This window comes from Thamnophis elegans, chromosome 3 (genome assembly GCF_009769535.1).
Source record: "Thamnophis elegans isolate rThaEle1 chromosome 3, rThaEle1.pri, whole genome shotgun sequence".
Taxonomy (NCBI): domain Eukaryota; kingdom Metazoa; phylum Chordata; class Lepidosauria; order Squamata; family Colubridae; genus Thamnophis; species Thamnophis elegans.
In genome coordinates, this window is record NC_045543.1 from 4,982,358 (window position 1) to 5,043,700 (window position 61,343).

Consider the following 61,343-nt stretch of genomic DNA (forward strand, 5'->3'; position numbering starts at 1 on the left):
CCTTGTTGTTTTCATGGTCCCCGCTGACAGCAATAGGGTACATAACGTATTTTCCTCCTTGATCTTCGGTGGGAGCGCATTGTGGCATGCTATCAGGATCGTGCTCTGCTCCAAAATTATGTCCCAACTCATGAGTAGTAACTAAGTCAGCTTCCTGTTCAATGGAAACAAAATGATGATGTTACCTAGTTGTGTAATGAAACGCTTGCAAGCAAAACCAAGCTCAGAGAGCACCAAGGAATCAACAAACTAAACTCTTCAAAGTTAAACCCCAGAAGCAAAGAGGTATCTGTACTGTAAATGGATAATGCTAATCAGTTAGAATCCCTTGCAGCCTTAGAAGCACCCTACGAAATTGTTGTGACTCAGCAGATGTTTGCTGTGAGTTGAGTCGGGATGCAAGATTAACAATGCAGCTGGGGTTCGTTAGTGTCGTCTTTTGGAGATAAAAGGACGGATGGTGTCACGCCCTGGTTGCAGAAGTCAACGTTCGTCATTCGTTTATGGAGAATTCAGTTCCAATCCTGTTTGAGTTTGTGAGACACTTGGATAAGTGATTTTGCTTCTTGAAAACTTGGTGCTGTAAGAGTTTTGTTTCTGCATTCTGTTATCTTCTTGCCAGAGACTTTATTTATGTTTATTTTGGGCTCGCAGCCAGTCTGAGCCGAGGACTGATAAAGTTATTTCCTTTTAAGTCTGTCTGCCTGTCGTCTTTGAACGAGTGAAGGAGAGGGGACAGAACACGAAACACAGAACGTGTCACAGAGATCCAAAAAACCCCTTAAGACAAGCAATTATACCACACGTCGGTGCAACAGAAAGCATAACCAACTCAAGCAGAAAACATAAAAACCTTAAAAACCTAAAGAAGGACTAAACAAGGACTATCCTCTCAGCAGACAACAGGCAGAGGTGGTGTTCAGCCAATTCGGACCGGTTCCCCTGAACCCGTAGCAAATCATGGGTGGGCTCGCCCACCTTGTGCCAGCTCTATGCTGTCCTATTTAGGCACGTTTTTGAGGCCGGGTATGTGCATGTAAGGCACACACGCGATCAAAGCCCATGCGTGGAAGCGGGCCCGTGTTAAACCAGTGGTAACAAAATGTGAAACCCACTGCTGACAACATGGTTGTTGCCTTTCTTGATTAGGTCATTAAAAATCCAAAGAATTACTCGGGGACAAAGAAATCTACATTCCAGTAAATATCAACCTAATAATAGAAACTGGACAATGTGATCAAGAGAACCCATCATGACCTAATCAAGAAAGGTCAAATTGTTAAAAAAAAAAACAGTGGAAGATGAAAACTGTGGACCTGTTCTGCCATGATTCTGTGGACACCCAAAATACATAAGCCCAGCATACCTCTTTGTTCTGACCCCCACCTTGTCCGTTCAGAAACGAAGGCCAAACAAAACGTTCAAAGGAATGTTTTTATCAGTCCCGGCTCTTGCTGGCTGCGAGCCCAAAATAAACACAGATAAATGCTCTGGCAAAAGTCCTAACTCATAAACTGCTACGAAACAGGATTATATAAATCAAGTCACTTATCCAAGTGCTTTTCTCAATGGAAAACAGGATTATATCAATCAAGTCACTTATCCAAGTGCTTTTCTCGATGGTTACACATGAACGGAGAACGATGACTAGCACAGAAACGGAACGTTGACTTCTGCAACCGGGGCGTGGCACCATCAGTCTTTTATCCACAGGAGGAGATCCTAACGAGCAACAGCTGCTCGTTATCATCTCCTGTGAGTCCTCAATTGGTCGGTCAGCCCTTCTCCTGCATGCATCCCGAAACAACTCACAGGAGGTTTCTGTGTCAGCCTCTCTCACTGATCCAAGGCTCAGTCATTACCTGGGGACTAACTAGTCTCTCTGAACCCTGCTCGGAGTCAGAACCCTGTCCAGGGCCCTCCGCCTCCTCCAGGCCTGACTCATAGGGCCCCTCGCTGTCAGAGTCTGATAGCAGCTCCAAAGACTCTGCCGAGCCACAACACCTCTTCATCTAGCTCTATCATTACTAAAGAGGTCAACTACAACATAGCCAAAAAACCCCTAGAACAAGCTTGTACATCTCACAGAGGGTAGCGAATATTCCATCAACCCCTCACTACAGAGAGTTAAAGACCTAAAAATAGAAGAAGATGCAAATACGGAAATATCTAGAATCGTAAGCCTCATTACCTCATTTCTGTTGAATGGAAAAATCAGAGGAGGAACACCCGTGGGATCACCACTCTGATGACTCACTGCTCAGACTGTAATGCAAGGTCTAGAAATGTACAGCACTCCCACATTTATTTGTCACATTAAAAAATGAACTAGAGAAGATACATGTACCGAACAACAGCATTTTCCAATGACTACAAATTCACAAGGGAAGCAAACAACAACACACGGCTTTTCCTGGCTATCCTCATCAGCAAAGGAAACAACAGCAAATTAGAAATGCAGATCTTCATGGTATTGGACCTGGGTACTTGAGAGACCGCCTGCTGCCAATTACCTCCCCATAGACCCGTTAGATCACACAGGGTCGGCCTCCTCCGGGTTCCGTCCACCAGCCAATGCCACCTGGCTACCACCCGGGGGAGGGCCTTCTCTGTAGCAGCTCCGGCCCTTTGGAATGAACTCCCCGCGGAGATTCGGACCCTCACCTCTCTCCAGGCCTTCCGGAAAGCCGTCAAAACCTGGCTGTGCCGGCAGGCCTGGGGTTGATGAGTTCCCCTCCCCTCTCGACTTGTATGGCTGTATGATTCTTGTTTATTTTAATTATGTGTATTGTGTTTATGTCCCCTTTCCCCCTTCTGAGTTGTTCGCCGCCCTGAGTCTCTCCCGGAGAAGGGCGGCATACAAATAAACTAAATCTCAAATCTCAATCTCAAATCTCAAGATCTAACTAACCCACACCAACCAAGTTCTCCATGAACCAAGTAACAATCCAACCTCACACAAGAGGAGCTGGGTGAGAACATTATTCAGACAAGTACAAACACACTGCGGCAATCCTGAACCCCAGAAAAAAGAAGCAGCCCCCCCCATACAAAAACTCCCCATAAAATGGATACCCATGCAACTTTAGCAAAAAGTGCCTGACCAGTCGAGACACTACAGCATAACCCACAAGCTATGAAAAGAACACAGCAATGTATCAAAATATCTCACAAATGATCAGCAGATTATTACAACCATCTGGCATCATTGTAGGACACTACAAAGTCCTTTATAACAGTCACTATGCAAGACAGGCAGGCGGAAGACTAGCAGAGTGCAATCCATGAAAACCAACTACCTTGTTTTCCCGAAAATAAGACCTCCCTGGATAATAAGCCCAGTCGGGCTTTTGGGTGCATGCGCTAAAATAAGCCCTCCCTGAAAATATTGCAACACAGCAGCAGCCATGAGGTGATTATGCTCACCACCTCCTGCAGCTCAAAACTAATAAGACCTCCCTGAAAATAAGGCCAAGTGCTTATTTCGGCAGTCAAAAGAAAATAAGACCCTGTCTTATTTTCGGGGAAAACACGGGTATCAGTCAGAATACATTCCTTATTCTCAGAAGACATGGACAGACTCGTAGTGTTGAGTGGGAAACTGTAGGCATCCTAGACCCAAAAGAAAACAAGTCCCTGCGGATTTTACTCCACTAGTCCCTCACAATTGCCTCTTGAAAACCTTGGTGCGTTTTACACTCCGGTGCATCTTATACCCCGGTGCATCTTATACTCCTAAAAAACGGTACTTAATTGTTATACTCTGATCCAACAAAATGTAATTGACAGTGAATATAATCACAATTAAGATTTTAAGCACCAAATTGGGCAAAAATGTGCAAATTAGAAGAAAGGGGACCTGGTTCCAAATGCTCAGAAGGGTTTTGACCACAGTTAAGTCAGCCCGACCCCTTTTCCCCAGTTTAGCAGCTCGGTCACCATAGTTGGTAGGAAAGATCATCTTCAACAGCAAGCATCAACAGAAAATTAGCACAGAAAAACATTATTACTGATTTCCTTAAAATGGTATCCATAATTTGCAATACCTTGGTAAGGATCGTTTTGCCATAGTTCTTTGTGCTGGTTAAGCCACTGTTAAGATAGACAGCTTTTCCTGGTATCGAATTAGAATAAGCTAGGAAAGAGAAGATAATATCAAGATTCATCCGACACTGCTAGACCATTGTGGATTCACAATTTTAGGAACACATCTTGATAAATCTCTTTGACTGATGCTTCCTCAATTGTGCTTTCTCACCAGGGAAGGGAACGAATGTACACTGGAGGGTTCCTAGCTTGCAAACATGCCACTCTTCGTTGACGGTGTTTTAGGAGTTAATGCTTAATACCTATTAAATCTGAAGAAACTAGATATTCTGGAAAGTTCAAGTCTCTTTTCAGCTTTGAGACTTTTAACAGAAAGCCTTTTGACACGTGTTTCTGTCCTGCCTGAACTTGCATGAAGTTAATGCTAGAAAATAACTCACTACCTTTTACCATACATTTTATTCCCAATAATGCCTTTTGGCCCGTAAACCTGAAAAATGAAAATGATGGGAAATATAATCTAGTGCATGTTTGGACACATCTTCCGGAAAAAATTAAGCAGGGGCAATAAGAAATTGAGATAGCAGGTAGCATTCAAATAAAGCAATGCTTGTGGATGAGTTTATGTTTCCCATGACAGTCACTTTGTAAACAAGCAAGTCCATCTCCAGGCAGGGATTTTGTGCAAGTGCCAGAACACAGCCTCAAACATTTCAAATGTTCCTCTGCTATAGGTCCCCAGCAAAACTTAACTGTTTTGTTGGGGACCTATAGATACATACTTTTTTTTCCTTCAGACATTTACATTCATTTCTTACAAGAAAAAACAAACACAAAGTAGAAAGAGATTTACCTTTTGGACAGATGCCACCATGACTGTTTGGTTTTTGAGATGCCTAAGCTAATCCGAGGGTACCCATATCAAAATCTTGGTATGTAGATGAGCAAGGCACACTGTAGCTGCTTTTTCAGCTATGTCATAACTAAATTGCTTGGGGGGGGAGACAAATAAAACAAAACACTTTTTAGTTTAGAGATGCTTGTTCAATAAATTAGGAAAGGAGAACAATAAATAAGAGATTCCACTTCTAGCATCACCAAACAACACTTTCTCTGATCCATTTTCCCTGCCCAAGACAGTTAGCAATAGCAGTTAGACTTATATACCGCTTCATAGGGCTTTCAGCCCTCTCTAAGCGGTTTACAGAGTCAGCATATCGCCCCCCAGTCTGGGTCCTCATTTCACCCACCTCGGAAGGATGGAAGGCTGAGTCAACCTGAGCCGGTGAGATTAGAACCGCCGAACTGCAGCTAACAGTCAGCTGAAGTGGCCTGCAGTGCTGCACTCTAACCACTGCGCCACCTCGGCTCTTAATATTTTGCCTGATATTGTTTTTCTGTCATAATTTACTCAGGATCACATAGTGAAGCGTTCCAGAAAGGAAGGAAACACCCCCTAATAGAAATTCTGCATAATGAGGATTGAAAAATAGTTGATATACTTGATAAAGCACGCTGCATCAACATTTCTGCCACAGTCCTGTGTTTAGGCTAAGATAAAGGTTCCCCTTGCACATATGTGCTAGTCGTTCCCGACCCTAGGGGGCGGTGCTCATCTCTGTTTCAAAGCCGAAGAGCTGGCACTGTCCCAAGACATCTCATGGCCAGCATGACTAAACACCGAAGGTGCATGGAACGCTGTTACCTTCCCACCAAAGGTGGCCCCTATTTTTCTACTTGTATTTTTACATGCTTTCGAACTGCTAGGTTGGCAGAAGCTGAGTCAAGTAAGGGAAGCTCACTCTGTTATCACCCTAGGGATTTGAACCACTGAACTGCCGATCTTTCTGATCGACAGGCTCAGTGTCTTAGCCACCGCGTCCCTTCTGAGAGCTTAGATAAGCCTTTAGTTTACTTTAAATCATGAGCCATATTTTTAAAGCTATTTCCTTTGTTTTAAAAAAATGTTTTTATGATGCAATGTTATATATTTATTCCTGAACTATTCAGTTATCAACTTCCTTAAAATATGTTGCAATTTGGAGATCCCCCCGCCCAATCTTAAGTGAGTCAAGAAAGAAATTATTTATACCTAAATTTATCATTTAAAATGCACGCGCTCACACAAAAACCTACCTCTAGCAGCTGCTTGACTTCCCAGGCATCCTTCTCTTCATCAGGCTGACTTTTGGCCATGTTATAGTGTTTTTGTTTAGGAAGTACATCCTCTGGCTCACTATGAACAATAATCTTTATTAAACAGAAATAAAATATTTAGAAGCGTTGTAAAAACAGAAAAGGGGTTCAAAATAGTGCTTCAGCTTTTTAGTAACGAGAAAATACAATTATTCATTAGCAAAGGCTCATAGCAATTCATATTCTTAAAATTACCGTATTTTTCGGAGTATAAGGTGCACCTTTTGCCCTCAAAAAAGAGACTGAAAATCTGGGTGCATCTTATACACTGAATACAGCATTTTTCCCCTCCCGAAACCCTGCCCCCTTCAGAGAGCTCCTGGGGCTGGGGAGGGCAGAAATGAGCAAAAAACAGGCTGTTTTTTGCTCATTTGGGGGGGGGGTCATCCCCCAGGAGCACTCTACAAGCCTCCTAAAGGCTATCCATGCCCCTTTTTAAAAAAAAAAACCAGGCCCATTTTCACAAAAAGCGGGCCGTTTTTGAGAGGTTTGCAGAGTGTAAACAAATTTTTTTTAATTTGCCTCTTCAAAACCGTGGTGCGTCTTATACTCTGAAAAATACGGTATGTTACTTTTTCCCCCCCCGCAAGCTTTCACTCAAACAGAAAGTTTCTAAAATAATTCATCTGGTGAAAGAAAACATATTTCTGTTTCTTGGGTAAAATAAATCCAAACAAATTCAGCATAGCAAGCCCAGATCAAGCTTTTAAATTTCAGTAGCTTAATAGTAGCTTAATCTCCTTAATTCTAAACTTGGTAAATAAATACTTTTAGAAGGTTGAATAGAATTTGCAACTATATCCAGTAAGACTGATTTTAGAGAGAAAACATTCTTGGGAGTAACAGTGGCAAGGAAATAATCAGGATATTGCCAGGCATATGCTACCTTTATTATTTTATAAGGGGAAACAATTGTTTTTTTTACGTATCAAATATTGAATATCTGGTCAGGATTTCTCCTCGCAATGAAAACATGGATTAGTAACCCTGCTCTTTACCATCTTTATTACTAAAAAGAAATGTATTTGATGCAGAACTTTTAATATGAAACAGCATAATTCACTGAGGCAAATGCACTCATTATTTCACACAAATATAGACAGCGCTATAAACAACAAGAAGTTCCAAAATTAAAACTCTAACTAAATTAGAACAGGATACCAAAAGAGAAAAGTTTTTCCTGGCTAGAGTTTCCCAATTTAAGCAAGAGAGGGTGGACGTATTAGCAAAGACAACTGTAATGAGTTTTCCCTTCATGATTACTGCTGTAGCCAATTTTTTTTTCTGTCTGAAATACTCACAGCTCTGTTGTAATATCCTCTCACATGGCTTTGTCTCCACTAAATATGAAGATTTGGAAAAACATGATAAAACAAACATTGTTGAATTTTGGGGAGATATTACAGCAGAGGTAGAACGTCCTCTTCACATGGCAAGCTCTAATTTTAATTTTTCTAATTTATTGTAGGGAAGTAATTTATGCTTACTCTTACTCTCTTATTGTTTATGCTGTGTATTTTTTAAAACAACTAATGCTTTTCTTTAATAACTTAACATGTACATTTAAAGTTTAGGAAAGTTTTGAATAGGTTTTTAAAGTAAGTAGAAGCACCAATGGTTTTTTTTTAAAGTATATACCAAGAAAGTTTTTCCTCATTAATAATGCCTGTGGCTGCCTCTCTTCTTGTTGTGTTAAGTTACTACCTGGCTACTTCCTCTATCTGCATTTCTATTAGAAAGAAAAAGGGGAAGGAGAACAAGAAAGAAATAACCTTCAGGATCATCATTATTCATCGCATGGTTTACGTGTATCACACAGTACAGTTAAATTATAGAATAAAATATGGAATTGAATGCACTCTGGTGTCCAGAAAAAATGTTCCCGTTTCTTCTGGGAGGTGTTTTAATACCTGCTCTATCTGTATGCCATATCCTTTGAACTGGGCGTTGTCCCACGAGGTATTGCGATAGATGTCATCCACTCTGTCTATTAATTCAATCTAAGTGCAGAACGGAAAACAAGGGGTTCCAGTCAACCCATGTCATTAGAACCTAACACTGTGGGCTGTTTATACATAAATGCACGTTCTGCTGTGCATGAGAAGGGAATAATAGCATTCTACTTATTTAAATCATTGAATTTGTATTACAATTACAATTGTATGCCAATTACCTCCACTAGACCGATTAGATCCCACAGATTAGGCCTCCTCCGAATTCCATCCGCCGGCCAGTGTCGACTGGCGACTACCCGAGAGAGCCTTCTCTGTGGCTGCTCCGACCCTCTGGAACGAACTCCCCGTGGAGATTCGAACCCTCACCACCCTCCAGGCCTTCCGCAAAGCCCTTAAAACCTGGCTGTTCCGACAGGCCTGGGGCTAAAGAGCTGTTGCCCCCCCCCCCTCGAATGGTATGACTGTTGTGTGTTTTAAATTATGTATTGTTTGTGTCGTTTTAATTTTTGTTTGTATCCCCCTTCCCTGGTTTGAGTTGTGAGCCGCCCTGAGTCCCCTTCGGGGGAAAAGGGCAGCATATAAATATAATAACAACAACACAACAACAACACTAATCAAGCAGGATTTCAAAGCAGCATTCATATATGAAAGCCCAGTTTGGTGTCATGATGAAGGTGTTGGCCCAAAACCAAGAGACTTTATGAATCCTAGGCCTCCCTTATAAAAATCGCCGGGATGATGGGACTCATTGCTGTGGTGGGAAAAAGAGGCAGGAGTATTAGTATGGTTGCTGCCATCAGTAGTATTTAAAAACTGTGAAATAAATAAAATAATAATACTGTTCCTCCTCGTCATTTTTCCATGGCACGACAAAACCGCGGTCCACTAAAGCGCGCCCGATTAAAGCGAGTCGCTGACATCATCAACAGGGCGACAACAGCGACCGCGGAGAAAAAGGGCGCTTTAAAAAGCGCTTTGAAAGCAAGCCGATTCACGTTAAGGTAAGGGTTAGGTTTAGGGTTAGGTTAAGGGTTAGGGTTAGGTTTAGGGTTAGGTTAAGCATTAGGGTTAGGTTTAGGGTTAGGTGAAGGGTTAGCGTTAGGTTTAGCATCAGGTTAAGGGTTAGGTTTAGGGTTAGGTTAAGGGTTAGCGTTAGGGTTAGCATTAGGTTAAGGGTTAGGTTTCGGGTTAGGTTAGGGTTAGGTTTCGGGTTAGGTTTCGGGGGTTAGGTTTAGGTGTTAATTTTAGCTTTAGCGCTCACAGCGTGCTTTTTTCATCACGCTGTGATGACGTCAGGTACGCGGTTTCGTCGAGCGCGCTTTAGTCGAACACGGTTTTGTGGTGGAACCCATTTTCTCCATAAAAATGGAGGTACGTTGGACTAAAGAACGTAATTGGCACGAACTCACAAACAGGTGAGATTGTGCCATTTACAATAAACTTACAGGTTCTTTGACCACAATTGTGCCCAAAATTTATGTTGTTAAGTGAGGCAGTTAAGTTAATCTTGCCCCATTTTACGACCTTTTCTTGCCACAGTTGTTAAGTGAATCGCTGTAGTTCTTAAGTTAGTAACAGGGTTGTTAAGTGAATCTGGCTTCCCCAGAAGGTCGCAAAAGTAGATCACATGACCCTTGAATGCTGAAAATATGAGTCAGTTGCCAAGGATCTGAACTCTGATAATGGGACCATGGGGATGCTGCCACGGTCGCAAGTGTGAAAAGCAGTCGTAAGTCACATTCTTCAGTGTAACTTTGTAGCTTTGTTGTAACTTCGAATGGTCGCTAAATGAACTGTTGTAAGTTAGGGACTATCTGTATGCTAATACTGTCTATTCCAAGCATTTTTCAAATGTACATCCTTAATCATATCTACTGAATACTACTTAAATATTTAGTTATACCCTCTTACTCAATCTCGCCAAATCTTAAAGGTAGCAAAATAATTGGGCATACTTTATCAGCCAACTGACAGCAGATAATTCCACTTACTAAGTAATTAATGGTAGTACTTTCTTCCCCACGGCCCATATTCTTAAAGAAACGATGATCTGCCACCACTAACATCTTGCAAGTATTTTTCAAGGGGTCTGGAATAGCTCTTCTCCTCCGAGGAACATTTTCTATCATGATAATTGGAATATCATCAGGTAACGTATTTACAGCTATTGTATCAAGAATTTCCATAACATGGGAACAGTTAATCATAACATTATCTGTCTGTTCAGCGCAAGTAAAACAGAAAAACTTAGGGAATTGCAGAAATTGCTTACGGTTATTTATTCATTGTTAATCCCACATTTGTTAAACCCCATTTTTAAAGAATCAAGTGGGCTTACAAGACAACTTCCTTCAATTTTATTTCCACGGTCATAATTGGGTGACTTATGCAGAGAATGAGACTGTGAAAAGAGCGATTATTTTAAAAGTGTTTTTCTCTCTCCTCCCCCTCCCCCCCCCCCCAATCCCATACAGTAAGGAAAGCACAGAAGCAGGAATTCAGCAGGTTCTGGAGAACTGGCAGTGGAAATTTTGAGTAGTTCGGAGAACCGGCAAATACCACCTCTGGCTGGCCCCAGAGTGGGTGGGAATGGGGATTTTGCAGTATCCTTCCCCGTCACGCCCACAGAACTGGTAGTAAAAAAAATTGAATTTCACCACTGCTTTATACTATATAGTATCAGCCTTGTTAACTCTCTCAAGACTTTTTTCCACCATGTATTCTAAATGGTCTGTGATTAATGTGTCTGTATAGCATATGTATAGGTATAGATACACACACATATACACACCAGTGGTGGGTTTCAAAAAATTGTAAAACCTCTTCTGTGGGTGGGGCCTGCTTTGGGGAGTGGCTTGCCAGCCATGTGACTGGTTGGGAGTGACTTGTCAGCCATGTGACTGGGTGGGCATGGCCAACTTGTAAAATGTGGTAAAACGCACTTAACAACACTCTTGCTTAGCAACCAAAATGTTGGCTCAGAAATGCTGACGTTTGAAGCACGCAAGTCTTAAAGCTGTCAAGTTACAAGACCCTTGCACCCCTAACCCTTTAGAAAAAAAAACCCTCAGGGGTGTTCAAACGTGACACCTTTAAGACTTGTGGATTTCAACTCCCAGAATTCCTCTCCAGTCATGTTGGCTCAGGAACTCTGGCAATGAAGTGTGCAAGTCTTAAAGCTGTCAAGTTACAAGACCCTCGCACCCCTAACCCTTTAGAAAAAAAACCCCTCAGGGGTGTTCAAACGTGACACTTTTAAGACTTGTGGACTTCAACTCCCAGAATTCCTCCACTTGCTCTTCATCTTGATGATGTGCGGACGGGCGGGGGGAGGGAGCTGGAACCAGTTCTAAATGGCACAGTAGATTTGTAGAACTCCTTCTATAGAAGAGCTTAGAACTGGCAGGAACCCACCCTGATACCACACACTTATACATACGTACACATTTTATTTTGAAAGTGGTCATCAGAGTTTCATTTTTAATGTGTGCCAGTGTGTTCACAGAAAAAAGTGAGAATAAAGGTTATCTTATCTAAGTATCCCGGGCTATAGCCTGTAGCCCGGATTCCCAGTAAGATAATGGACTACTTCCAACTCACTTACTTTTGTGGGATGGCAAGTGATTCCGGAACCATAAAACTCACTCAGCTCCCTTCTCTCCAGCTCCCCGCACCAGCCTTTCAACCTCTTGTGTCCAGCCACTGACTGAAGCAGAAGGTCATCACCTCACATTGCTGCTTCCTTTTCAACCTTTTTCACTAGCTTCTCCATTTTTGACACACGGCTAAGTTGCGCCATCTTCGTAAATCTCTCCATAAAGGCAGCACAACTTTAGCCATGGGTAAGAAACAATGGCCTCTGAGGTGGTGAGGGCAAGGGGGCTGCCAAGCACCCAAATTTTGATCAGATGGTGATGGGCATGCTGCAATAACCATAACAAGGACATGGGCTATAAGTCCATTCTTTACCCCTATTGTAATTTTGAACAGTTGGTGAACAAATGGTTGTAACTTGAGGATTACCTGTACTCGTGACCCGTCAAAAGCGCGTTCCACAAAAGCGCGGTCGACGAAATCGCGTATGTGACGTCATCACAACGCGATGAAAAAGATCGAAAATGAAATAAAAATTAAATTACAGCAAGCCGATTCACATAAAGGTCAGGGTTAGGTTAAGCGTTAGGGTTAGGTTAAGGGTTAGGGTTAGAGCGTTAGTGTTACGTTTAGCGTTAGGTTAAGGGTTAGCGTTAGGTTTTTTGTTACGTTAAGGGTTAGGTTTAGGGTTAGGTTAAGGGTTAGGTTTAGGGTTAGGTTTGGGGGGGTTAGGGTAAGGTTTTCGCTTTATTTTTACATTTTCGATCTTTTTCGTCGCGCTGTGATGACGTCACATACGCGCTTTCATCGACCGCGATTTTGTTGTCTGCGGTTTTGTGGTGGAACCACCTGTACTCCCTATGCTGTTACAGAAGAATCTTACATAATTTTGAAAAGATACTGCAAATAATTGGATGCTTACCTTTAGTTACATGATTATCCTTGAGCCCTCCTCCCCAAAGACTCTCTTCTTCTAGTTTGACATAACCACATATTTTGGGGATTGCAATCGTGAGATATCCTTAATATCTTCAGATTTATATATCAAAAGCCTTCCATCTTCTGTGTTGTTGAGAAATCTCCATAAGGGCTAGAATAGAAAAATAGTATCACAGAAATCTTTTTTAGGTCTGCTCAAAATAAGCTACACTAAGTTCAACAGAACACATTTTAAGTAAATTCAGCTTAAGTGGAGCAACTTCAAAAATTGTCAGTTCAGAAGTCTGAAGAACTAAATACGCTAAACCTTAATATTCTTCAAATAATTATTTATGATTGTGATGTATATCTAATTCTGTTCCAAACACCTTATGGAGCTTTGTAAGTATACAATAGATTGGAGTTTTTTTCACATGAGGTAAAATTATCTACTAGTTAAGATAGCTAATACCCTATCCATTCTCTTTAAAAGATTGCCAAAATCATGAATTTAAAAATAATGCTACATTTTAAAATAAATAGCTCCATTCGATGTGAACCTTGATGAGTTTCAACATAATTTCATTATATTTTAGAATTACTATTAGTACTGAGCCAGGATTTAGGCCATATACTATTCCTACTCATTCCAACATCCACTTTACGAGAAATTTGTTAACTTATCACTTCAGTTTTACACTAACTACACTTTTATGCTTTATCCAAACCTAAACAAACTATAATTTGTTTTTCTGGGCAAAGTTCACAAAGGCAAAAAATAAAATGGCACAGGTGCAATTATAAGAACCGAGGAAACCGTTTCTTAGACTGTTTTGCAAAATATTTGAAAAACACTGAGATTACAATGAGAGAAAGGAAGTTATTACATGGAACTATGGATAAAAAATTGACTGGACCTTAAATATAGAAGATGCTCAAAAAGGTTGCTAACTGGAAAACGGATAGTCCTCAAGTTATGACCATAATGGAGGCTGCCCATTATGGCTGTTAATTACAGCAGTCGTAAAACCATTTTAAACACCCATGGTGGCGCAGTGGTTACAATGCAGTACTGCAAGCAAATTCTGTCCACAGCCAGGAGTTTGATCTTGACTGGCTCAAGGCTGACTTAGCTTTCCATTCTTCAGGTCAGCAAAGTGAGGAGTCAGATTGTTGGGGGCAATATGGTGGCATTTGTAAACCGTTCAGAAAGTGTTGTAGCACACCATGGAGTTAATATATAAGTTTAAGTGCTATAGCTTTTTTTCTAGTTTTTTTGCAGCAGTGGTCACTAAGTGAGCATTGAGGTCACGAAGTGAACTGAAAGTATTTGCGGTTCTCAGCAAAACTGGCTTGAAATGCAGCCACGTGAGCACAGGACGCTACAAGCAATCATGAATGTTGGAAAGAACCTGAAGTTCAGTCATGTGACCACAGGCATCAGGGAGGGGCTGTCAATCAAAACTTTGGATCTGGATCATATGTCCCCTTTTCCAGGTAGCTTGCAGGTTAAAACAAATTTATGGCCGTTTTTAAACAAATTTTCTAAGCCAGGGGTGTCAAATTCAAAGTCTGTGGGCTGGATCCGGCCCGCGAGATGCTTAGATCTGGCCTGCAGAACTGGCCTGGAAATATCAAAGGACCTGTCACCACAATCACCACAATGATTCTGCGAGCCAAAGTGGGACGCGGGGGACTGCGCACAGCACCCTTGTGGCCCGTTTTCAGCCGGCGGAGTGCTGCAGAAGGCCACGGGGGCCGAAAATTAGCAAGACTGATCCTATAGCAGATGAATAGTTACAGCAAGAGAGAAAACCAGAATGGTATAATGTGTTTTTGTTTTTTTTAGATTTTGCATAAGCATCATATTCCAAAGCCAGGAAGAATTTTACCTATATGCATAATTTTCCATTCAGGCTACTTCTTGATAAAACTAGTTGTATCAAAATTTAATATTGCAATCTATTAAAAGAAAGTTAAGCAATTATTTGTCCACGTGTAGATTTTTGCAATGAGATATACCTCAACATTATATTCCTCTTCATCATCTGTGTTGATCCTCACTGTGAAATCATCTTCACCTATGTGAGCGATCACTTTGGAATTACTCTGACCTGAATATAAGGGGGAAAATGGATCTATTAATTTAGTTCAGCAAGTTACTTTATACTGAAACATAACACATATCCTACACGAGTTATTTAAAGCCAAACATATTCGATTGCAACATGTCAGCACCCATTTGCAAAAAAAAATTACATATTATGAATTTGGGGTTATCTCATGAGATTCAAGGAAAATCTTTGGGGTATATTGACTGACTATATCAAGGACATGCTCCAGGGCCGAGCTGCTGGGGGTTTCTCACGGGTTCGGGTGATCCTCTAGCTAGGATTCTGCTCAGTTTGACAAACCTCCAAATGATAAATCTGTAGTATGTAAAATCTGTAGTACGGTTTGGCTGTTCTAATAGCAGTTCCTCGTATTCTGAGATTAATTTTCTCAAAACAGAAAGTTGTTTATGGTATTCCAGCATGACAGTTTGTCCATTTTTTAAAAAAAATCCAATATTTTTCATATACTACTAATCCTAAAGGAAATCAACCCTGGGTATTCTTTGGAAGGGCTGCAGATCCTGCAGTTGAAGCTCAAATACTTTGGCCACCTCATGAGAAGAGAGGACTCACTGGAAAACACCCTGATGCTGAGAAAGATTGAAGGCAAAGGGAGAAGGAGACTACAGAGGATGAATGTTGAATGTTGATTTTATTTATATGCCGCCCTTTTCCCCCCGAAGGGGACTCAGGGCGTCTCACAACTCAACCAGGGAAGGGGGATACAAACAAGAATTTAAACGACATAAAAGAAGCAATGCATAATTAAAACACAACAGTCATACCAATTCGAGACGGGGGCAACAGCTCTTTAGCCCCAGGCCTGTCGGAACAGCCAGGTTTTAAGGGCTTTGCGGAAGGCCTGGAGGGTGGTGAGGGTTCGAATCTCCACGGGGAGCTCCTTCCAGAGGGTCGGAGCAGCCACAGAGAAGGCTCTCCTCCGGGTAGTCGCCAGTCGACACTGGCCGGCGGATGGAATTCGGAGGAGGCCTAATCTGTGGGATCTAATCGGTCTAGTGGAGGTAATTGGATGAGATGTTTGCATAACGTCATTGCCACAAGGAGCGTGAATTTGGGCAAACTCCGGGAAATAGTGGAGCACACGGGAGCCTGGTGTGGTCCATGGGGCTGCGAAGAGTTGGACACATCTTAGCAACTGAACAACAATGCTAGCAAACAAGCAACTTACTTGTACGCACTTACCAACAATATGGCCTGTGAAAAATTCCTGCCATTGTACATGATACTCTCTTTCATTGCCTCGGCCATCAAGAATAAGGGCTTGGAAGTTTTTTGAAAAATGGTCTGCTGTTGACGTTAAATATACTCAAAATGCCTGCAAAAAATTAATTTCAGATATATCTAAAACAGTTGATTTTTTTTTTTAATGCACAAAATATTAGGAATTGTTGCATACTATGGCAGTGTTGGCACCCCTTTTGGCACCGAGTGCCAAAACGGGAGAGGGCACGCTCAGGAGCACTGGAAAACAGAAGAGCAGCTCTCCAGCACACACACGCAGGAGCACCAGAAACCGAAGAGCAGCTTCCCGGTGTGTGCATGCACACGCCGAGAAGCTGAGCTTCCAGTTTCCGGCGAGCATGTATGCGCTGGTCACCTGTCTTCCAGTTTCTGGCACGCGTGTGTTAAGACCAGCTGGCTGACGTGCGGGTGTGGGCTGGAAACTGGAAGCTCACTTCCTGCCATGGACATGCATGTCGGGAAGCTGCTCTTATGGTTTCCGGTGCTTTCGTACGTGCAAAGACCAGCTTGGTCTACATGCTACTTCCGGCATGCATGCCATAGGTTTCACAATCACGGCTCTATGGAATTGATGACAAACAGCATCAAGAATATTTACTAATATTTACTAAATAAACAAAGGATAATGATAATAAATTATATACATGAAGGATTAGAAAAGATTGGTATTAAATATTATGGATGTTTAGCTAAAACAGGATATGAGGACTTAATGTTAATGGAGGATTTTACAAATAGAATAGAATAGAATAGAATTTTATTATTTGTATGCCGCTCTTCTCCGGGAGGACTCAGGGCGGCAAACAATTCAAGGGGGAAAAAGGGGAACATAAAAAGACAAAATACAAATAATAAAAGTAAACAACAGTCGCACAGCCATACATGTCGAGAGGGGAGGGAACTCATCACCCCCAGGCCTGCCGGCAAAGCCAGGTTTTGACGGCTTTTCAGAAGGCCTGGAGAGAGGTGAGGGTCCGAATCCCTGCGGGGAGTTCATTCCAGAGGGCCGGAGCTGCCACAGAGAAGGCCCTCCCCGGGTAATAGCCAGGTGGCATTGGCTGGTAGATGGCACCCGGAGGAGGCCAACCCTGTGAGATCTAATGGGTCTGTGGGAGGTAATTGGCAGCAGGCAGTCTCTCAAGTACATGAAATGCCAGCATGTGGTTATGTATTGAATCTTGGTATATTTAAGGATGAAGGATGTTTAAATAACTGTAGTCAAATAAAAGTGGAGGTATGATGATGTTAATATAGTAAATGCTTGAGTTAAGATATTTGAATTGATATGAATCATATTTGATGACGGTGGAAGAGATGCACAAAAGCCTTTTGTAACCAGCTGATACACTTTCTACAATATGTAAAGAAGGAGGAGTTGTATGTTTGTTTTGAAAATAAATAATAATTTTTTTTAAAAAAAGAATATTTACTAACAGTTTGAGCATAAACTGTTTTTCAATTTTCAAACCTGGGATAAATGTTTAAGAACATACATCAATACATTATTAAAAGAGATTTAAAGCCTTGCATATTATTTGAGCTTTAGTTGATGAAGTATCAGGCTTGCCAATACATTTACCTTGTAGGTGAAAGCCAATGACATTATAAAGGAGCCTAAAATAATTTCCTTTTCATTCCTAATAGACATAATGTTCCCTTCAATCCAGATAATACCTGATTGTAGCAATACATAAACAAGGCTGATCCACCCAGATTCTGCATTTAATTAGGAAAAAAAAAATCATACCTACGTAACGCTGAAAAACTAACAACTTCTCTATATGGGATTGAGGTTGGAGATCTCTTCGTCTTACTGAATGTTGTTGGATGTTGGATACTGAAAGAATATCATAGTCTGAAAGAACAGACTCCAATCTCTCTGCGGGGGAAAAAAACGTGAAGGCTTAAGCACAACAAATATAGAGTGAAGTATTGGCTTATAGCTAAATGGAACATGATACTCCTTAAAAAGGAGCATATCCAAGCATATCTTTCATTGAAGCTGCACTATATAAATCATGCCTCACTAATTTGGATTTTTGTGATTTACTTTAGAAAACTGTACCATGTTCATCACTCGTGCCCCTGAAAATGTTGAGCTTTTGTTAAGTGGAATATTGTTCCCCTTTTAATGTTTCATTTCACTCACGAGAAAGTGCCAATATGAAATGTATATGCCCATAATTACGGTATATCCTCTCCAGCGCTCTATGGAAATGACACGGAGCATAAATAAATGGTTATACTGGAAAATTGTAACAGAATCAGGAACTGAAACTCAAAACTCCACACCCCATTCCAAAGATATTTCTTAAGAGTTACAAGCAAGTGTTTCTTGTACCAGGAAAAAAATAGTACACATTTAAGATCTTTAAAAAGATCTTTCATGAGCATCTGTAGCTCTTTTGCGCCTATCCATACAGTACAGTATTGTTCAATATTTCTATTTCTATTTCTATTTATTAAATTTATAGGCTGCCCAATCCCGAAGGACTCCGGGCGGCTTACAGAAATAAGATGATGATGATGATGATAATAATATAACAAACAATAATAATACAATACAATGACATATAATAATACAACCTCGAGTGAAAACTCTTGATTGATGTCTGTGGTTATTATACTGTAAAGCTTTTGGGCTCAACTGTAATCCTAAATCAATGACTAATTGTATTTCTACCCAATCTCTACTCCATTTCTATTTGTAAAGTCATAACATGGGGGAAAGACTCATTTAACAACAAAATGTTGGGTTCGATTGGGGCCGTAAGCCGAGGAATGCCTGTATGTGGAACTGCTGGATTTTGTAGGCAATGCAATTCCAGCACTCATCCTCCTCCTACGCAAGGAGGTCTTCCTCCTTTTTTTCTTACATACTCCCTACAACCGGTTTACAACTAGGAGTAGCAACAGCAGCAGCCCCCCCTGGCCAATGACCCCTCAAAAGTTCCCCAAAAGTTCTCTCTTCCCAGGCAACGTCCGGCTGATCCCCGATGTTCGTCCGTTAGGACTCTCAAAACCAGGGGTCTCCAACCTTGGCCACTTTAAGACCTGTGGACTTCACTCCCAGAATTCCTCAGCCAGCTTCTCCAACCTTGGCCACTTTAAGACCTGTGGACTTCAACTCCCAGAATTCCTCAGCCAGCTTCTCCAACCTTGGCCACTTTTAAGACCTGTGGACTTCAACTCCCAGAATTCCTCAGCCAGCTTCTCCAACCTTGGCCACTTTTAAGACCTGTGGACTTCAACTCCCAGAATTCCTCAGCCAGCTTCTCCAACCTTGGCCACTTTTAAGACCTGTGGACTTCAACTCCCAGAATTCCTCAGCCAGCTTCTCCAACCTTGGCCACTTTAAGACCTGTGGACTTCAACTCCCAGAATTCCTCAGCCAGCTTCTCCAACCTTGGCCACTTTTAAGACCTGTGGACTTCAACTCCCAGAATTCCTCAGCCAGCTTCTCCAACCTTGGCCACTTTAAGACCTGTGGACTTCAACTCCCAGAATTCCTCAGCCAGCTTCTCCAACCTTGGCCACTTTTAAGACCTGTGGACTTCAACTCCCAGAATTCCTCAGCCAGCTTCTCCAACCTTGGCCACTTTAAGACCTGTGGACTTCAACTCCCAGAATTCCTCAGCCAGCTTCTCCAACCTTGGCCACTTTTAAGACCTGTGGACTGCAACTCCCAGAATTCCTCAGCCAGCTTCTCCAACCTTGGCCACTTTTAAGACCTGTGGACTTCAACTCCCAGAATTCCTCAGCCAGCTTCTCCAACCTTGGCCACTTTTAAGACCTGTGGACTTCAACTCCCAGAATTCCTCAGCCAGCTTCTCCAACCTTGGCCACTTTAAGACCTGTGGACTTCAACTCCCAGAATTCCTCAGCCAGCTTCTCCAACCTTGGCCACTTTTAAGACCTGTGGACTTCAACTCCCAGAATTCCTCAGCCAGCTTCTCCAACCTTGGCCACTTTAAGACCTGTGGACTTCAACTCCCAAATTCCTCAGCCAGCTTCTCCAACCTTGGCCACTTTTAAGACCTGTGGACTGCAACTCCCAGAATTCCTCAGCCAGCTTCTCCAACCTTGGCCACTTTTAAGACCTGTGGACTGCAACTCCCAGAATTCCTCAGCCAGCTTCTCCAACCTTGGCCACTTTTAAGACCAGCAAAGCTGGCTGAGGAATTCTGGAGTTGAAGTCCACAGGTCTTAAAGTGGCCAAGGTTGGAGACCCCTGCTCAAAACAACCGCCACTTCAGTCGTTTCCCCGACGTTAGAAACGATTCAGCTTCTCGACAGAAACTGCCTCACCGCCTCCCCTTACACTGCACCCCCCCAACAGATGAGGGCTTCAATCCCGGAGGAAGCCTCCCGGAGACCCCGGTCGCATCCAGCCGAGGACTCGTCCCGGTTTGCGGCCGTCCCCCAGGGAACCAAAACAGCCCGAGCCGAGAGGGAAAGATTCCTCGGGCTTCTGTCCTCGGGACTCACCGAATCGCGGCTCCCGTGCCCGCCGCGGGGTCGCTGGCGGAAACCCCGAGCAGCAGCATAGCAGCAAAGCGAGAAGCTCAGCAGCAATAGCAGCCGCCGACCGGAGCGGGACTGAGGCGGCATGCTCCCCGGCGCGCGGCGGCGGCGGCGGCAAATCCCTTCTATTCCTCCCTTCACATCAGCCGCCGTCCAACCTTCCTCCTCCGCCCCATGGCGGCTCTCTCTCTCTCTCTCCCCTCACGCGGAAGCCGAGCCGGCCTCGCGCGGAGCATGATGGGACGCACCGCGGCCGCCATCTGTTCCGCTCGGAAGGGAGGGGAGGGAGGGAGAGAGAGAGAATGAGAGAGAATGAGAATGAGAGAGAGAATGTAGAGAGAAAGGAGAGAATGTAGAGAGAGAATGTAGAGAGAGAAAATGAGAAAGAGAGAGGAGAGAAAGAATGAGAGAGAGGAGAATGAGAGGAGAGAGAGAATGAGAAAGAAAAGAGAGGAGAAGAGAATGAGAGAGAGAATAGAGAAGAGAGGAGAGAGAATGAAAGAAGAGAGGAAAGAAAGAGAATGAGAGAAGAATGAGAGGAGAGAGAGAATGAGAGGAGAGGAGAATTTTTTAGGAGAATGAGAGGAGAGAGAGAATGAGAGAGAAGAAAGAAGGAGAGAATGAGAAAGAGAGGAGAGAATGAGAGAGAGAATGAGAAAGAAGGAGAGAATGAGAATGAGAGAGAATGAGAGGAGAAAGAATGAGAAAGAGAGAGGAAAAGAGAATGAGAGAGAAAGAATGAGAGGAGAGAGAGAATGAGAAAGAAGAGAGGAGAGAATGAGAATGAGAGAGAGAATGAGAAAGAAGGAGAGAAGAAATGAGAGAGAGAATGAGAGAGAGAGAAAATGAGAAGAGAGAGGAGAGAAAGAGAATGAGAGAGAAAGAGAATGAGAGGAAGAGAAAATGAGAAAGAGAGGAGAGAAAGAGAATGAGAGAATAGAATGAGAGAGAGAATGAGAAAGAAAGGAGAGAGGAAAAAGAGAAGAATGAGAGAGAGAAAAGGAGAAAGAAATGGAAGAATGAGAATGAGAAAGAAAAGAGGAGAGAAGAGATGAAGAGAAAGAGAGGAGAGAGAGAGGAAGAGAAGAGAGAAAGAAGAGAGAAAGAAAAAGAGGGAGAGATGAAAAGGAGAGAGAGAATGAGAGGAAGAGGAAATTTTTTAGGAGAATGAAGGAAGAGAGAAGAGAAAGAGAGGAAGAGAGAGAGAAGAGAAAGAAGGAGAGAGAATGAGAGAAGAGAAGAAGGAGAAGAAAAAGAGAGAGGAAAAGAAAGAAGAGAAAGAGAATGAGAGGAGAGAGAGAATGAGAAAGAAAGAGAGGAGAGAATGAAAGAAGAGAATGAGAAAGAAAGGAGAAAGGAAAGAGAGAGAAAAGGAGGAGAGAAAAGAGAAAGAGAGAGGAGAGAAAGAGAATGAGAGAGAAAGAGAATGAGAGAGAGAAAATGCGAGAAGAGAGGAGAGAAGAGAATGAGAGAGAATGAGAATGAGAGAGAAGAAGAAAGAAGGAGAGAATGAGAATGAAGAGAGAAGGAGAGAGAGAAAAGAAAAGAGGAAGAAAGAAGAGAAAAAGAAGAGAAAGAGAAGAGAGAGAACAGAGGAAGAGAGGAGATAATGAGAAAGAAAGAAGGAAAAAGAGAAGGAGAGAGAGATGAGAGAGAGATGAGAGGAAGAATTTTTTAGGAGAATGAGAGGAGAGAGAATGAAAAGAGAGAGAATGAAAGAGAGAGAAAGAAAGAGAGAAGAATGAGAGAGAGAATGAGGAGAGAAAGAGAAAGAGAGAGAAGAAAGAAATAAGAGAAGAGAATGAAGGAGAGAGAAATGAGAAAGAGAGAGAAAAGAAATGAAGAGAATGAGAATGAGAGAGAATGAGAAAAGAAAGGAGAGAGAAGAGAGAGAGAAGGAGAGGAGAGAAATGAGAAAGAGGAAGAAAGAAAAAGAAAGAGGGAGAGAAGAGAAGAGAAGAGAGAATGAAGGAGAGAGAGAAGAGATGAGAAAGAAAGAGAGAAAGAAAAGAATGAAGAGAGAATGAGGAAGAGAGAGAGGAGAAGGAGAAAGGAGAATGAAGAAGAGAGAATGAGAAAGGAGGATAAGAAGATGAGAAAAGAAAGAGGAGAGAAAGAATGAGAGAGAATGAGAGAAGAGAGGAGAAGAAATGAAAGAGAGAATGAGAGGAGGAGAAGAATAAGAGAGAAGGGAGAGAGAATGAGAAAGAAAGAGAGAGTTAGCGAGGGAGAAAAAAATAGAAGCAAGATAGAAAAAAATAGAAGCGGCTCCGTTTTGGCTTCGCTCCTGCTTATTAAGCAGCCCCCCCCCCTCGAAGTAAAACAGGGGGAGCCACCAGCGACAGTTAGCTCTGGTCTCTGGGAATAAAGTGTAGGAAGTTTATCCCCCCCCCCCCAGCCCTCTCCCAGAAAAAATGAAAATCCTAGGAAATATTGAAAAGGCAGATATTTCTCTAGAGGTGAAAAGAAGAAACGTGTTTTAAAAGGCAGAATAGCTGCCTGCAGCTCCTGCCCATCCCCACTTTGTCAATGGGCCATTAAGAAGGCCAAGCCAGTCCACTTTACATAATAAAGACCTCTCCACTTCATCTCCAGGGGGATGGATTAAAGCGTGATAATATTGGCCCTTTACTCAACTGACCACATGGCATCTGAGAACTCAACCAACCTTGATTCAAAACACAGCCTAGAGAGTTGCCCCTGCATGGCCTAAATTTTGTGTGTGTGTATTTTACCTGTTTGTTAATAAAAATCTTTTTTTTAAAGGAATAAATGCTTTAAAAAAAAAAACTTTCTGCTGGGGCTCCTGTGCCATTTACTCACGCTTGGCAGGTGGAGGTTTCCTACGGGTGTGTTAGCTCGTTCGGCAGCAGCCCGCCCTTGGCTGAAAGGCGGGCAATTAAGTCGGCCCGTCCCTGATTGTCGCAGGTAATCCTCGACTTACGACCACAGTGCGGCCCAAAATTGAGACGTTGGTTGAGTTTCTTCCCCCACCCCTTTTACGACCTCTATTGCCAGTGTAGCAACGGCAGTTGGTAATAGTATTAAAGCCGGCCATTAAATGAATCTGGCTTCCCCGTTGACTTTGCTTGTCAGGTCACAAAAGGGGGTGGTGGTGTCGCATGACCCTGGGCACAGCCACGGTCGTAAATATGACCAATGGCGAGCGTCTTTTGAGTTTTGATCACACGGTCATGGGGATGCTTGCAAAGGTCGTAACTGAGGAAAACGGTCGTAAGCCACGTTTTTCAGGGCCACTGTTACTTGGAACGGTCGCTAAGTGAATTATTGTAAGACGAGGGCTACCGGTACAAGGAGAGCTTGTTCCATTTGGCCTGGTTGATTGTCTCTTTTACATAACTCTCTATATCAGTGTTTCTCAACCTTGGTAACTTGAAGATGTCCGGACTTCACTCCCAGAATTCCCCAGCCAGCATTCGCGGGAATTCTGGGAGTTGAAGTCAGGACATCTTCAAGTTGCCAAGGTTGAGAACACTGCTCTATATAGATAGATGTTACTGTCTATTGTTTATCGATGGCTTATGTGTCAGAGTACCAGCTTCTAGAAATCCCCTGGCATTTTTTTTGACTTGAATTATCGAGTTTTCCCAATGGAAACTATGGATAAATGTCTGTATGTTGCAAAATTAAAGAATGTTCATTATGTCTTCTGACTGCTACTTGGTGCTCATGGATGCATTCTGCCAGTCTTCCGCCTATTTCTCCTACATGCTGGTGATTGCAATCCTTACACTGCATCTTATAGAATGATGATTCCTTTTTTTCTTCTTCTGGGTCGCTGGGTCTTTTGGTTTGCTTGGGATGTTTTGAAGGGCTATAGGTGGCTTGTGTGCTACGCTGATTCCACGTGCTTGTAGTGTTTCTGAATGTATGGCAGGAAGTTGAATAAAAGTGGCAATCATAGCAATAGCAATAGCAATTAGACTTATATACCGCTTCATAGGGCTTTCAGCCCTCTCTAAGCGGTTTACAGAGTCAGCATATTGCCCCCAACAACAATCCGGGTCCTCATTTTACCCACCTCGGAAGGATGGAAGGCTGGTCAACCCTGAGCCGGTGAGATTTGAACAGCCGAACTGCAGTCAGCTGAAGTAGCCTGCAGTGCTGCATTTAACCACTGCGCCACCTTGGCTCTCATTACATCATTAATGTATAGCGTTCCAAATCTAATTACAAAGGAGTTACAAGCAAAAACAGCAGGCTTAAAGGTTCAAAGTCACTATCAGTATTGCATTTTAGGGAACAGGTTCAAGGACTAGAATCCTTATTCCGTACCAGAATACTGAAGTATCAGAATACAGGAAATAGCAATCATGAAGCAGATATGAAGCCTCCAACCTGGGCTAGCATTTTGCAAAAGGAATCTGTTGTACTAGGAATTTTTGGTGTAAATTGATTTAATGGAGAGCAGAGGTTAGAGAAAAAATAATCTTGACTTCAAATTATTTCTTAGTATGTCAGAATAATCTGGCCTGGAATAACGTGGCATTTTAAGGGCTGCGGTACAGCTAGTCCTTGACTTACAACAGTTCACTGAGTGACCATTCAGTTATAAACAGCACTGAAAAAAGTGATTTACGGTCATTTTTCACACTTACCACCATTGCAGCATCTCTATGGTCACATAATTAAATCCAGATGCTTGACAACATGGTTCTTATTTACGATGGCTATAGTATCCAGGGATCACGTGATCAACTTTTGCAAGCTTCCGACAAGTAGTGATTGGGGAGATTCACTTTAACATCCGTGTTACTGATTTAACAACTGCACTATTTCACTTAAGAAATGTGGCAAGTAAGGTTGGAAAGGGAGGAAAAACCCACTTAACAAATTTCTCTGTCAACAACATAAATTCTGGGCTCAACTGTAGTCATTGTAGAACTACCAGTACTTGTACTGTACTTATGTGCCCCACTTCTATTTATAAAGGTAACTAAGCAAATAGATCTACTTCTAATTTGTATCGTAAAGTTTAAAATCGTATTTCACTACCATAATATTTGCCCCTTAAATATGATCCATCGTTTTGCTTATCCAACCCAACGTTCAATGAAATACTCCCCAGAGTTCAAGTGGCTTCTTTAATTTGGAGAAAAGGGGAGATACGAGTACTCAATTTTAAAGAGATAAAAAATCTTATGAGACAGGCTACATATAGTATTAGTGACAGTAGGATTCCTTAACAAACTTTTTGCTAGTAATCTCATAATTGAAGTCCTTTTGGCTTTTAGCCGAGATGGCTAAAATATCGGCATATCTTAAAGATCACTCAATGAGAGATATAAACGAGACTGGAAAAAATGGATTGACTATATACAAATAAATATGGGACCAAGAAATTCCAGTTAGCCTATGCTTAAGATCAGAAATGATTTAAATTGTTTAAAGTTTCAGCAAGAAGAAGCTAAGGTCAATGTAGAATGTCATTAATTTCTTTATTTCTTTTTCTCAATAGATTTTAGACTGTGTTTGTTAAAAATCCATACCGTGTACGGGTTCTGGGAAGTTGGGGGGGGGAAAAGGAGGAGGGGGGTTGGGGGTAGAGGGAGGGAGGGGCATACAAAAAAAATTGTACTTCAATGTTTTAATGATTGACGAATGATGAAATCATTGTGTTTTTTAAAAGAAATAAAACCTTTTACAATAATGAAGTCCTTTTGGCTTTACCTGATTAAGAGAATTGTTCTGATTGATCTCCACCCCTGGCCTAACCAAACAAATGATGCTGTGGTCCTGCTGTCAGAATGCTTGAAGGCTGTAAAAGGTCTGGATGAGGAAGAACCTATCCATCCATGGCAAGGTGGACTGGCTAAGGGATTTGGACACACACAGCCCCAGGCGATACTGTTCTTTAACTCTGAATAAGCTATCCCCCCCCCTAAGGTCTGAGCTGATATGCAATGTTAATTTGGGAGTTCTCATGGACTTATAGCTCCTGCTAGAGGAGGGGGGGCATCCATGGGGAGGGAGGCTTTCGCAGATTTGTCTACTGTGCCAATTGTACCTTTCTCTGGACCAGGGAGCCTTGCTCATGGTCACTCATGCCTTGGTCTCTTCCGGTTTGGATTACTGTAATGCCTTCTTCTGGACTGTCCAGAAAGTCAACTGGTCCAGAAGGCAGCAGCCCGCAAGTAATGGAAAACCCTTGGTTTGCCCATTTAAGACCTCTGTTGTTTTGAACTGAGCTTCCAGATTTTTTTCCTAGGTTGCAATTTAAGGTGGTCTTCACCTTTAAAGCCCTATAAGGCACAGGGCCAGGTGATATGCAGGCATCTGTCCTGACAGGATCAGCATGTTCCTGATTTCTTCCCTTATATATTGCTATCTGGTGGGAGCTAGCAAGCATGCTTTTTCCGTGGTAGCCCCTGCCTTATGGAAGACTCTGCACCACTGACGTTAGGCCAGGCCTCTCCCCTCCAGGCCTTCTGGTTTTTCTTTTCCCAAGCGCTAAGGTAATGTTAGGGGACTGCACATCATAAGCTTCACTTGGTGTCAGGTTTTGTTTTAATGTGGCTTTGCATGCTTTTTCAACTTTCGTTTGGGAGCCATTCAGAACAGATTGCAACATGAATGGCTATAAAAATGTTTGAAATGAGCAACAGGGTAATGGAAAACAACAAATATTCCTAAGAACGTTCTCAAAATATTGAGATTAACCAAGGTTGAGATCATTGAATTTAGGGACTGTTGAATTGTTTCGTCCCCAGAGTTTATGAAAAGAACATAGTATAGGTAATTTGTTTTTACTTTCAATTCAGCAGTCCAGCTTGTTAAATAAACAACTGTATTTTTTAGAGAAGCTGCATGCAAATGTTACAAAGCAACATTTTATGGTTTATAAAATGTAATTTTATTTAATGTTATTTTGTTACATAGGGCATTAACATTTTCACAAGGCTTTTTTGGGACTACAATCAATGATTAGCAACACACAATAGTGGTCCATCTACCTACAGAACAAATCACTGGACGAACTTGACACCTTCATACATGTGCACAAATCTGCATGGAAAAGTTTTATACTTGGACATGTGACCACTTCCCCCATTCCAGTGTTAAGAAATGACATGCAATTTAGTCTGCCAAAAAGGCACTCCCTGTTTTCTGGCAGTAACATGCTGCTTCTAAGACATAATCAAGTGAATACCAGAACTACAAAGGCAGGAGTGTGATATTTTATTGGGAGGGGATAGCAATTGGACAGCAGCAACTGAAGAGTAAGAAGAGTCCCTGTATTTAAACACTCAATAGCTCCTGCTGTACACATATGTAGGAAGCCACACTACTATGCTTTCTATGTAGCCCAATATTCCCATATCCTACAGAAAGGAATTAACAATAGCATGTAAAAATCAAACCAAGTAACCCCTGAATAAGAAGGGAATGTGAAGAATTGTACTGCACAAAACTCTTTAGTTGCATTACTCAAACGTGTGTGTCTTTTTTGTAATACCAAAACAATTGCTTGAAGGACCTGGTTCAGATTCTTTAAAAAAATACCAAATAACTTTAGTCTGCTACTTAAGTGTTTGGAAATTATTTGTTTATATGAAATTTAAGCCAGTATTAATACTTTTCTACAGCAGTAACCGCACACCAGGAAGGCCAAGACAAACACAAATCAAGGAATGGATTTTTTCCCAAAGCTGCAGTGTGAAAAGACTATAAATTGATTTCCATACATATGGATGGGTTCTCTTTGCTATAGGAAATCCAAGTGGAGCTATAAGGAATGAGACGTGTAAAAAGATTTCTTGAGGAGGAGAATGACACTCCAGGTGCAGCTTAATTTTCTGCACCTTCCGCAGCATCACATTCTTCTCCTGCGCTGTCTGATGTCCATAACTAGAAAGACAAAACAACCAGACTGAAGTACAGCACATTCAGTTTAAACATACACTCATTCTACCTTTCAGCCTTGAATAGCTACTGGAACAATCTGACTCCTTCCTTTCCCCTCCCCACATATATGAAATCTTCTAAATGTCAAATAAGTAATGGCAAAGATAACTGGCTCTTTAAATGATGAATTCATACTCCTTTAAATAGTTTTACCTGCATCATGTGAAACTGTTAACATTACTTGTATAATATATGTCTATATTGAACATTTCTATTTAAGTTTAGCCAAGGAAAATAGAAAGACAATATCAAGAATGTATGTCTACTTTTATTCCTATAACCAACAGCCTTGGCTTGCAACTATTATTCCTAAAGGTATTTCCCAAAGATTCACAATAAAGAATTGCAAACTTAGATTTTAAACACAGTTATTCTAAGAAAATAAAAGGCGTAGCTTACTGTGAGGTTGTCCTCTAAGCAACTGCATGATGAGTGTGCTATCTTTGTATGAGTCTTCATTCAGTGTATCAAGTTCAGCAATGGCTTCATCAAAGCCTGTAAGAGACATAAAAACCAACCTTAACTCATTTCAAGAAGATCTTCCCAAAGTAAACATTCAGTTAGAAAGCTACATAAGCTTTCTTCATATGTGTATCTTATTTCTTTAATAAAAACTGCTCTGAATATTTAGGAACTAATAATTATTAATACAAAACCTGTTTGATGAAGCTTTCAAGCAAAAAAAAAAAAGGGGGGGGGGAATAGTTAGCCACAATGTTTTCATCTAGACTTTAGACATACTTTAGATAACAAGGCAAAAGAGAGCAATCAGCCCTAAACACTGTTCCCTCCAATTAAGTTTCACTGTGATCAATGAAGGCAAAGATGCAACCTTATATAGAGGCAACTGCATCCTGAAATCACTAAGTGAAAAACTTTGAAGAATAATTAAGTGCCCTTTTGTACACTTCACCGTTAATCGGTCTCTGTTTTAGCACGTAACAGCAATCATGGGAAAAGATGCATTACTCTAGGCCAGTTTCTCAACCTTGGCAACTTGAAGATGTCCGGACTTCAACTCCCAGAATTCCCCAGCCAGCATTCGCTGGCTGGGGAATTCTGGGAGTTAAAGTCCAGACATCTTCAAGTTGTCAAGGTTGAGAAACACTGCTCTAGGCTATATTTTACAAGAACTATGTTCTCTACATGCAATTCTCATTTAAGAAAATAAGCAGACCGGGACTACAAATGCACACACACAAAACAACTTACTGTCTTTGCCAATGTGCAGGCCAACTCTGGATTGTTGAGGATCTCATAATAAAACACTGAGAAGTTAAGCGCTAGACCCAAACGAATTGGATGTGTAGGTTGCATCTCTTTCTTGCTGATGTCAAATGCTTCTTGATAAGCTGCCTGTGAATTTTCTATTGTTTTCTGTGAAGGAAAAGGAAAAATAAGTGAAAGCGGCCTAAAAAATGAGCTAGGACTACTATTATCCACAGAAGCAGGGCACATACATAATAATGCCCCTGCCTTTTATAGTGGGTTCATACACCTTTGTTCTAACTGAAAACTAGAGATTTAAATGAACACGGGACTCACGTTTCCTGTCGTCTCCACTTGCAACTTCTGCAAGATAACGGAAATAGTCTCCTTTCATCTTCAGATAAAAGACCTTGCTCTCTGGATTAGTTGCATTAGCTATTAAGTATTTGTCCAGCAGTTCCTATCACAATAAAAATGAACACAAACGTGACTATTTGGTCATGTATCACCTTGCCTGGATTCAGATAAAATTTTACCACCATAAAAGGGTATCACATTCAATTACACGATCACATTAAAAAACGTTTAAACTACTGTACTATGTTGTAACTGGGTACAGTTGCACTTTGGTTAACAAAAAGCCTTTAATAAAAGGAATGTTCCAGGGTTATCCTGCTAATTGTGCAATACTGTGTAAGATATACATTACTTTGCTTTCTAATTTAATTAATAAGTGACTCCCCTGCGTTCACAATACAAAAATAAGACTTTCTGAAGAATATTGCTAGAGTGACGATTATAAAGGTGGTGAACAGAGTTATTTTCCAAAATTTCTCCCAGCATTGTTTTTTCTCCCTCCCTCTCTAAATGGCCAGAGAAGGATAGATCAGGCCAAGCATCTAGTTCTGGGTAGGAAGAGAGCAAGCAGAACATAGTTGACTTAATTTGCAGGGGTAAAAGACAAAAATGGTAAAAACAGGCAAACTGAAATGCCAGGGATTTGAACATGAAAACTAATACAAGGTGGGCTTCCTTAAAATCAATACAAGTTATACATAAGCTAAAATGAAATCCTGAAATTAAATAAGTAGGTACGGATAGTCCTCAACTTAAACAGATGATTTAGTGACCTTCAAAGTTACAATGGCATTGAAAAATATGACATATGACTATTTTTCATGCCTGGCAATTGGTTCATATTATGAACCAGGGTCATATCCTGGGAAGCCAGATTCACTTAGCAACCACGTTACTAACTTATCAACTGCAGTCATTGACTTAACTGTGGCAAGAAAAGTCAGTAAAATGGGGCAAACTCACTTAACAAATGAAGTTTTGGGCTCAATTGTGGTCATAAGTCAGAACTACTTGCGATGGTGGCATGGCTTGTATCTTAGCCAATCTATTCTGAAAACTCACTTCGAGCTTACAAAGGGGTCTTCAAAAAACTAACATTTTTTTAAAAGCATCATCTTTTGATAATTACTCTAAAGTTTGATGTTAAATGAAAATTTTGGGTCACTGAAGCAGATTGTCCAATAAAAAAACTATTTTGCACAAGATTCTTGAACAGCAATAGGTGGTTCTTATGATGGTTTGCAAAGTCATTTGAACGTATATTAATATCATTTTGTACATGTTTATATGCTGTTCTAATCTGTAAGACTCCAAGCCTGAAAAACAATATATTGTGTGTGATAACTTGTATTCATGTAGTGGGAAGCTGTAGAATCCCTTCTCAGCTGAATATGCAAAAGAATGAAAGATATAGATACCTAGTTTTTTCCCCGCTGGTAAATGAAACTTCTCTCAGAATTTTTATCTTCACTTTTCTAATTTTGACTTAAATCATTCTATAATAGTGCAGAAGCATCATGCTGTTCAATGCAAAAGTTATGTGCAGATCTTTCCAGGCAAGAAAGTACAGAGAGTAGCCAGTTTATTTTGCAATGTTCCAGGTCTTTTCCATTTGTGTAATGATGTCTCTCAACATTCAGCGATTACTTTGAACTTTTCTATAGTTTCATACATTCGGTTTAAAAGTCTTAAATTTAGCTATCTGGGAAGCCTTATACCATTCCCTTATTAAATTCTTTGAACTGAAATTCATACAAATCTGATTTACAATGAGTAGTTTCTGCCACATTGTGCAATTCTGAAACACTATGTTCAACTATGAAATGTGGAGGGGGAGAGGTGGTTAAATAATATTGGTTAACCCCCTATGTGCTCTCATTGCGGATTCAATCATCGGATGGGGGGTGGGAGGAAGGTTGGCTGTCAGACCTGGAAGCCACATTAGGCCACTGACCTTCAGGCCTGCCACATTTCGTGCTGTGGGAAAATGGGAGGGGGGATTATATGGAGTGGGTAGAGATATAGTCAAATAACATTCCTTTCTCAGAGAGTCAAGGCCACACTGCCCTGCACCTGGAGGGGTGTGTGGGGAGTATCTCCAGTTAGAAAGGTGCATTGATTGGGCTATGTGATGGACCTGTGGGTGCATGGGTAGGGACTTGGACTTTCTTTCGGGTGGGGAAAATCTAGAAGCTTTCAGAATGTCTATTTGTGGATCTTCTCTTGATCCTTACACATATTAACCATTATCTCCCATTTTCCTTTAGTATCTCTATAACAGTAATTCATATAGCTGTAGCAGCAACTTATTCCCAGTAACCTGATATCTGAAACACTCTTGTAATCTAGCTACATGCTCCATTTTTTAAACAAAAAAATAACCAGTTTATAGAACTGGAAAGATCACCTTCGCTTATTTCCAATGTAAAGTCTAAAAATACCAATACATTCTGCTTGTCTTATCTCAATAACTTTGCAGGTTTGATCTGCACCATTAGAATTAAATCTCTTGGACTATGACTTGTCATTAAGTCTTTTAGGTAAGTAAAATACTTGAAGAAAAAAAGTGAAATCTATCCTTCCCAAGTCATGCTCAGGAGCTGGTGATATAATCTCTAAGCATCAAATTTCATTACACTATTAGGAAATATGGGACATCCGCAACCTTTTTGTAATTCATGAACAGTATGGGGTTGTCTTCATACTGATGAATGATTATTATTTTTATATAAGTTTCTATGCTGTTTAATTTTCGGTATGTACTTACTATACATATTAAAAATAGCTTCTACCCATAGGTTGTCAGATTTCTAAACACAATATAGCACCACAAACAGATTAATATGAATTTCACTGATGCCAGTGTAGTGTGAAATATGTATATACAAGGATATAAAATCATACACCAGAGTAATATACATGTTGCACAGAATATGACATACATATGGAAACGTATGGCTAGTTTTTTCCTCTAACTACCTGTATATGAATTATTCTTTATATTTTTCATGTTGCCTTGTATTCTTGTATGGACTGCACCAGTAGAGCTAAACCAATTTCATTGTATACATGATGTACAGTGACAATAAAGGCTTTGAACTTTGAACTATGCCACATATTGTAATTCTATATACCTACTATAAACCAGATTATTAGCATCATCCCTTGTTAATTGCTTAAAAATCTCACCCAAGATCTCAATAATTTTCTTCAGAAAACTCTCACAGATGAATCAAATTAAAAAACAATAAGTACTCTAACAATTGAATTGTGCAATTTACTTTCAAATTTACTCCTTTGAAATAAAGAATATTGCAGCAAGACTTCCTTCCAGGTAAACAGATTCAGGAAGATGATTCAATATTTGGATTGCTGTGTATCTTCATCTAGAACAAACTATTCAGCATTCAAATTTTGTACTAGCCAATACTGCATTATGTACCATTTACACCATTTAATATTTATTTTATTGATCAAGGGAGAACAAGGAACCTTGAAATGCTTGTGTAGCCCCTTCTTACTTCAAACAGCTACATAATTGAACCCTAAATTTCAAATGGCACAGATCACACATTGTCTTTTTTTTTTTTTTTTTACAAATAAAACATATTTGTAAGGCCAGGCTCCCCATAAGAAAGTCTCACTGACATATTCCAAGAAAGCAAGAAATGGAGATTCAATTAATTCATATCGTTATTTTGCAGAATCTTTAATGCACGCTAATTTATTTCAAGTTGAAGCCTGAAATATTATTGCTAAGACAATCACTCATCAAATTAGAGCTAATGCCACTACTTTAATGTCAAAATACCCATACACAGTGTTCTACATTACTTTCAACTGTATGTATACATTTAAGTAATGTAAGTGTATAGGCAGACAATGCAAAGAGGAAACATACAGATTAGTTTCAAATCGTGCAATGACCAAATTATAAATTCTGATATTGATAATACTTTGGGGGGGATATAACCATGTTAGCACCGTGTTTCTGAATCTAAAAAGCAATTTAACAAATAAACCAAAAACCTTCCCATACTCAAATATAATTTTCACAACTAGATTCGTATGGGAAATATCACTGGATAATCAAGGTTGTTGCTTTTGGAGAGGGAAACATTTTTGCCTCCCAATACTTCATACAAATGTTAATAAAAGAATGTCTCCCCCTCCACTCAAGGGATTAAGTACTCAATGATTCAGCAATAATAACAACAATCTTTTTTATGATACTTGTTTTGTCTATTTTTATTGTTTTGTTTTGGGATAATAGGTGCATTGGCTGCTCAGAATTCATAATAAAATGAAGACACATATAATTCTAGGAAATGAAAACAATTTCAAAAATGCTAGTAAGAAAAAAAAAGAACACATTGGCCTCTATGGCTCAAACCTTATAGAGCAGAGACAGGCAATTTAGTGCTTCCAGCTGCTTGAACATTAACTCCCATGAGACCCAGTTAGCATATTCAAAAACAGAGAAGATTTGAGATAAAAGTATATTCATTACAACAAAATGTCTTGCTACGTTATTCAACTTAACTTTTTAGAGAGATCTATCCAAGGTTATATATAACTTACATACACAAAAAGTAGCAAAGACAATTTACTGGTAAATGTACTAGTCTGGAAAAAGAACATTCTGTTTTTCTCCCAGAATGTTCCATGTATTCCCCAGAATTCACCACTCTGAGCATCAAGATTGGTTCATGCGATTCTCAAGTACATTACCCAGAATAGGGGGGAAAAAAATAGTGTTCTGGATGGGTATAGGAGGGATCTAAATATAACTTGCCAGGGCATAACATACTATAGAAACTTTGTTTCTATCTGCTTCTATCTATTATGTCTTGTCTGTTACATGTATCTATCAAAATCTGGGATACAGCCCCAGAGTGCCTCCAAACATTAGACTATAAATTGTAAATTTGAATGTACAGAAAAAAGGAATAAAATAAATAGGAAATAATAGTCTGTATTCAACTTAATTTCAAATTAAATTGAATTTGGTTTTTATCTAGCCTCACCAACTTGAATTTCAGTGCCTTGGACATTATACAAAGGCCAAAGTAAGTTTCAGTTTATAAAATACATGGTACTGCTATATTTCAAGTTCCAAGATTTTGTGAAGTTTTTTTTTTTAAATTGAACTGGTTAAATTTATTTACCAGGTTGAGACAAACTATAAATGTGTTTATTATTCTGCAAGCACCAGAAATAAAAACTATTCCTCAGATGTAGATTGAAATTAAATTTATCTGAAACAATGCTGGACAAGACAGTATTATATGATCTATTCTTTAAGTCCTGAAAATCAACACTGAAATCTCAGAATACAAGAAATAATATGAAAGACTGTGAGGAAGATAGATAAGCAAATACTGTCCTGCACTCCTACCTCCCCAGAAAAGCTTCAAAAGATTTGATTGTTTTACAAATCATCTGCAAAGCTTGCTGTAAAATATTCCTTCTAGTCAGCCTGGCTCTTATCAAATGTTTCAACCCAAACACTTTAGCATTCTTTTGCAATACAAAATTTTAGCAAATGTCTAGCAATACTATAGTACTAACACGGGAATTATGCTTCAAAAATTCAACTCATATGTCCTACTACTGTGTTCTACATTAAGTAACTAGGTCAGTGATGGCAAACCTTTTTGGCACGAGTGCCCCAACTAGTACATGCTTGTGTGCAGAAGGCATGCACTGGAGCGCTGGAAACCCGAAGACCAGCTGGCCAGTGCGCATGCATGTGCCAGGATCCAGAAAAGCAGTTGCTGATGGCACGCCCACTTTCAGAGAGAGCTCTGCGGGCCACCTCGCCATCACTAGAACTAGGTTGTTTCAACCAAAATTCATTATGGTATCAAAGAACAAAGCATTCCCATGTGTATTGTATCTCAAAACTAAATATTTATTGGATCTGAGCATGATAAGCAAAGTTATCCATAATGGTTATAAGCTACAATTTCTTTTTTGGAATGGTTTTACAAATTAAATTTGTAGACAAATTTATAGACAAAATCCTTGTGTGTCCATTTCCTCTTGGCCAATAAAGAATTCAATTCTACTCGATTCTATTTCATTCCATCCCATCCCATCACTGTAAGATTCATTAATTTTGTTTAAATACATGAACATTTAAAACAGATTATATTGAACTGAATTATGTTACTTGATATGTTCTACAAACCTGAACAATCCTATATGACGTGTACAAAATGTGTTGCTAACTATAATTGTAATCTGTCATTAGGCAAAGATAGACTAAGTACATTAGTGTGAATGACTTCTTTTCTAAGGTTTAGACTTCCTAAGCAGTTTATACAAATCCAGCTAAGTAGTACTTAGCTGATCCTGACTGATTTAACCGGGTAAGTGGAATCAATTGGATAGAATTTAAATGGAAGACCATCAGGAAATTTCAGGATTTAAATCCCCATTATATATATACACTACATAATGGGAATTTTAAAAGTATCCTAGAAGAAAACAGTGGCAAAACATTTGTGTCAGACTTTTATATTCCCCAAAATGATGTAATGATTAAAAATGTCAGATAAGCTAGTTATTTCAAGCTGGAAAAAAAATAGAAACGTGCTTGTGTTAAATAAGTTAATGGCACATATCAGAGATGACTAAGGATTGGCTAGGATTCAGAAAGCTTCAACAGATACACCCAGGAGCAAGAACTTTCCCTGTGAACTTTTCATTTTCTTTCTAAAGCAGATTAAATACCATAATCAAACTATTTTTAAAATAAACTTATTTCTGAAATGTTCTCCTACATGGTGTGAAATGCTGGGATATTTTTTTGGGGGGAGTCATTTTGGAGCAAGTGTCAACAGCATGCATTTTTGTTGCTGCCACAAAATTACATGTGCATTACAAACAATATATGCTGAACAGGATCACAGAAGTACTTTTGCACATTTAAGGAGAAAAGCATTTGTGTTGACTGACTGAATTCTATCAATCAGACACCAAGTTAGAAATTAGATACTTTAATGGAACTTACATGTCAATAAAATAAAAAAGAATAGAAATTGTCTTAACTGTAAACATATTCAACTGAAAATTTCAATAAACATAAAATGCAAAGTATTTTTCATCTGAAGCACCAAAAATATAGGTTAGCCCCTATGTTTTTGGACAAAGAATATCAACTTCCAAGTACCCTTTGACACTCACTAAAAACTAGTACAATTTTTTTTTACCACATTGAGGTAGGAGCACAATTAAAAGGTAGCACAAACACAATAGATTTAATAGAATTTCAAGAACAAATCACACCCAAATTATGGGAAGTTTAGGTAAAACTGTTTCGTCTCTCAAAATATTCAGTTTGCCCAGGATTAACCAAAGCACTTACTACTTTATGTGTGGGTGTGCCTCCAAGTCAGTCTGTTAACTGTCCTGACAGGTCCATGTAATCTTCTTGGCAATATTTTTGGAAGTGGTTTGCCATTACCACTTTCCTAGGGCTGAGAAAAAGTGACTAGCCCAAAGTCACTCAGGCGGCTTCCATGCCTAAGACTAGACTACAACAAAATATTCTGGTTTTTAACCTGGCACTTTAATCCACTGCACCAAACTGGCTCTAGTTAATTGCTATACAAGCAGGTTAAAACTTATACACTATTTAAATATCTTAAAGTGATTTATCTGATTCATCTCTATTACAATTTATCAAAGTGCTTAGTTAGTCACAAATACACTAGCTACAGAATATCAAGTATTTTTGGTCAGTTTGAGAAAGTATAAATCTTTTTTTATCAGTTCTTTCTACTATGCTTAGCATTAATGTTTCCATATTCACTCAATTCTAGATATAAGAAATGTTATCTGCAAGAATAAAACAGCTGGTTCATTTTCAAATTTATCAAAAGAAACCCCTTTCTTTATTCTGCCACATATTATCAGGATCTTAATTGTGAATAGGATGACTTAAGTATAATTTAATCAATGCTTTTCCTACAGTAACTTTTCAGAATCGAAAGACTCCTCAGTGAAAACCTAGTTCTGTGTTTAACAGTACTTTGGTCATCAAATTCTTAGATTTATGCTACAATTTTTATGAGTATCCCAGACAAATGCAATTCATTCTTCCACTAGACATCAGCCTCTAATCTAATTAAAATTTTATTCACAGAAAATTTGAAAACCAAAACGACCATAGCCAACTCACCAAAACAGTAGTACAGATGGACTTAAGCTCGGATTCTACTTTCTCTCGATAATCCTTGACAAGTTGCATTTTCTTATCATTGCCATCCGTTTTCTGTTCAATGCTGGAGATCACCCGCCAAGCAGAGCGCCGCCCCCCAACGACATTCTTATAGGCTACGGAGAGAAGGTTGCGTTCCTCATTGGATAATTCAGCACCTTGCTCTGTCACTGCCTTCATGCAGGTTGCCATATCATCATAGCGCTCTGCCTGCTCAGCCAGCTTGGCTTTCTGGATCATCTCGGTCTTTTCCATGTTAAGACTGCAGTGGCCTGAGCGGTAAGGCAACTGATTCAGGAGGAAAGATGACCTGTATCGAAGTACGGTTGCTCAAAACCTGAAAAGATCAAAGAAACACCCTTAAGTCTGTGGGGTTTTTTTTTCCTTAGGGGAAAAAAACAAAACCCTAATGTTAAGTACAATATACCCAACATGGATTAGAGAATAGAATAGATTTTTTTTATTGGCCAAATGTGATTGGACGCACAAGGAATTTGTCATGTACATAAAAAGATAACATTAGATTTTTTTTATTGGCCAAATGTGATTGGAGGCACAAGGAATTTGACATGTACATAAAAAGATAACATTTATCAAGGATTTTAGAATTTAAAAAGTCAGACCCATAGAGGAAAGGCAATGGGTTTAATGAGACGAAGTAGGAAATAAACCACTTAAAATTTCCAGCTTGCAAACCACCCCAATCTATAGCAAGGGGGAAAAAAATGCCTTTGGTCTACCAGAAAATAACAGAGAGACAAAAGCAAAAAATAAAATAAAATAACGATTGTTTGCTCCCCCTATTCCAAAGATAATGAGGGTCGTGTGAACGAGAAACCAGAAATGGTAGTCAGAAATAAAAGACTCCTTATAGTTTGACACACTCAAACTACCTGCAAATTCTTCCCCACAAGGTTCCTTCACTCTCCCCGACCACCAAATTCCTAAATAAGCCTTTATAGTGTCGTTTTATGGGGAAACGTCCAGAGGGAAACCCCGAATAAGCGCGATTTAAGGACTCTAAAGCCGGGGAAGGGAGCAGCAGGATCGCCCGGGCGACGATCTAATAAGTCGGAGGAACGAAGGAGGAACGGGGCGGTTCGGGCTCTGGAGCCGAGGAGAGATTACGGAACCGCTCGGCAGACTGGCACCCTCCCTCCCCTCCTCCAGACGATCTTTCCAAGGCTGCAAATACTCCGATCCAGCCCCCGCCACCCAGCGGTAGGTGCCGCCGCCGCCCGCGAGGTGAAGCGGCCATAAAAATATATATATATCCAAGAGTCCCCGAGGGCGCCAGCTTGGCGAAGGCCGAGATACCGAATAGCCCGGAGGAGGAGAACGGGGAGGGGATTGGGGGGGGGGGGGAGAGGCGGAAGCCAAGGGCACAAAAGGCTCCTCGGAAAGCGTAGGGCCGTAAAGGCCGGCAGGGAAGGAAAAAAACGTGGTGGGGAAGGAAAGGAACCCGTCTTTTTTCCTCCCCCGGGAAGGCAGCGGGTCGGGAAGGGCCTTTGTCCCCCCCTCAGAAGAGGCCAAGCCCGAGGCGGTGAGGTAAAAAGGGCGCGTCACCTTCCCCCATGCCGTCCCTTCTCCCGCCCGCCCCACGGAAAAAACCGCCGATACGAAATGGCGGCGTCTCCCCCCCCACCCCCGCTCTCTCTCTCTCTCTCCTTCTCCCGGCTGCCTGGCTTGCCCTCCCCGGGCCCCGCGCCGCCCTCCACAAAATGGACGACGCGGCAGAGATTTCGCGAAAGCAGGAAAGGCGCCTCTGAGGCGAGGACGTTCCCCGCTCTTCCCCCCGGGCCCGAGCCTCCCCCCCGACCCCCCGCTTCCCTTCCCCTCACCTCGCTCTCCGCTGAAGCGCTAGGCCGGCCGGCTGGCGCCCTGCTTGGGTCGGGCTTGCGCTCGCTGAACGCTCCGGGGCCGCGCTGGTGGTGGCGAGGCGGGGAAGGAAGAGGAAGAGAAGGGAAGAGAAGAAGAAGGGAGGGGGAAAAAAAAAAAAGGGCAGCTCCGTTTTTCAGGCGAGAGAAGCAAGCGCTGACTAGAAGGGCGTTGGCACAAAGCGAGCCCTCTCCCCTGCTAGGCCCCGCGCTCGCGCGGCTTTGCGCCTATCAGAGGGCGCCCCCGGGGCTCTCGGCTCCGCCTCCCGCGTCCGCGAGGCCAATCGGGCGTCCCGGAGCGCCGCCGCGAAGGCGGGCGGAAGGAGGGCACAAGTTCGGTTGGCCCGTGGGCCGCCGCAGCTAAAAGGCACGGGGTTTCCTCCAATTAGATCCAGGGTGAGGTGACGTCACCGTCGCCATGGAAATGCTGCTACAGCCACTCCCCCCTTTTTCGCCCCGCCCATCTCTTCCCCCCCCCCCCTTCTCTCTCTCTCTCACACACACACGTTCGCGCCTCCAGACGGTGCGGAAGCCGAGCGAGCGAGCGAGCGGGGTCGGTCTCGTGCTGCTGCGGTGCTCGATCCCGACCGCTCGGCGTCTTCTGCAGGGAGATCGGTTGCGGGGTTGATGGGCTCCTCCCAAGCGAGCCATAGAGAAGGGGATCCGAGTTGCAGGCTTTTAGATGATAGATAGATAGATAGATAGATAGATAGATAGATAGATAGATAGATAGATAGATAGATAGATAGATAGATAGATAGATAGATAGATAGATAGATAGATAGATAGATAGATAGATAGATAGATAGATAGATAGATAGATGATTGATTGATAGATGATTGATAGATGATAGATAGATGATAGATGGATAGATTGATAGATAGATTGATAGATTGATAGATGATAGATAGATAGATTGATAGATAGATAGATAGATAGATGATTGATAGATGATAGATGGATAGATGGATAGATTGATTGATTGATAGATAGATTGATAGATTGATAGATTGATAGATTGATAGATGATAGATAGATGGATGGATAGATAGATAGATTGATAGATGATAGATAGATAGATAGATGATAGATAGATGGATGGATAGATAGATAGATAGATAGATAGATAAGAGATAGATAGATAGATAGATAGATAGATAGATAGATAGAGACGGACAGACAGACAGAGACAGACAGACAGGAGATAGATGATAGATAGATGATAGATAGATGATAGATAGATAGATAGACAGACAGATGATGAGATAGATAGATAGATGATAGATATAGACAGATGATTAGATAGATAGATGATAGATAGATAGATAGATAGATAGATAGATAGATAGATAGATAGATAGATAGACAGATGATGAGATAGATAGATGATAGATAGACAGACAGACAGATGATGAGATAGATAGATAGATGATAGATAGATAGATAGATAGATAGACAGATGATAAGATAGATAGATAGATGATAGATAGATAGATAGATAGATAGATAGATAGACAGACAGATGATGAGATAGATAGATAGATGATAGATAGACAGACAGATGATGAGATAGATAGATAGACAGACAGATGATGAGATAGATAGATGATAGATAGATAGACAGACAGACAGACAGATGATGAGATAGATAGATAGATAGATAGATAGATAGACAGACAGATGATGAGATAGATAGATAGATGATAGATAGATAGATAGACAGACAGACAGACAGATGATGAGATAGATAGATAGATAGATGATAGATAGACAGATGATGAGATAGATAGATAGATAGACAGATGATGAGATAGATAGATAGATAGATGATAGATAGATAGATAGATAGATAGATAGATAGACAGATGATGAGATAGATAGACAGACAGATGATGAGATAGATGATAGATAGATAGATAGATAGATAGATAGATAGATAGATAGATATATAGATAGATAGATATATAGATAGATAGATAGATAGATAGTGAGTTGCAGGGGGAAAAGTGGCTTAGCGCACCGATGACTCTGACGCAGGGAAGTTATCTCACTCTCTTGCTTTTGCACAGCAACTCTTTATGATGGCTGCTGCTGTGTCTTTTTACTCTATTGCAGTGTTTCTCAACCTATGCTGGCTGGGGGATTCTGGGAGTTGAAGTCCACAGGACTTAAAAGTTGCCAAGGTTGAAAAACACTGCTCTATTGTTATGGCCAAACCACGATGCATTCGATTGAAATCATGAATTCATGGGAAAAGCCAGTTGAATGGTTTAAATAGTTACTTATTCAGCACATTTCTTTAACCGTTTTAAAGCAAAAGCGCCCTGGGGTTATTGGATTCCTCCTCCTGGATGGGCGTTCCAGCTGTAGAATCTACACTTTTTACTGATAACCAATTTCGTTGCGTTTAAGTACAGTGCGGCGGTGGGTTTCAAAAATTGTTGGAACCTACTCTGTGGGTGTGGCCTCCTTTGTGGGAGTGGCTTGTCACCCATGTGACCGGATGGGAGTGGCTTGCCGCCCGTGTGACCTGATATGAAATTATGAATTAGTACTTAGGTCGGTCCAAGTAGCTATTCAGAAACTCTGGCATTGAAGCATGCAAGTCTTAAAGCTGTTCAAATTACAAGACCCTTGCACCCCTAACCCTTTAGAAAAAAAAACTAGGGGTGTTCAAACTTGACAGCTTTAAGACTTGTGGACTTCAACTCCCAGAATTCCTCCTCCAGTCACGTTGGCTCAGGAACTCTGGCATTGAAGCGTGCAAGTCTTAAAGCTGTCAAGTTACAAGATCCTTGCACCCCTAACCCTTTAGCAGTGGTGGGTTTCAAAATTTTTTGGAACCTCTTCTGTAGGTGTGGCCTGCTTTCCGGGTCCACTGGTGGAACCTCTTCTAACCGGTCCGGTAGATTTGACGAACCGGTTCTACCGAATAGGTGCGAACTGGTAGGAACCCACCTCTGGTACAGTGACAATAAAGTTTATACTTATAATGGAATATAAAATCATGATTCAATCAGATTTTTTTCTTCGGAATAGTTTTCATTTGAATTGAAATGATTAGCATCAAGTAATTAGACTTTTCCTTATGAAAATCATTAACAATGGAAAACCAGCTGCGGTTCACTTTTTAGTGGATGTTTGGAGAATATCTTTCTTTAAGATGTCCCAAAAGAACAATCATTAGACTTAGTTTAGATTTAATTAGATTTTTAAATCTAATTAATTAGATCGGTAGATTGGATGTGAATTTCCTATTATTTGCCAACAAACGGTAAAAGTATTTTAACAAAAATCATGACATTTTGTTTAGCTATTTTATTTGTTTATATATTTAAAACAAGCAATTTCAGCCGAGGAAACCGAAAATAGAGGGAGCTGGGGAATTCACTTTATATCTATATTCAACATCTTTAAGCAGTCTTCAAAGAAAGGTAAGTATTCCTACTTTCCCAGTTTCTACATTTTTAAGTTCTGAATGAACCTTTCTACTACAATAGCAAAAGTAGCTCTTGTACCACTAATAAAAGTTGGAGTATTGTTAAAGCAGTTTCTGAATCCAAATGTTTAATAGCTTCTTCCCCCAATTTCACAACGTGACTCTCCTTAAAATACTGTACCTGCAAGAAATTCTTCAATTGGTTGCCCTTTGTCTTGTGCGAAGTTATCATCCAGCCCTCTCCCAGAAAAAATGAAATATCCTAGGAAATATTGAAAAGGCAGAATGTTTCTCTGGATGTGAAAAGAAGCATATTTTAAAAGACAGAATAGTTGCCCGTAGCTTCCTGCCTACCCCCACTTTGTCAATAGGCCCATTAAGAGTAGCCAGGCTAGCCCACTTTACATAATAAAGACTTCAGCAGCAGCTACAGCAGAAAGGCATGATAATATTGGAACTTTATTCAACTGACCACAAGGCATCTGAGAACTCATCACAGCCTAGAGAGTAGCCCCCTGCATGGCACCATGGGAGTCTGACAACCCATCAGAATACATTTCTTACACAGGAACAGGAAACAGAGAGGTGGGACTGAACAGGTTATAAAAAGCCTGGCAAGCCCCTCCCTCAGCCCTTCTCTTCTTCTCCACCTACATTGAAGCATGTGATCACCTTTTCTGTTCAGGGCTCAAGCCACGTGGTCCTGTCCATCAATAAACCATCTTTCCAAGCAGCCTCCATGTCTCCAGTGTCTTTTCCCCCACTTGGAGCCGAACCCAGAAGGACATTTCTTTCAACAGTCTAAAATGCACTATAAATGGTAGGGAAGGGGTATTGTTGGATGTTCATGTCACAGCTGACTTATTTTCAACTAGAGGTATTAAAGATTAATTCTGATACTAAGTTTTATAAGTATTAGCAATAAATCAACCTAGAGACTGCTTGTTCCTTTCTTTTTCTTTTTTTACTCTTGTCATTGTCTATTTGTCTTTTGGATCATACTCAATTCTTTCCAAATTTCCACAGATTCAGACATTAAGCAATTGCTTTTCTACACTTTTGGCTACAAAGATAGACTTTTAAATAATGATCGGTGTTTCATATTTCTCCGTTATCTCTAAATTGGAAAAAAAAATGGCTCTAATAGATTCAGCTTCCTTCATTATTGGATGTGTTGTTGGTAAATTTATTTGATTGCACTTAATTTCTTCCAAGCAGCTGTTCCAGTATTGATTGTGAAAAATTTGCAATATTTCTTACAGTAATCTGTCTTTCCGAAGTATTAAATGTTTTACCAAAGGATGCATTAAAGAAGTAATGAAAATTATGCTACAGTTTTTGGAGATTTGCTTCCTTTTTTTGTTTTTTAACCTGAGAAAAACTGCATAGAGTGGTACGCATTCTTTTGACAGTTTCTTACCATTTTTACTTCCGCGCAGCCCTCAAGAACTGGCTATCCTGCCAGGCCTGGGGGTAGAGATTGATCTGCCCCCACCCGAATGTTGGATGAATGTTGTTTACTTTTTAATTATATGTAATGTTATATGTTATTGTCTGTATCCCCCTTCCTATGAGTTGTTAGCCGCCCTGAGTCCCCTCAGGGAAAAGGGCAGCCTATAAATAAACCTATTCAATTCAATTCAATTCAATTTACTGCTGCTTGTAAATATTTATCAATGTGGGCATTTCTTAATCTCTCTTTTTCTTTTGATACTTCTCCTTAAACAGGTCTTAACAACTTCCATTCAGTAATTTCCCTTATACAGACAGACCCCATCATGGAGATGGCGCAGTGGTTAGGGTGCAGTACTGCAGGCCACTTCAGCTGACTGCTATCTGCAGTTCAGCGGTTCTAATCTCACCGGCTCAAGGTTGACTCAGCCTTCCATCCTTACGAGGTGGGTAAAATGAGGACCCGGATTGTTGTTGGGGGCGATATGCTGACTCTGTAAACCCCTTAGAGAGGGATGAAAGCCCTATGAAGCGGTATATAAGTCTAACTGCTATTGCTATCACTATAATTCATAACTTTTTTCTTTGCAGTTTTATAGGGACCTTATTTACTATATCAGATGAGTTACTTCTCATGTTCATATTGACAAGATGAAATCGTATTAAATTCATGATTACATTTAGTGACCATTCAAAGTTACAATGGCCCCGAAAAAGTCACTTAATTTTTCATACTTATGACCGTTGCAGCATCTCCACGGTCATGTGATCAAAATTCAGCTGCTTGTCAACTAGTTCATATTTATGATGGTTGCAGTATCCTGGGGTTATGTGATCCCCTTTAGTGACCTGACAACGAAAATCAAACCAGTTTCACTTAATAACTGTGTTGCTAATTAACATAAACAGCTGCAGTGATTCACTCAACAGAAATTTTGGGCTCAGTTAAGGTCGTAAGTCGCACACTACCTGTACTTAAAATGTCAATGAAAATGAGAATAACTGGTCGTTATTCTCATTGACATTTTAAGGAAATTATTCAAATTTAAAAGCATTTTGACATTTTGCTTTTAAAATAATTTTTAATCAGACCTGATGCAGACTTATTAACTGTGATTAGTTTATGATTCAGTGTGTTGTATAAAAATGAGCAGTTGAAATAACTCAGTAAACCATGGGTTAGAAAGTTGTGCAAACATAGCTGACGATATTGCAGATGAATGTTTCTCAATAAGTGTTATAAGCGAGAATTCTGTTGGAGGATGGACATACTGTTATTTGTGCAAAAAAGAATTTGCTACCTACCAATACTAGAGTCTTTACCTCCTCCAAAACATTGTATTTCTGTTACTAATTGAAGGGGGTTAAAAGAAATATCCCGCATACCGTATTTTCCAATGTATAAGATTTTGGGGAGGCAATTTTTTTTTAAAAAAAAGGTTTTGCATTCTGCAGACCTCCCCAAAATGGTCTGTTTTTTTGCAAAAACAGGCCTGTTTTTTTTAAGTGCTCCTGCGGTATGGGGGGGGGGGGCAAAAATGAGCAAAAAACGGCCCGTTTTTTTAAAAAAGGGGGGGCATGCATAGCTTTTAGGAGGTTTATAGAGTGCTCCTGGGGGCATGGGGGGCAAAATTGAGCAAAAAAGGACCATTTTGTGTTCATTTCTGCCCTCCCTAGACCCCAGGAGCTCTCTATAAGTCTCCTAAAGGCTATGGATGGCCATTTTGGTGAAGGGGTAGGGTTTCTGGGGGCAAAAAAATGTGTATTCAGTGTATAAGACCCAGATTTTCAGCCTCTTTTTTGAGGGAAAAAGGTCCATCTTACACTCTGTTTGATAGATTAGTAGTTTTATCAGCATTTTCTTCTTTATAATTTGTATTAATAGTGTTGGTTTGTATTGCTTGGAATATTTACCTTAGCAAAAATATATTTTAAATATTATGGACGTGATACAGTGAAACCCCAGTTGCCTGGGCGATGATAGCAATAGCAATAGCAGTTGGACTTATATACCGCTTCATAGGGCTTTCAGCCCTCTCTAAGTGGTTTAGAGTCAGCATATTGCCCCCAACAATCCGGGTCCTCATTTTACCCACCTCGGAAGGATAGAAGGCTGAGTCAACCCTGAGCCGGTGAGATTTGAACAGCCGAACTGCAGAACTGCAGTTGATGTAACAGGTTTTATATGCAGCAAGCTAAATTCCACTGCATTTTACATGAATGAGGATTATTACAGAAATGATGTGATATATGTCATTATGCATCAATTTATTTCAGCTGGGCAATGTCATTCAAATGAAGCTAGTTTGTATGATGTATCACACAAATGATGTAAATCATATGCAATCCAATAGATATCTCTTCCCCAATTAATCCATTAAAATTAAGTTTAGGTCTGATATTCTTTCTCCTGTCGAGCTAAAGCAAGCTACCCCTACTTGGAGTTCCAATGTTGTAAGAAGTTGATCGAGGGGCCATGTCATACTATGAAGAAGAAGACATGGTAAACTTCTCGTGTATTTACCAAGAAAACCCCATGGATAATAAAGATAAAATTATTTATAACAAAAGTTAGCAATAGCAATAGCAGTTAATCTTATATACCGCTTCATAGGGCTTTCAGCCCTCTCTAAGCGGTTTACAGAGTCAGCATATTGCCCCCACAGTCTGGGTCCTCATTTCACCCACCTCGGAATGATGGAAGGCTGAGTCAACCTTAGCAATAGCAATAGCAGTTAGACTTATATACCGCTTCAGAGGGCTTTCAGCCCTCTCTAAGCGGTTTACAGAGTCAGCATATTGCCCCCAACAACAATCTGGGTCCTCATTTTACCCACCTCGGAAGGATGGAAGGCTGAGTCAACCTTTGAGCCGGTGAGATTTGAACAGCCGAACTGCAGAACTGCAGTCAGCTGAAGTAGCCTGCAGTGCTGCACTCTAACCACTGCGCCACCTCAGTTCCAGATGATTGATCTTTCAAGCCAGATGTCATTTGACATGGTACTGAGGACTGGTTGAGGATCGCTAAGAATACTAATAGTATTTTTTATGTGGCTGCATTAAACCCTTTGGAGATTACCGATGTTGCCTTACAGGAATAGACAATCCAAAGCTGCAGAGGCAGAATTTCAGTGGGAACCCAGAACATGAGGAGCATGTAGATGTCTAGTAAAGAAAAAATTATGTGAAGCTAAAAAGCAGAGAACAGCAGTATAGATGATCTCAGGAATAGAAACTAAGTTTACCCAGAATGCCTTGGGAAAAAAAGTGATAAAATCAGACCTATGCTTGCATTTTTCAAGTACCTTAAGAGATGTCATGCAAAAAATCAAATTCATACTCTCTCTAATCCCAAGGTGCGGGATGTAGAATTATAGATCAATTACGCTTGTAGAAGATGATCAAGGCAGTAGAGAAGTCCAGTCCTAGAGTAGTCATATAAGTGACTATCCAGTACATAAGTACCTGTTCTGTCCCCCCTTCTCCGCTCGATAACAGACGACAGGCAAACAAACTTAAAAGGAACTCTCTTTATCAGTTCTCGGCTCAGACTGGCTGCGAGCCCAAAAATAACATAAATAAAGTCTCTGACCAGATAACAGAATGCCAAACAAAACTCTTACAAAACAATGCACTTCTCCAAGTGTCTCCTTGAATCAGGGTTACAGAAAGCAAATCACTTCTCCAAGTGCCTCTCACAAACCATGACCAATGAATTCTGAACGTTGAATGAACGTTGACTCCTGCAACCAGGGCGTGGCACCATCTGTCCTTTTATCACCCGAAGACCCACTAACGGGCCCCAGCTGCATTGTGAAACTTGCATCCCGAAAAGACTCACAGAAGACTGCTGCTGAGTCACAACAAGTACCTATCCATTTCCTAAAATTCTGAAGCCAAACCCTTATGCTCATTGCAATAAGATTGCAACTCTGAATCCATGAGAACTCTGCTTTTCTTGATTCTAAATTGACAGAAAGGGGTTGGCTGGATGTAAAATTACCAAGGTAGATCAGGAGCTGTTCACTTGATGTATTGAATAAAGACTTCGTCACGTGTGTCAGATTGGCTTGGAATTGAGCCTCTGCATTAAAATAAAATGGTGATCACTTACTTCTTATTTTGGCATATTTGACAAAAGATGAGGCCACCCGGCTTCGATGTCCATCTTGTCAGAAAGGAGTACCTAGCTGACCCTGAAATTTATAGCACTAGCACTTACACTTAGATACCACTTCACAATGCTTTTACAGCCCTCTAAGCAGTTTACAGGATCAGCCTATTGCCCCCCAACAATCTGGGTCCTCATTTTATCCACCTTGGAAGGATGGAAGGCCGAGTCAACCTTGAGCCTGGTGAGATTCGAACTGCCAAATTGCAGGCAGCTAGCAGGCAGCAGAAGTAGCCTGCAATACTGCACTCTAACCACTATGCCACCGAGGAAATTTATACTGATTTGGACCTGGAAAAAAAGGAATTTTTTTTTTAAAGGCAAGGGGAAATAACTTCTGTAACTCTGCCAAGGAAAAGGAAGGATACAATCACAGAAATTGAGTGTGACCTGACTTACGTTTAAGAGGCCCCCTGCCTATTAAAAATGTATTCAGAAGGTCCTTTAGCCTATTAATAGTTCTCACTATTTTTTGGCTTTGTGTTGGAACATGCCTGAGAGATTACTCAACATAGCTGGGAGAGTACTGGTGAACTGCCAGTTAATTGCCTCTTGAATATAGTCCACGGGAAGAGTATTAATTCTTTTTCTTTATTTTATACGGTACACCGATATTTAGCATCCAAACTACACATCAAAGTACAATGCTATCCAAGGCAGATACTTTTCAGGTAATAGCAGTTAGACTTATATACCGCTTGATAGGGCTTTCAGCCCTCTCTAAGCGGTTTACAGAGTCAGCATATCGCCCCCCACAGTCTGGGTCCTCATTTCACCCACCTCGGAAGGATGGAAGGCTGAGTCAACCTTGAGCCGGTGAGATTAGAACCGCTGAACTGCAGATAAGAGTCAGCTGAAGTGGCCTGCAGTGCTGCACCCTAAACACTGCACCACCTCGGCTCTAGTCCGGTAAATTTTCCTCCTGTACCGAATGTTGCAATATTGACTATGAACTTCCACTTATTCATCCTTGGCCAATTTATAGCTATTTTCAGATGCTGTTTAGAGTGATTGTTGTTACAACTGAACCAGATTTAGCATTATTTTTTTAGTATTAAACCATGCTATGGAGCATATTGATGTAGGAGATGACCAGGCTAAGCCCGAAGGAGGGATCTAATGCATCATAAATCGTGAGTCCCTATGCCCATAAGAGATCTAAATCCAGCCCACCTTGAATGCCTCTCTTATCTCCCGCTCGTTTCCCTTGATCACCAGTTGGTCAGATTCTTGTGGAGACCTTAAGCTTACAATAACTGCCCAAATCTCCTGATTTCCATGGCACTTGACAATTGGGCAGCAAGAGATCTCGAGCATTTTCAGTCCTCCCATCATCTGGACCAGATAAAAAGCCAAAAACAAAGTTATGACATTGTGCTCCATATTTCTGGAACAAGGTCTCTGAGCAAGTTCATATGTAAGTGTTCCAAGGCCCAGAAGGGAAAAATTGCCCTCAGAAATGCCATGTAGGACAGTCCTGAGGGAAGGGATAAGCAGTCTTCAGATGCCACTTATTTTCCAGGAAAGAACAAATGGCGATCAACTCTCAATGCTGGAGGAAGTTCAGAAAAATATTTTGCCCATTGGACTGCAGATGTTGTCTAAGGGTGAGTCACTAGCAAATTAGAATCTGAATTTATACTCAAACGAGTTTTTTCCCTTCCTACTTGCACAGAAACTCCTCCTACTTACCTGATTCTCTCTTTATATGGTTTAACCAGGTGTGTGTATTGACCAAATGTAGTGTCTTCAACAATTGTGGCTGATCAAACCATCACTTAGTACATGTAACCTGCTTAGTAAATACACCTAAGAAGTTTCAACGTTCTCTAAGACTATGCCAGGGGCTCCCCAGCTGTGTTCGGCTGAGAAAACTGATGGGCACAACCAGTGACGTGCGGTCAGCTTTAGCCCTGGTGAGGCACTTTTTAGACTTGTGGACTTCAACTCCCAGAATTCCACAGCCAGGCATGCTCAGTTCCGATTTAAAGCGACAGCATTTTTCCCCCTTGCAAAATAAGTTTTCCCATTCTTTTTCTTCTCCCTCCCCCTCCTTCCTCCCTCTCTCCCTCCCTCCCCCCTCTCTCAAACACACGCACACAGAGAACTTCGATCCCTCTCTCATTCACTCACTCTCAAACACAAACACAGAAGTTGGATTGGATATATTTTCCAAGGGCTTGAAAGCAGCTCCTCTGCCATACCCCCCCTTCCTCTGCTGCCTTCCGATCAAACTTTTTGAATTCCTCCCCCCTCCCCACATGCACCTTTTCCAGCTGTTTCAGAGACGATTTCAACTCTGCTTCTCCCTGCCCTCCCCTCTTGAAAAGCCAGAGCTCTGTCAGACTGAGCTAGTTGCTCCCAGAGAACTCTAAAAAGCCTCTAAAAATGCCCTCTACAGGAGGCGAGAGAATACGTGCCTCATTTGCATAAGGAATTCTTTGCTTGTTAACCCTTGCTTAACTCTTAAAAGACGAAAAATTCCTTATGCAAAAGAGGCCTCCTCCTAGTTAATACTGAGAGCAGACACCAAGCCACTGTGACTTGAAATCTGGTAGCAACTACCCTGGCTTTAATTATTTTAAGAAAATTGTTTAAAATCCTTTCCTTTCTCTGAGGAGACTGGTGAGGCCCCGCCTCCCTTTGCCTCTAGTGACTGCACGTCCCAGGCACAACATTTGGGAAGACTTGTATAATAATTGCACTAAGATCATTTTCAATTCAACGTTTGAATGTCCGTTAAAAAGGATTCTAGATAGCAGTGGAATATCTAAACACATACAAATCCAGCCAAATGAAGACATACCAAGAAAGACTTCTTGACAAAGATTAAGGAAGGTGAAGATTTCATTGTCTTGTTTTGCTGATTGTACTATATACCATGGTCTCCAATCTTTCAAACTTTTTTCGGGGGGAGAGGAGATGGTTCCGTGCAAGCAGTGGATGAGCACGCAGGTGTGCGCAGCCCTCATCCACAAGCGATGAGCATGTGTATCAGAAATGGAGCTGCACGTGAATCCAATGCTTTCAAGGTCTGGTGCTGAATGGGCCAGGGCCCAGTAATGGGCCGCAGCCTCAGTGTTGGGGACCTCTGCTATACACTGTATGAAACCATCATTAAAATCAGTACAAATATATATTATAAATTTATATATATATATATGGAGCCTTGGTTAGCTTTAAGAAAGGTCTTCAAACTCAACTTTTAAAAGCATTGTTGGTTGTACACACACACACACACACACACACACACACATATATATATATATACTTAAAGTCACAACCCCTGGTATGCCCAAGTATGGGAGGAAGGTCACACTTCCACTCTCTGTCATTAGGCTCCTCACAAGAGACCATCCAGACAGAAACCCAATATTTTTTACTGTTGCCTTTTTTGTTACATTTGTTATATTTATGCTGATAAATAAATAAAGGGAGACTAGTATAGATCTATTTCAAGCTATTTAGCTCTCATCAGCTAGCCATACCCAAGTTTTTGGGAATCGAACCTGTGCTCTATTGCCTCCCAGGCAGGGAGTTAACCATTTGAGCTACAGAGAACGACTCCTTTTATCAGCCAGCCAGGGTGGGAGGTATATACTTAAAGTCACAACCCCTGGTATGCCCAAGTATGGGAGGAAGGTCACACTTCCACTCTCTGTCATTAGGCTCATCACAAGAGACCATCCAGACAGAAACCCAATATTTTTTACTGTTGCCTTTTTTGTTACATTTGTTATATTTATGCTGATAAACACCAAGGTTGAGAAACACTGATATAGGATGTTCTGCCGTTAACATTCTCATTAACTAAACTTTTCCATTAATACACATTCCCATGTACTGCTTCTAATTAGCGCTTAACTGTTCAGAGTGATAGTTGTACCATTCAATGCCCTCATCTCAGAGACTGCAAATGGTTTGAGTTTGTGTCAAATTAAGAAATTATGAAAATAGAAATTGCTTTCCCCAAACATACTTCTTTCAGATGTATTCTGTTTCTCATCACATCAGCTGGAGTCTCTGTGACAAAGTTCAACTTATTTGGAGGATCCCAAATTGGAAAAAGCTGTATCAAATGGAAAGAATTTCTTACATGTGTTGACATACCCTTTTGATAACATTGAAATAAACTGTCTTTAGGTTAACGACAGCACTAGCAATAGTTAGCAATAGCAATAGTTAGACTTATATACTGCTTCATAGGGCTTTCAGCCCTCTCTAAGCGGTTTACAGAGTCAGCATATTGCCCCCAACAACAATCCGGGTCCTCATTTTACCCACCTCGGAAGGATGGAAGGCTGAGTCAACCTTGAGCCTGGTGGGATTTGAACAGCCGAACTGCTGAACTGCACTAACTGCACACACACTTGTATGGGCTTTTCACAAAACTGCTTTTGAGCTTTTTGCATAGAAATACTGCAGCCAGGCATGACTTTCAACGGCAGGACAAGATGAAGAGAGGGCACCTCATTTCCTCAAGATCTTAGCGGGGAAGTTCTTCACCACTGCCCAAATTAAAATACTCGGGGTAATTTTTATCTTGAAAGGGGTAAATAGGGTTAGGCCTGGTTAGTATCTGAATGAGATCAGGAAACCCCAGGATTGTAAGTTGGACTAGAAAGTCAACAGCATAAAAACACAGCGGCAAAGACATCTTTGCTGTTACCACAAAAATTATATGGCTGTGTTGATGTAGATACACCATTAGTCAAATTTTACTTGAAGAGGTTAATCTTTACCATGCTTTAGATGGTGGAAGGATAAGCATAGTAGTTGCACACAAGGTAAACAGTCTTGTCTGAAATATAATTTTTAATGACCAGGAATTTTATAGCTGGGAGTTCATGTTTTCTTTGTAATGAAATTGTGTGTGTGTGTGCGCGCACGTGCACATACATGTGCATCAGTGGTAGGTTTCAAACTTTTTTGGAACCTACTCTGTGGGTGTGGCCTCCTTTGTGGGAGTGGCTTGCTGACCATGTGACCTGATGGGAGTGGCTTGTTGGCAATGTGTTCTCTCTCTCTCTCTCTCTCTCTCTCTCTCTCTCTCCCTCCCTCCCTCCCTCCCTCCCTCCCTCCCTCCCCTTTCTTTTGTCTCTCTGTCCCTTTTTTCTTTTTTTCTTTCAACTCTCTCACTCTTTTTCTTTCTTTTTTCTTTTTTCTTTATTTATTTCTTCCTTTCTTTCTCTTTCTCTCTGTCTGTCTGTCTGTCTGTCTCTCTCTGTGTGTGTGTGTGTGTGTGAGTGGTGGGTTTCAAAAAGTTTTGGAAGCTCTTCTGTAGGTGTGGCCTGCTTTCTGGGTCCACTAGTGGAACCTCTTCTAACCGGTTCGGTAGATTTGACTAACCAGTTCTACCGAATAGGTGCGAACTGGTAGGAACCCACCTCTGATGTGCATTGTCTTTTGTAACTTCTAACAGCTCTTATGCTGTTTCCTGATCAGGTGATCACCTGGACTGGAAGGAATTAATACTAATTAATATTGCAGAAACTAATAAACAAAATGGTTCCTGCAGGGATATTGCTTTTTAAAATGAGTTTGCTGGCCTTCATTCACAATCAGCAAAGGTCCCTAGGAATAGTGCAGTATATATATATAGGCTGCTTAAAATAGAAAATATTAGGCATCTGGCCACATTTTAAAAAAGAAAGTCTGAACTGCTCCGATGTCAACAGTTAAACTTTGGCAGAAAGGAAACCTTTTGTGTTGAGAAGATTGCTTTATATAGCCCTATGAAATCCTGTACTAATATTGTGGTGTTCAGCCTTTGTTTCCCGTATTTTGCAAAAAATATGCGTTTAAAGCAAGAGAAGCCGAGGAAAATGTTTTGAGATAGAGATTAGAGACAGTCCTTTCCTAAGATGGGTCCATACCCATTTGTACTACCCAGGTGACCCTGAGGGCCACAGATAAACCTCCAAGTGGCCTCAACAAGTCTCAGAAAGAGGCTAACAACCACATTCCGCAAGGAATATAAGTCCTTCCATTCTCCACCATTCAGTTAGAACTGAAGAAACTTCTGGGATGAGGAGTGAAACATCTTCAAATAAAAAACAAAGTCCAGTTGCCTTTTGAAAAATGTAAAAATAAAGCGAAAACCTTACCCTAACCCCCCCAAACACATCTTCACCAAAAATAAAGCGAAAACCTAACCCTAACCCTAACCCTTAACCTAACCCTAAATCTAACCCTAAACCTAACCGTTAACGTAACGCTAAACCTAACGCTAACCCTTAACCTAACGCTAAACGTAACCCTAACGCTCTAAACCTAACCCTAACCCTTAACCTAACCCTAAACCTAACCCTAAACCTAACCCTTACCTTTATGTGAATCGGCTTGCTTGAATTTTATTTTTATTTCAATTTTTAATTTTTTTCGTCGTGCTGTGATGACGTCAAATGCACGCTTTCGTCGATCGCGCTTTTGTGGACCGCGGTTTTGACGGGTCATGGTGCACTCAGTGAACCTGTTGTTAAACCAGTAGGATCCCACCCCTGATACATACATACATAGATACATACATAGATACATACATAGATACATACATAGATACATACATAGATACATACATAGATACATACATAGATACATAGATACATAGATACATAGATACATAGATACATAGATACATAGATACATAGATACATAGATACATAGATACATACATACATACATACATACATACATACATACATACATACATACATACATACCAGGGGTGGGTTCCTGCTGGCGTTACTACCGGTTCGGCGGCCGGAAAAAAATGTGCACATGCACGCCTGCGCATCTGCACTTAAAAGGTTCTGCGCATGCACACAGTTTTTAAAAAGGAAAAAAACATTACATTTTTTTCAACGAAGATCGTTCTGCGCATGTGCAGAACAGAAAATCAAGATGGCGCCACCAAGGATAGAACCGGCATGGTCACATGTCCGCCTGAGCAGGGGTGGGTTTCAACCGGTTCGCGGCGGTCCCTGCGAACCGGTTGGTCGCCGAACCCGGAAGTAAGTAACTTCCGGGAACGGCGAAGGGCGCTTCCACGCATGCGCAGGACTCATACAGCACCTGCGCGATCGTCCAGGAGCAGCTGGAGCGTCACGCAGACGCTAGTACGCATGCGTGCACCGCGCGCGTGCACGAGGATGCCGCCGGCCCTGTTCCAACCGAACCGGTTGGAACGGGGCGAGAAACCCACCCCTGCGCCCGAGTTACTACCTATTCGGCCGAAACTGGAGGAACCCACCTCTGATACATCCATACGTACACAGGCACGGTTTGCTGACTTTCTGCATTACACACACACACACACACACACACACACGCCTTATAAATTTGTCCAATTCATTGGCTCAAATCAATGCAGTTAATTTTTCCACCTCTGTCAATTCAGCCAATTTTAAAATCCACTCTTCAACATCCAGGATCCTCCGTTCCTTCTGATGCTTAGCATAAACAATCCTCACAGCGGTCACCATGTCAAGAAAAAAAAAACATCCCAAACTGTTTTCCATTTGTTTTGTCCATAATACCCAGAAAAAAAGCTTGTTGTTCCATTAATGTTTATATTTTAATAAACCTCACGATACAGGAGCCGTATGAGAGAAGAAAGAAGAGACTTTCCTCTCCTTGTATTTACTAGAATAACATGAATGGCCAAGGTGTCCTTGGCCTTCCAATGAAACAAAATGGTGGCTATAGTAGGCTGGATTCCTAGGAAGGAGGGGGTCAGAGGTGGGTTCCTACCAGTTCGCACCTATTCAGTAGAACCGGTTCGGCAAATCTACCGAACCGGTTAGAAGCGGTTCCACCAGTGGACCCGGAAAGCAGGCCACACCTACAGAAGAGGTTCCAACATTTTTTGGAAACCCACCACTGGTCCTTGGATATGATTATTCTACACTATCATGCTCCTATTTATAAAACTCAGTGCCTCTGGGAAAGGTAAGGATGGCTACTGCGTTTGTGGTGCAATCAGAACATTGCGTGTGTTGAAGTTGTTTTAACGCAAACCAAAGATGCCTTTTAGAAAACAAGTTTACATCATATTCTTATGCATGCCAGTGCTGTGTGGGAGGTAATTTAAGGTGGTTCTGACAAGTGTCGTCGGCATCTTCATATCTGGTCACTTGGGCGGCAAGCCACTCCCATCCAATCACATGGGCGGCAAGCCACTCCCACAAAGGAGGCCACACCCACAGAGTAGGTTCGAACAATTTTTGAAACCCACCACTGGAGGGGGTACATTCCAGAGGAGTAAGAGGCCACTCAGTCCAGACATTTCTGTGGGAGAAAGCGGGTGACGACAGCCCCTCCTTAATAGTTCACAGAGTAAGTGGTAGATGCAGGCGCCAGAGCACTCAGTCTGGCAAGGTTCTTTCTATTGATGTAAAACAATAAAAAACACAGCTTGGACAAATCCCATCTTGGTTTCAGGCCTGCCAGGCAACCTCTAAAGCTCAGTTCTGCTACCTTCTAGGCAGGGCCGGATTTAGATGAAAAGAGGCCCTAGGCTATTCCACTTATGAGGCCCTTTCACCTCCCATTTTTAAGTTTGTAAATTACATAAGAGACAATAAAATACATCATTACTGTGATATATATCAATATATATCAATATATATAGCTGGCCTCCCGACGGAGGGCGGCTCTGCTCTGCGGCAAAGGCAGCGAGGCCAGCCGCCTCCCCTGCTGCGCTCAGCTGCCCGGCTCGGCCCTCTCGCCCTCACCTGCCTGCCCGCTGGTGGGCTCCGCGTCGACTGGGCGGCTACTGGGAGCGGCCGCGCCTCTCGCCCGACCGGCGGTGCCGGGAACGTGGGTGGGCTCCCCAACTGCCGCGGCGCTGGAACGATCTTAACCAATACATTTTTATGTTTGTTTATTAGTCATCTGCGTAGAATTTCTCCTTATTTTCGGTTCAGTGTTTTAGTGTTCACTGTTTTTAGAATAGCGTAATTTTAATTTGCTAACAATTTGAATGTAGGCCCCTCTTGATCTTGAGGCCCTAGGCTGAAGCCTAGTTAACCTATAGGAAAATCCGGCCCTGCTTCTAGGATGCCTTTCCCCCAAAAAGGATGAAAAATTATGAAGTGGAAAACGAAAGTGAACATTGCAACGAAAAATAAATGTTATAAAATTCCGTTGCTCACACTGCTCAGCGCTTGCTGCAATCTACGTTGTTGTCGGCCGCCTAGGTGTTCCCCTCTTACTAGCCGCAATTAGAGTGGCAGCTCTCACTACAGGAACAGACACAGCTAGTCCCTAGCAAAAGCAAACAAGAGGCTGGGTGTGCAAAAATAGCACTCACCAGACTTCCGGATTTGTTGACCCAAAAGCAAATATAATTTGTGCAGCACACTAAGAAACAGGAAATGTATCTGCCAAGAAACTAGAACAGGAGGAGCTGGCAGCAAATGAGTCTTCCAGCTAATTGTTGACAGAAAACAAGGCTATCAACGAAAGAAAGAAATTAGGATAGTCTAGCTAAGATCTTCCTATAGGGCAGCTTAAGTCTTTGGTTTTTAATTTTTTTCCATTATTTAATAGAAATAATACAAAGGTGAAGTGTATGCACCAAAAGTATATTGTCTAACATGACATTTTTGGGCTGGTTCTGACTAGTGGTGCAAGTCCACTAGAGCCGAAGTGGCGCAGTGGTTAAATGCAGCACTGCAGGCTACTTCAGCTGACTGCAGTTCTGCAGTTCGGCGGTTCAAATCTCACCGTCTCAGGGTTGACTCAGCCTTCCATCCTTCCGAGGTGGGTGAAATGAGGACCCAGACTGTGGGGGCAATATGCTGACTCTGTAAACCGCTTAGAGAGGGCTGAAAGCCCTATGAAGCGGTATATAAGTCTAACTGCTATTGCTATTCTATCCCATTCGGGCGAACCGATAGAAGTGGCGGCGGGAGGCTCCGCCCACCCACCCGGATGCCATCGCATCCCGTTTTTGACACTCTGCGTATGCGCAGAAAGTCCTGCGCATGCGCGGAGGTGGCACGCCCTCTGACATTTGCAAACCAGTAGGGAAGATAAGTTGATTTCACTCCTGGTTCAGACTACACACTGAGCTATGCACTCCGTTATTCTTGCCTCGGGCGTAGATAGTGCGTGGCTTGGTGTGATTACAAGCTCCACAGGTTGGATTAACTGAGAGAAACATTTAACAGTGAAGGAGAATGTAGTGTGAACACAGCCTTCGCTTATCTGAATTCTGAGGAAGATTCCAGAGGTCCCATTTCATTTTAAGGAAGACACGCAGGACACTTGTGAAGTCAATGAGTAGGGCAGTGGTGGGATTCAGCCAGTTTGCACCTATTCGGGAGAACCAGTTGTTAACTTTCTAAGCAGTTCAGAGAACCGGTTGTTGAAGAAATCTCATCCACTTTACAGGGCTAATCCTGTAAGGAAGGCAGGAGAGAAACATCCTGGTGTTGTTACTAACCTAATCTTTATTGCCCTGCTTACAGAAACTGACTCTCCAGCTAACCCTTATCACCATTGTAACAACTAAGGTGAGGTTCCCCATCGACCTAAGTGACATTGACTTGGCCACGCCCACATGATCACATGACCACCGAGCCCCGCCTACCCAGCTGATCATTGGGGCAGAGAACCGGTTGTTAAATTATTTGAATCCCACCACTGGAGTAGGGTGATATAACATTCTAAACCAAAATTATATACATCTTGGGACATATCAGCCCAGTCACTGACAAAGCTGTTTAACCATTTAACAATCCGAGCATGGAAGAATGGGCAAGGCTGAGATCAGACAGCAAATTCCTTAAAGCAGCCTATGGTAGGATGCCTTGAGGACCTCCTTTTTCAATTTATTGAACATTTGGACTGCTCTTTTATTCATTGCAGCTCCAAACATCTGTGTTCTGTCCCCCCTTCTCCGCTCGTTAACAGACGACAGGCAGACAAACGTAAAAGGAACTCACTTTATCAGTTCTCGGCTCAGACTGGCTGCGAGCCCAAAAATAAACATAAACAAAGTCTCTGACGAGATAACAGAATACCAAACAAACACTCTTACAAAGCAATGCACTTCTCCAAGTGTCTCCTTGAATCAGGGTTACAGAAAGCAAATCACTTCTCCAAGTGCTCTCAAATAAACCACGACCGATGATCAATGAATGTTGAACGTTGACTCCTGCAACCAGGGCGTGGCACCATCCGTCCTTTTATCACCAGAAGACCCCACTAACGAGCCCCAGCTGCATTGTCAATCTTGCATCCCGTAAAGACTCACAGGAGACATCTGCTGAGTCACAACACATCTGTAACACAGTGTAGTGTCTCACAATGAAGAGCCACTGTCTATCTATGTATAAGGGGGGGATAAACATTGCCATGGCATTAATATCCATTCATCCCATATAAGGTGTTAACCTAGAACGCTTGTCTTCAGTGACTCTTCTGCTCCAAAGACTCCAGCTGAGATCTTCCAAGGAAAAGTGAGTCATTAGTCAGCAATATCCGTAAATATAGACAAGTGCCTGTTATTCACAGACAGAACTGGCTGCTTTCCCTACTGGCTCCACTAATATACAACCTTTTTTAAAAAATTTTTTTATAAATTTTTATTTCTCATATATACATTCACAATTATATGATCTCATAACTGTTATTAATAATATGTATTCGTAACAATTTTTCTCCCCTATAATTGACAATATAATTGAGATTGCTTTCTTACCATCCCATACACCCATCTTATTTTACAACAATCCTACTTCTTCTTCCTTCCTTCCCTCCTTCCTTCCCTCCTTTCTTCTCTCCTTCTCTCCTTCCTTCCCTCCTTCCTTCCCTCCCTCCTTCCCCCTTCCCTCCCTCCTTTCTTCTCTCCTTCTCTCCTTCCTTCCCTCCTTCCTTCCCCCCTTGCTTCCCTCCCTCCTTCCTTCCCTCCTTTACTTCCTCTTTCCTTTCCCTCCTTTCCTCTCCTTCTCTCCTTTCTTCCCTCCTTCCTTCCCCCTTTCTTCTCTCCTTCCTTCCTTCCTCCTCTCCTTTCCCTTCTCTCCTTCCCCTTCCTCTCCTCTGCTCTTCCCCTCTTCTTCCCTTTCCT

At 41.3% G+C, this 61,343-nt stretch overlaps 1 protein-coding gene and 1 pseudogene across 1 annotated transcript; both read right to left on the reverse strand.

Annotated features, from left to right (window-relative positions):
• Window positions 1-20,871, reverse strand: part of LOC116505635 — a 24,277-nt pseudogene extending 3,406 nt beyond the window's left edge.
• Window positions 20,872-28,420: 7,549 nt separating this feature from the next.
• Window positions 28,421-40,406, reverse strand: LOC116505636 (14-3-3 protein theta-like). The gene is given in 7 exon segments (XM_032212981.1): window positions 28,421-28,480; window positions 28,937-28,948; window positions 28,950-29,032; window positions 29,746-29,914; window positions 30,072-30,206; window positions 38,292-38,667; window positions 40,172-40,406. Coding segments are annotated over 6 exon segments (753 nt in total). The 5' UTR covers window positions 38,586-38,667; window positions 40,172-40,406.
• Window positions 40,407-61,343: the final 20,937 nt, after the last annotated feature.